Source organism: Bubalus kerabau, chromosome 3 (assembly GCF_029407905.1).
Source record: "Bubalus kerabau isolate K-KA32 ecotype Philippines breed swamp buffalo chromosome 3, PCC_UOA_SB_1v2, whole genome shotgun sequence".
Taxonomy (NCBI): Eukaryota; Metazoa; Chordata; class Mammalia; order Artiodactyla; family Bovidae; genus Bubalus; species Bubalus kerabau.
In genome coordinates this window covers 76,344,524-76,416,612 of record NC_073626.1, presented here as the reverse complement: position 1 = coordinate 76,416,612, position 72,089 = coordinate 76,344,524, and the positions used below count along the sequence as shown (strand labels likewise).

At 37.4% G+C, this 72,089-nt stretch overlaps 1 protein-coding gene across 3 annotated transcripts; it reads right to left on the bottom strand.

Annotated features, from left to right (window-relative positions):
* Positions 1-12,609: 12,609 nt before the first annotated feature.
* SP3 (Sp3 transcription factor) lies at positions 12,610-70,810 on the bottom strand. Of its 3 annotated transcripts, none has more exons than XM_055572195.1 (7): positions 70,140-70,810; positions 69,370-69,509; positions 68,733-68,855; positions 59,821-61,180; positions 22,138-22,330; positions 16,723-16,919; positions 12,610-14,347 (listed from the first exon to the last, which is right to left on the bottom strand). In XM_055572195.1, exons 1-7 carry the CDS (start codon positions 70,144-70,146, stop codon positions 14,031-14,033), a joined length of 2,337 nt encoding a protein of 778 aa, XP_055428170.1. In that variant the 5' UTR covers positions 70,147-70,810; the 3' UTR covers positions 12,610-14,030. The 3 variants fall into 3 exon arrangements, with proteins under 3 accessions (XP_055428170.1, XP_055428169.1, XP_055428171.1); XM_055572194.1 differs by having other exon boundaries at positions 68,733-68,864; positions 70,140-70,809; XM_055572196.1 differs by having other exon boundaries at positions 68,733-68,864; positions 69,370-69,498; positions 70,140-70,809.
* Between the last annotated feature and the right edge of the window lie 1,279 nt (positions 70,811-72,089).

The window sequence follows — 72,089 nt, the reverse complement described above, 5'->3', positions numbered from 1 at the left end:
AAATAATTCAAAGGGAGGAAGGGAAATGCACTAATTAAAACACACGAATTAATAACTGTCAAAATATATTAAGAGGTATCATGGCAAGAGTAACGTTATTAAGCTAATCTACAGAAACTATGATTTCTCTGGATTCACCCCTCCAACAATCTTCTGTTCAATATTTCTCTGTTGACAATATCTTACAATGCTTAAGAACTGCTTTAAGATTTTTGAAACAGGAAGATCATTAGCATATATTTGTACAAAAGGTGTACAGACACCGATATTGTAATTACATATCATAATACAAGATATAATTCAATGTCCTACAAGACAGCTTGCCTGAAAACATGGAGGAGATGATTTGGGCATGTGTTCAGGGACGGAGCAATTTAGTAGTTAGAAAATAATTTAGGTGCAAGCAATGTGGTCTGCTTTTCCAAACCACAGAGCAAATGTAATTAAAAGGGGGAATGGAAAATATTGTGGGTTTGACTTTTTAAAAGTGGGTAGGGACTTATCCTGACTATAATCTTCTCTTGTTACAAATGTCAACATAAGGAAGTATGGATGCAAAGAAGATGAAACGATGGCAGACCTGTGCAAACTCTCCCTCTTAACCACCTGGTATGCAGACAAACAGTGAGAAAGACAGACATAACTCTAAATGGTAAGGCTGGTAAATTCAGATACTTCATCCCCTTGATAAAAACCTTGTACCAGCCTCCTTTCAGTCTTTTACTGAACTAACATGGAAGAGAAGAAAGAAGTCAAGAGAAGGAAAATAACGAAACTTGAGGTTAACATAAAAAGAAAAGACATGTTTCGATAAAACATGGCTATCCCCTCCCTCTTCTGCTATCAACAAGTCGCTGCAAAAGAGCCAGAAGAGATATATGACACAGTGCTAGGGAAAGCACCATGATCTTTATTATACGTTATTCTACTTGGAATTTCTTTCTTCATAAAGTTCCAATTTTACTTGAGATTTTCCAATAAGCACAAGGTCTTGAAAACATATTTAGGGCAGCATATCGTGGTTGTATTTTATGGTCTAATGCCACTAGTGCCATCCTCAGAACTAGAGAGACTGGCCATGTTTCTCTTGTTGAGATCAGGTTCCTCAAGGTGCGACAGTGAAACAGGGTGAGAGCATGAGACCCAAGAGGAGCCTAGTGCCAGCAGCTGGGGGGCTAGGGGACAGGCGCCGGCTGAGGGAGCCGGACGGTAAGCGATGACACAGATATGCAGAGATGCTCTTCGCTTTGAGCTCAGACTGACCATTGCCATCAACTCATATTTCGCCCTGGGATGGAAGCTGAGAATAAATCCACTCTCTGTCCTACTCAGTGGGCCCCATCTGCTCTACAAGGCATAGGAGATCTTCTCAATGACATTTCACAAGCTGGGGCTGCTCCTCTCCTGGTGCAATAAAGAGGCAATAGAAGCATCTCAGACAGAAGGAATAGAATTCAGCATCCACTTCAGGTCAGGCACAGCAGGGGCAGTGCCTAGGCTCACAATATGTTTAGGGGTCCATGAAAATGTTTTCAATTTCTTTTAAAATCAGGAGAACAACAAATCTAGCAATTATGGCATATACCCACCCCCCAAATTGATATGGGCATTCAAATAAATACTTGCACACAAATGTTCATAGGAGCACTATTCGCAATACTAGAAAGGTTAACAACTCAAATGCCCATCAGTGGATGAAAGGAAAAATAAAATCTGGTAAATTGTGGTGAAGGATCCACATGCCAGTGCAGGAGACATAAGAGACTCAGGGTTCCATCCTGGGGTTGAGAAGATCCCCTGGAGAAGGAAATCACAACCCCTTCCAGTATTCTTGCCTGGGAAATCTCATGGACAGAGGAGTCTAGCAGGCTACAGTCCACAGGGTTGCAAGAGTCAGATACAACTTAGCGACTGAATAACAACAATAAAAATCCATACAATGGAATATTCCGCTGTGAAAAAGAATCAATTACTGATATATGCTACAATATAGTTGAACCTCCCAGACAATATCCATGGAAAAGAAACCAGACACAAAAGGCCACATATGTATGATTCCACTTACATGAAATATCCAGAATAGGTGCATCCATGGAGACAGGAAGCTGAAGAGCGGTTCTCAGAGACTAGGAGGAAAGTAACTGCTTAATGGGTACAGGGTCTCTCTTTGTGGCAATGTTTTGGAACTAGACAGAGGGAGTGGCTGTGCAACACGGGGACTGTATTACATGCCACTGGATTGGACATGTTTAAATGGTTGTGTTATGTGAATTTCATCTTGATAGAAAACAGAAAAAGAGAAAAATCCAACCTGGATTATATTCATCTTCATACCAATGTCGTCATCAAATACATGTTTTTTTTGTTTGTTTTTTACTATTTATGAAGGAGCCTATAAAGGCAAAAGTGCCTAGAGCCTGCAAATGTCATAATGCATCCTGACAGAAGGCATGAGCCCAGAGGCAAGCTGGAAGGAAGGTAAGGTGTCTGAGGAAGTGAGAGAACGGTTGTGGCTAAAACACCCAGCGAGAGAGGGACAGACACTTCTGAGGAGGCCCAACCAGCCCAATGCAAAGACTCAGGCTGCCATTGAAGTTGGAGAAGGAAATGGCAACCCACTCCAGTGTTCTTGCCTGGAGAATCCCATGGACGGAGAAGCCTGGTAGGCTGCAGTCCATGGGGTCGCACAGAGTCGGACATGACTGAAGCGACTTGGCAGCAGCAGCAGCCATTGAAGTGCCAATAAAGTTTTAAGGAGAGAGAAATATATATTTTTAAATCATTCTGGGCTGCTATGTGGAGAGTAGATTAGTAAGGGTTCAAGAAGAGTAGTTATCACTTCAGTTCAGTCGCTCAGTCGTGTCCGATTCTTTGAGACCCCATGAATTGCAGCACGCCAGGCCTCCTTGTTCATCAACTCCCGGAGTTCACTCAGACTCACGTCCATCGAGTCAGTGATGCCATCCAGCCATCTCATCCTCTGTCGTCCCCTTCTCCTCCTTCTCCTCCTGCCCCCAATCCCTCCCAGCATCAGAGTCTTTTCCAATGAGTCAACTCTTCACATGAGGTGGCCAAAGTGCTGGCATTTCAGTTTTAGCATCAGTCCTTCCAAAGAAATCCCAGGACTGATCTCCTTTAGAATGGACTGGTTGGATCTCCTAGCAGTCCAAGGGACTCTCAAGAGTCTTCTCCAACACCACAGTTCAAAAGTATCAATTCTTCAGCACTCAGCTTTCTTCACAGTCCAACTCTCACATCCATACATGACCACAGGAAAAACCATAGCCTTGACTAGACGGACCTTTGTTGGCCAAGTTATGTCTCTGCTTTTCAATATGCTATCTAGGTTGGTCATAACTTACCTTCCAAAGAGTAAGCGTCTTTTTAATTTCATGACTGCAATCACCATCTGCAGTGATTTTGGAGCCCAGAAAAATAAAGTCTGACACTGTTTCCACTGTTTCCCCATCTATTTGCCATGAAGTGATGGGACCAGATGCCATGATCTTCGTTCTCTGAATGTTGAGCTTTAAGCTAACTTTTTCACTCTCCACTTTCACTTTCATCAAGATGCTTTTTAGTTCCTCTTCACTTTCTGCCATAAGGGTGGTGTCATCTGCATATCTGAGGTTATTGATATTTCTCCCGGCAATCTTGATTCCAGCTTGTGCTTCCTCCAGCCCAGCCTTTCTCATGATGTACTCTGCTCTGCACAGCAATGAAGATCCAGCACAGCCAAAAATAAATAAACACATAAAAATTAAAGAAAAAAAAAAAAAAAAGAACAAAGACTCCAGGGGAGAGTCCCAAAAGCCACCTTCAAGTACTGGTAAAACTCTAGACCAGCATCAGGAAGTTGACTCCTGTGAAAATTCAGTTTCTTTCTGTGTAGATGGGTCAGAGCATGCCCAGCACCAAGGCCGAAGGCCAAGTCCCTTCCTACAATTCTCCTGCTGCTCACTTCCTTTCTCCAAGCCTCTCCTTTGTCCCAATCTTAAATTCTAGGACACAAACAGTATCTCAAAGCTGTCCCTTTATCTTTTGGCAGTTGAAGAAGAAAGCAGACCAACCAAGAGGAGCCAGACATTACAAGCCCCCTGGCTTTGGGTGGCGTTGACACCTCCTGCCCCTTCCGCCTTGTGACACCCGAGTAATGATTTTACTGAGCAGGATTATTAATTTTTCCCTCTTCATCCACTGTGAAGAGAAAGTTGGTTGTGTGCATTTACTGCTGTCTTGTAGTCTCTAATTTCCACTTCAGGGGTGACTCACTGTCTCCAGTAGTGGAATAAATTTGAAAAGACTCTGGCCAAAAAGACCCCCATAAGCCACTCTTACTTTGCTCTTCCCCTACCCTGAATCTGGCCTATCAAGTAAGCCTTGAGCTTAAAAGTAGAGCCTGAGTAAGTCAGCTGCTATGCTCTTTCTTTGAATGTCATAAAAGCTTTCCTAGGTGCCCTCATGTATACAGCCCTGTGCCAAGCAGACAGAGGGCCCACATCAGGCTCTGGCATGCTTGGTGTGTGATGTTCCAGATGTCACATCTGTGGACAGTTAGCAGGGTTATGCTGTAGCTTTTAGAGGATCGTGTGTTTAAAAAAAAAAAAAAAAAAAAATTCAATCTTCCCCTAACTTTGAAATAAAGGGACTATATTGCTATACAGGAAAATGTACATGAAAACAGAGAAACCAGATAGAATTTTTTTTAAGTCAGAAAGGTAATTGTAGTCAGAATGTCATCAGCCTAACTATATCCTTCAGGACAGGAACTATGAATTGATCATTTTTTATCCCAAGTACCAAGCAGAGAACAGAAGAATCAACAGGGTTATGTGTGGGAAAGAAAAGTATTAGAACAGAAATGTATCTTACCACCAATTCTAGCTAGTATTAAGCTGCTAATGCAATAAGTTACTTAAAAAGAAGAAGAAAAAAAAAAAAAAGAGGTATCAGAATTGGAATTGAAGAGACAAATCTTTTATTATTTGAGGCCAATGTGACTGTCTCCATAAAAAACATCTTAGGGCATCTATAGGTAAACTATTAGAACTAGCAAAGGAATTATGTGGAATAATCAGACAAAATCAATTTATAAAGATCAGTAGCATTTGTATAGATCAACACTGATCAATTTAAACAATAACTTTGAAAAAGCCTATTCCCCAGGGAAAAAAAAATTACATAGGAATAAATGTAAGAAAAGATGTGTTAAGACCTTTCAAAGAGAAAACAGTCACTTATAAAAAGGACATTAAAGTAGACTTGAATAACTGGAGATAAAGAATGTCCATGGATAGGAACAGTCAGAACAACTTTGAAGGACACATAAGGGGTGGGCAAGGACAAGCCCTATAAGACATCAAGATGTGAAGGCCATGGTATTGATGGTATGGTCTCAGCACAGAACATGCAGAAAGAAATCAAGGAATAGACCCATACACAAATGAAAACTTGATAAATGAGAGGTAACATTACAATTGTGCTGGGCAAAGCAAGCACAGCACAGCGTTACGATTAGTGGGGAAATGCTGGGTCATTCAATAAACTGTGCTAAGACAACTGGTAATTCACATGGACAATATTAGGAATTGCACACGAGAAACAAAAATAATTTCAAAGTGGACTCATGAGTCAAGTTGAAAGGCAAAAATAATAAAGTTTTTAGAGAAAAAATATTTTTATGACACTAGACAGAGAATTTATTGGGAAAGACAGAAAAGCTACAACTAGAGCTTCAATAAAACTTTGGTAGAACACTACCACACATAAAAGATACCATAAACAAAGTTAGAAGATAAGATGCAGACTGGGAAAAGGTATTATTTTCCCATATATATCTAAAATAATATGTATCTGGAATATTATTATTGTTAAGAATGCTTAAAAATCAATGCAAAATAAAAATCACCAAAAAAGCAAATGGGGAAAAAGTCAAACAGATCATTTCCTTCAGAAGAAACATGGGTTAATAAAAAAAATATGCTTGCTCAACCTCACCAGAATACAGAGAAATCAGAATCAAAGTCATGATTTATTTGTCATTCATATAGGGATGGAGATATACATATGGATATATTATACATTTAAGTGGCAACACTAGGGTCTCTGCAAGAAAGGATTACCCCAGTTTGAAGCGGGCTTCTGTAGCTGGTAGGCTGATCTAACTACTTGAGTTTGAACAGGAGTGGAAGAGGAGGATAAAGAACTGGAGAAAACAGGGCAAAGAAGCCGCAGTGCAGCCGACTATACTCCCAGCCTCCTTCTGGGTGAAGCAAACACCCAGCTGGGCCTGAGCCCTCTTTCCAATATTCAATCTGAGGGTTGTATACTGTGCGAAGAGATGCCTACAGTGAGAGGCCGTGGGGAGTGCCATACCAAGGCAGGGGTTGAATGAGAGCTAAAAGCTGGAACCAGTAAGAAAAACATGCATTGTTTCTGCTATAGTTAATATTATGTTTGGTAATGCCTATCAGTACTGGTATCTTTATAAATACAGGACTGTTTTCCTGATTCCTTTTTAACTTCTTACACCTGCTTGTTTTACTCCCAGATGGATTTTAAAGCACTCTGTCAGACTGCAAAATAAAATTGCGTTTTTTTTTTTCAATTGGAAAGAAATATCTGCCGAGGCCAAGGACTTGGGAAGAGTGTGGGGAAATGTGAACTCCTAAGCACTGCCGCTAGGAATGGAATTTGGCACATACAGTGGAGATCAATTTGGCAGTACCTGGCAAATTTGAAGATAAGAATATCTTACTGGCCAGTGACTGAACTTGTAGATACGTATCTAAGAGAAACACTCACACACATGCACAAGGAAACATATCAAGTATTTCATTGCAGCATTGTTTATAATAGACAAATACTGGAAATAACTGAAATGTGCATCAACAAGAAAATGGATAAACTGTAATATACTCAATGAACTATATAGCATTGAAAATGAGTAATTTAGAGAAACATGTAACACAAATACATCTCAAAAACATGAGTGAAAAAAAACAAGTCCCCAAAGATTACGTACAGTAAGATACCATTTCATATAAAGTTTCAAAAACATAAAAACCACCCTATATATGCACACATACAGTAAGCATTTAAAATCATTCATGCTATCATTCTGGTGAACATCAAATTCAGAGCAGCAGTTACCCCTGTGGGTGAAAAGAGAGAGACGGAATGATATCGGACTATATAGATTTCAACTATAGCTACAATCATTTCTTTAAAAGCAACAAGAAACTGTGTGTAAAATGATTAAGACTGTAAAAGCTGGATACTGGATACACAGGCTATTTGTTATATGCTTTTCTATATTTTTTCTATATATTTGAACTGTTTCACCAAAAAGGCACAATACTAGCAATTTTGTTAATGTTTGCTGACAACTAAGTGGAACTAAGTGAATGAACAAATTAATATACAAGATGGGGATAATTATTTCCAAGGGTAGGAAGATTATTGATTTCTCTAAGGCTAACATTTACTAATACTTACCTATGTGCCAGGCACTGTGGGAAGTGGTTTTCATGCATTAACTTATTTAATGTCCTCCATTATCCTTATGAAGATGATGCTACTATTACCCCCACTTTACATTCTAAAAAACTGAGGCCAAGGGTGGATAGAGTGCCTGGTCACACAGCTAGTGATCAGCAGAGCCAGGACATAAACCCACGTGTGCCCAAGTCCAAAATCTGCGCACTCTATTATTCTGTGGAAGTTTTCACCTTTACTAAATGATTTAAGATGAAAAAGCTACACAAAGTTATCAACAGTAAAAACGGGAAAGACGCAAGTAACGAAGAATTTTTAAAGGATCTGCATGTGAGGAAGCTAAGCAACTGAGTAAACACAATTAAAAGCAAATTAAACTGCACCTGAGTCCAAAGACATAATGAAAATATAAAGACCATGTGGTGAGAGATGCTAACCAGAGTGCTAATGCTGGCAAGAAGGCAGTGATCCTTAAGACCAAAAACAGACACAAATAAAGATACAGCCCTTTGATAAGAGTCCTCAGATTGCAGATGGACTTCTGGGCCTTTTCATCCGTTCTCCTGGGCACATCTTATTAGCTCTTCAAGACTCACCCTTCCTGACTCTTTCAGGCTCTAGACAGTTCTTGTCTAAATCTGGTCTGGCACTAACCATGACTTTTTGTTGGTATTTTCTACAGCACTAACTCATCAACTATTTCAAGCAGTGTATTTAAGTAGAAATTGTATCTCAAGATGTTTTAGTTGGCACTATTTGGAAACCAGCCTCTCAAATTTAAGAAATACCTAAGGTAAAAGTGGGTCTCTGGAAGGTTTTGAGATTACCTCATGAGAACCCAGGAGCAGGAAATGAACAGGCGTAAAAAATTGGAATAAAAGCACAAAGTATCAGGAATCAAGGCAGCTGTTCTCTTCATCTTTTTCTTCTGGAATTGTAGTCTCTCGTCTTATTCCTTCTGCTTCACATGTAGGTTCCAAATGCAACTTCCCAAGACATTCGTTTTCCATTTCAAATTCTTGGGAGAAAACATCTAGTTGGATCAAATTTGACCAGATATCCACTCCTTGTACAATCATCTAAACAGCTAGCCCCTGAAGGTGGCAAAAAGTAGTATTCAGAAAACGGGACCTAAGTTGGGCAGATATCCTAAAAGCTATACCCTATTTTTGGAGAAATAATTTGTGCTTCATTCTTATTCCTTTCTTTCTGATGAGGCAGTCACTTCAGACACATTGTTCACTATCAATTTAGATTCTATAGCTCTCTTCAGATTTTGGCACTGAAACGTCCCCCCATTCTCAAGATGAGAATCAGTGCATGAGCCATGTTTAAACGATGGATACCCCTTCACTACAGAAAAGTGAAGTCTTCAGAGTTAAAGAAGAGATGTATGGGGGATGCAGGGAGGAGACATTTATTCTCTGCTTCCATTTTAACCCTCCCAACAATCCTATGAAGGATTACTATTGTTATCCCCTTTTTATGGGTGACGAAAATTAGGTGTTAAAGGCAAGAAACCTACCCAATATCACATCTAACATGCAGCTTAATATGGACTTAGGAGAGGCAATGTTGTTAAACAGCTGGGGGGTGGGGAGAGGAAAGCCAAAAGAAATGGAGACCTCTTTTTCAGTATATCATGTATCTTAAATTTATAATAAAATGGTATAAATGTTACATATCAGCAAATCATGCAGTTTTTTCTAAATTTCAACTCCAATTTTGATATTTTTCAAAGGAAATAAGTTATCTCTGAGTAGCTCAGAGGCTAAAATCCTTTATAGTCTTTATTTTCTTAATATTTATCAGTATGTCATTTTATATAATCAGGAACTTTTTCAAGTATTTTGTTAATTCTGACTGAGCCGTACATCTGCCCATCTTTCTCCTCTTCACCACTAACTTATGAACAGCCTATGCTTGCTGTCTCCATAGCCTCTTTTCCTGTGTCATCTTTGACCCAGTTACTCTAAACTAACAAACATCAGTTGACAACTCATCGCCGGGCCAAAATCTTTTCTTTTCTTCTGACTGAACCTCTGGCCTGCCTCTGTTTTCACCATCTTGACACTGAGTTTCTATGTCAGCCTCCTTGACAACTCCTCTTCCTCCACCAATTCCGTAAGTGTGGCCATTTTCTAAGAAGGCCTACGATCCCATAAACACTAGGAATCACTGGTAAAGATTAAACTATGAACTCCTTCTCCATGTGACAGCCCCTCCTCCAATATATTCCCACACCATCCCTCACAATTCCCCGTCATCCAAAGCAAATCGAATTGAGCCATTTCCTCCGCCTAAATTTTTCAGACTTCTACATGCAGAATTCTCCCTCTAGTTTTGAGAGCACTTTGTATCTGCCACTAGAACATATTCACAAAGTATATGATTATATACAAATCTGCCTGAACAAGACAAGGGGCCAAGTATTATCTGTCTCCCAACACTAAATAAAAAAGATGATTTTACTAAATATCTTCTTGGTGGCTCAGATGGTAAAGCGTCTGTCTGCAATGTGGGAGACCTGGGTTCGATCCCTGGGTCAGGAAGATTCCCTGGAGAAGGAAATGGCACCCCACTCCAGTACTCTTGCCTAGAAAATCCCATGAATGGAGGAGCCTGGTGTCCATGGGGTGGCAAAGAGTCGGACACGACTGAGAGACTTCACGAAATATCAAGTTTTGTTTCCAAGGTATCAACCAATTTCGTTTTGTGCTGATTATCGGACTATAAAAGACTTACTTCTTATTTACTCATGGCAAAAAGTTTTAAAAAGACTATTTAGTGAAACAAATTGTTCTTACATTGAAAACAATTCTTATCTACTTAACATAATTAAAACTGAAAACCAAATTGCCTACTAGTAGGGTAGCATGACCAACACATATATTTTAAAACAAAATGTTAGTAATAATCTCACATTTCAAACAATACTGAAATTTTTAGTAAGACAGAAATTTTCAAGTAATATGATCCTAACTACAATTAAGATACAAGGGGACACTTTTTCTAGTTATGGTTTTAACTCAGGAGTGTTTATTAGAGCCACTTGCTGCTGCTGCTGCTAAGAGCTACTTGAGGAGTTGTTAAAAATACAGTTGACCCTACAACATGGGGGTTAATCTACATATTACTTATAATTGGCCCTCTCTGACTGATGTGTAACATGTGGATTAGACCAACCAGACTGTACTGTAATATTTACAACTGAAAAATAGCCATGTATAAGCAGACCCCTACAGTTCAAACCCACCACCTTTCAATGGTCATGTATATATACGCTCCATCTCCAGATATGTAGATTTAGGTCAGGGATGAAGTTAGGCCTGTGGATTGTTAAATACTCCCAGCATTTTCTAATGAATACTAAGAACTATTTGAAATATGTTTGACATGCCTTCACCTTAAATGTATTTTTACTACTTAGAATGTGTTTTCACTATTTTGAAATAATTTAAGCATCTTCACTATTTTGCCCAAAGGTACTTACAGGGCACCTGGCTTTTTGTAATTGAGGTACTTTTCTAAAGCTTTATGTTCTTTTTTAAGTTATGTGAATTACTTCTCAAAGTCATTAAGTATCAATCTACAGAAAATAAAATTTTCTCAAGTGATACTTTCTTTAAATTGAGGTATAGTATACAGACGTCTAGTCCACTAAATGAGTATGTTCTGATAAACAGGAATTATTTGTATGTAAATATACTGAGTATGTACTAACTCTAGCCTTGACAAAAACAAAGCAATTGCTGAAAACACCTACTGAAGAGCAAGTTTACACTAAAACATTACACCCATACATAATACTAAGAGATTTTATTTAACTAGAAAAAAATTACTTTAGGGTAATTCTTCAAATATTAAGTTTCCAGAATGTATTCAACATTTTTTCTATTAAAAAAACAGAAATATTTAAAGTCACCTTGGCTGAGGTTGAATACTAACTTTCATTTTTTTGTTAGGCAAACACCCAAAATTTACTGGTATATTCCAGGCAGGCTCTCAAAAAAAATCTAAAAATTTATTTAAACAATTTTTAAGACTACTTACTTTCTTCACTGCATTCATGCTCTAAGAAGTGATAAAATTTGCTTGGAAACTCAGATTGAAAACTCTCTATAAACTTATTATAAATTTTCAGTATTAAAAACAGCCCCAGAAACTAACACAACATTGTAAACTACCCTCCAATTAAAAACAACAACAGCTATACCATCACTCTAAAAAGGTTTTTAACCTCCTGATTTAATGGGTGTTTTTCTCAAGTGAGCAACCTTCTCACGCAATCCTCTTCACACACTCAACATAATTTTTTAAATTCTAAAAATTATTTAAAGGAGTTTAAAGATTCAAATTCTAACCCTGTAACTTCAAAATAAATGTACATTCATTAATTTTCACTATTCCAAGTAATACTTATTCTGCATCACAAGCTTAAGTCTCACATTTAGAAAAACTTTGTTTTTATGTGTATCTAGTGTTGTCCTAAGCACTCAGAAATATTAGTATTACTGACAGTATCAGATTGGGCCTAGAAAACAGACAATGGAAATCTTTAACCCTACTCTATACATGTAGAGTAACTGGATATTTTAAAATATCTAAAATATTCACATTAATATCCTGTTTATTTTTCCTTCCCTCTTACCCTGCCTTTATGATTAAATATACATAAATTTAAAAACCACCTTTTCAAATAACTCTTATCATGGTTACCAAAGCTGTTTTATGTTATCATTCTTAAGAATCTTCAAGTAAACTCAAATTTTTGATAAATCAAAATATTCTGCATTGCTTTAACAGGGGAAACAAAAAACAAGGTTTGCAAAATGGATTGATAAAATTCCTATGAATCAATGTAGGCTAAGAGTTAAAAGATTTTTTTTCAGAAGTTCTATTTCATAAGCTCATTCTTAGATGAAAAAAAAAAGTAATCTCCAGGAGCCTCTACTCTTCCCTTTAAGTAAATATACATGTTTACAATAATTTCAGTGTCTGAAATCAAGAATCTGCAAATAAAATGCTAAGAAAAATAAACCATACCAATTTTCTCACCCCATACCACTGCAATTATTTTAAATGCACAGGAATACAACAAACTCAAAAGAAAAAAAATAGTGTTTTATTAACTACCACACTGTTATAATACACTTTAAACGTACAATAAGGTAGCCTTTAAATTTGAGGTGGTCTTAAGAATAACAAATGAACAGAATTCCAAATTTTTGAAATAGGTGAACTGCTGCAGTTATAGGTATACATTTAAGAAAATTGTATAGCTCTTACAAGACCAGCAATGAAACTTTATTTTGTACATTTTTAATAATTGAAAATATAAACAATAATTAAAAAATAAAAAGAAAATACAGCATAATAAAAAACATACATTTCTCAATTAAATGTACTGGATACATATAAATTTTAAGGGAAAAAGCAAAAAAAGGAAAATGGTTTATATTTAAGTGCAGACTGACTACCTAGACCAAAAAAAAAAAAAGACTTAAAAAAATATCATAAAACCTCTAGTTCTCTATGACTAATATCCATATGGTTGGAGTATCGTCACTATGGAAGTGATTTTGTTATGTTTGCATATGTTATACTTTACTGGTAATTTACATGATGGCTTTTAAGGCCCTGGCAGACATGTGGTTTTTGGAAACAAGATTGGATTTAAAAAAAAAAAAATCACTGCTAAGACGCAATAAACCTTATTTTTTTGGTCCTCCAATATTCAAGAAAAGGGATAATTCACTATAACATTTTCTTACCACCCAAATGCCTCAACCTATACATTTTAAACCTTTTTAAACATTGGTTATATTGCCCAACTTCGTTATTGAAAGGATATTAACAAGACATTATTTTGGCAAATTAAATCTTAAACATGGCTTTTCAACAGGATTTAAAAGGTGACTATCCCTAGAGTTCCATGTTAAAATGTATTTTTCAAAATCTTACAAGAGTAATGCTTAAAATATTGTACATAGTTAACCTAATTAAAATAATTAGCTTCAAAATGGCAAATTGATAAGCTAAGTAAAGCCTACACTATGTAACATTTGCTTGGAAACTTGATTTGTCAGTTATGCATAATAAAAATTCCAGTCATCAAGAAAATTACAAAAATTTTTTTTTATCATAACATGATTTCTTTCACCCACCAACTTTTTTATCTTACAATAGATAAATACCAACATGTTCTCATTTTTACACTAAACCACACAGGATTGGTGCATTTGGTTAGACTACCATTCGCATTGTTAAATTCAATTTTCTCTTTATATAACTTGGTAAAATTTCATTTCTTCTAGATTCCAAAAGTACCTACAAAACCCATGCAATTTTACCATTTTTAATATACTATGGAATATCATACAAAGTAAGGCATTTCAGTGTCATGTATAACCAAGTTACTGTCAATCCAAAAATTTTTGCACATCAATAAAAAGATATCTAAGAACTTAGGAACAATATTCTTCTCACTACTGTATAAAAATAACCACAATGAATAAGTATTTGTGTAATATTTACTCCATTGTCTCATTTCCAGAAACTGTGACAAGCTGTAAAGGTATTTCAGTGTTGGTAAGGATATCTTGATTGCTGGTGGTGGAAGTATTAACAGTTCCTATCCCTGAAACAGAACCTTGTTGAATATTTGCAAGGATAAGTGTTGTTCCTCCTGCAGTAATCAAAGTATCATCTCGTGCAGCTTCCACAGATGCCAGCACTGTACTGCTAGAGTGGATACCTTTTTTATTCTGATGTGTTTTAATATGTTTGGCAAGGTGATCACTTCTCATAAAGCGTTTTGAACATTCTGGACAAACAAATTTCTTCTCACCTGTTAAAGAAATTGAGTTACTTAGATTTTAAATTCAACATTAATAGACTCATTCTCTGAGAAAGAAAATAAGCTAAGACTGACAGTTTTAGGGACAGGGAGCAGAATGCAATTAGAATTGTATCTGATTCATGAGCTGTCCCTGCAATATTTTTTCTTCAAAATAAATTTATCATCTTTATTTTTGGATGAAAAGCAATCTTCAAACTTATTAAACTATACACTGATATCAGATAAGAATCTAATACCTCAATTATGCTAAGTTTGTTTTGAAACATGTTATAAGATACCAGCTTAAAAATGATGACCTGTAACATACTTCTTTAAAGAAAATGACAGTTTTAAGCTATACTTCAGATATTATTAATATGTCAGATCCTGATATTTAACCTTCCAACTCATAAATGCAAATTCAAGTAACTAAACAAAGTACTTCAAAATTAAAGCCAAGACACAAGCTTGAAATCTAATAAAGACTGGGTAGTCCCAAGAACTGGAGATGGTTATCTGATTTCAGTTGGAATAATCAAAAGCAAGCTTAATACATCATGATGTTAAAGTTAACAAGACTCTGATGCCTAAATTTATTTTTCAACATGAACAAAAAATATTTTTAAAGTACTTTAAAACTACATTTTTTAAACACAAAAGATAGACAAAACTTCTATTATGCTGAAGACCCACTATGTGGGAGGATTACTAGAAGGTAAGGCAAAAGGCCAAACTAAAAGGAATACACAGAGAACTTATACAATAAACAAATCCAATACTTTCTTATTTTCTTCAAAATGTCTTACCTATCTCATTTCAGCAACTTTCCTCTCAGCAGGTCCTCATCAGACCTCATGCCTGAACTATTACAGTGACATGCTAGGCTTTCCCTCTCCAATCCAACAAATCAATGCCAGAAAAATCTTCCTTAAATACCAAATTTTATTAGAGTACAGAAATTTACCATTGTACTAAGTGGTACAGGATGTAAGAGTAATTTGTAGATAACTAAATACTTTAAGGTCTCCACTACTTAACTTCCAAGGACTCTCTAACATGGCTCAATCCTACATAAAAGAAATGTATTAACAGAATCTCATCTTCACTCATGACAAATGGAGCTCTCACTTCTTCTATTTGCATACTATTCTTCTGGGAAGGTTATTTCCCAAAGTTTCCCTTGAAACATTAGTTCTGGGAGATGTTCAGTGACAAAATGGCACCATGAGAGGCTGCCAGCACCTCCCCTACCTGAAGACGCACAGTGCTCACTATCAGACTACTGAAGGTGCTCCTTGAAGGCGCGTGCATAGCAAACCTTTAACACAGTGTTTCCTACACTTTGATCACAGACCTTTCTTCCCTTCTACACTGTATCTTTTCATATCCTGCTGATCAAATTCCACTGAGGAAAATTCTAGTATAGGCCCATCTTAAGGTCTTAATGCCCAACAATGCCTTACTAGCCCAGTGATACTGATCTCTGCCTCCAGATATACTTTATCTACTTTCTTATATTGCCAGTTGCAGTTTCAAACAGGTAAAGTTCACCTGTCTACCTACCTGATGAGACAGAAATTAAAACAAGTAGAGCATATAATACACTGCTACATATTTCATGGGTTACTTTATATATTTAGATCTAAGAGATTTCAAAGTTTCACCATAATTCTCCCTTCTAAACTCTCTAGGCTTTGTAAATACATTATATATTTATCAATTCTTCAAATGTTGAGCATAGACTGATGATCATCTTGATCATTATATAGTAGTAAGAGAAAACTATCTGTGTATGTTATATTAAGTTAGAATTCAATTGGGGTCATTCCTAGGTCCATTCCATGTAACAACCATACAAACACTATGTAAACACAATTAAATGAAAATCCTGACATCAAAGATGCTGTGGTTATCACCCCTCGAAGAAAATAGTTTTCTGCTTATTTCACATATATTAAAACATGAGATTATCAGAGGAAAAGGAATTATTATTACAGTGTTAAGGAGGAAGAAAATAATGATCAAGAGTAAAAGCATACAACTAATTTAGAACATTGATGTAATTAACAATAAGATAAATGTGACTTAAGACACTGAATAAATGTGACTTAAGACACTGAATAAAATGAAAACAAAACAAAAAACTGACTGAAAAAAACAACACTAACCACAGTCTGCATAAGATAAAACATTATTTTATAAGATAAGCCATATGGCTTGTTTAGAATAAAGTGTTTTTAAACTGATGTTGCTGAAGATAGAAATGTGATGTAAACAATCATATTTTAAAAGATTCAGTTCAGTAAGCTACACTTAAAAAAAAATTCAAGGTAGTATGCAGCCATATAATTAATTTTTGTCTGTTAAAAGTAAAGATTAGTAACCTGTATGTGTTCTTCTGTGCCTCTGTAATTCATCACTTCGAGTAAATCTTTTACCACAGAACATCCAGTTACAAATAAATGGGCGCTCCCCAGAATGCCAACGAAGATGAGCTCTCAGATGTGAGGTCTTCCCATAGACTTTACCACATCCTGGTATATGACAAATGTGTTGCTTCTTTTTCCCAAGATTGGTACCTCTAAAAAACACACACAGAATAATATATACTTATATGAAAATATTCAAATGGACAATACCACTCATCATATTTAGCATGCTGAATTTCAAATAGAAGACATTATCACCATGCGGTCAATCAGAAACCAAAACCATTTAAAATCAATTTAAGTAAGAATTTGGAAGTTTTACATGTTCTTTTACTCCACAACTAATGTGAATACTGTCCAAATGTAAATATGTTCAAGAAATACATCATTTAAGAGGACATTTCATACACAGAGTGTATAATAAAGCTATTTATTATCTTGTCAGAACCATTCACAAATTCTATGCATAGACCCTATTAAATTAAATTAGTTGAACAGGAAAACTAAATGGTCTATGCAAAGTCACGTCAACTAATTTAAAAAGTAAATAAATCAACAACAGATGCATTAACTCATCACAGGTACAATTAATTAGATGCCTTAATCAGGCTTTAAATTTATATGATATATGCATTATTGATTCACATATTTGTATGGCCACATCCTGAATATACACTGACTAACAGAAAACCAGAGGAAAAAAATCTAGACAAACCTGTCATCTTAGATCCCTAGAATTGTACGAAATAAAAATTATCTTACAGTTAAAATTCCCTTACTAATAACCATGCAGATACCCCAAATTATACATCAGAGACATAAATAAAATGCAGTTTCTCCAGACTGCAAAGTTTTACATCTGTTACATTTCAGTACTTGATGGCAGGAACAAGGCTTAGAAGATATGTGCTTAGATGGGTGAACAGGTATCTTAGCCTAAGCAAGAAGGAAACATTTTTGATTCCAGAAATGATATTCAAATTGTATTAAACACTACAGAAAATGTTATTACTCAACCTCAACAACAAAAAAGGATAGTTACTGAATAAAGACAAATAAATGAGTTTATATTTTAAAAAATGACATTTTAGACTCAATTGTGGAAATTTTATTATATAAACTTCGCAGTTTCTCTGAGATTAAAAAAGATACATTTAAGACCCCCACCCAACTTCCCCTCCTCCCACAATCTCAGTCTAGGTATATAGCCTGTAAACCGTCCATAAGCCTGCAAATCCTCCTGTATATATATATTATACCTATTGTTTCTCAAATTTTACTGGAAAAATGCATATTTCCCCACATTTATATTTTAATGTACTCACACTCAGTAGCATGTGAAATTGCCATAGGACAAACAGTGCTAAACGGTGCAGTGCTGGCTGTTAGGTGCCATAGGTGTTCTGAACAGGGAGACATCAATGTGGGCTCCAGTAGTTAGAGAAGGCTTCGTGGAGAAGGTGGGTAGGATTTAGATAGAAAGGAGGGAAGGCATTCCAGGCAGAGGAATAGCATAAGTAAAGACAAGGAGGAGTCATGCTGTTGTCTCAAGGGCAAGGACGTCATAATCTAACACAATTCTAGTTTCAGCTCCAGTCCACCCCCAATTTCTACAACTCTCTTTGAAGAGCTGAGCTGAGTGAAATAGGTTTTGCTGGCTCACCTGCAATGCCAAAGTCTTAACCAAAGCCAACAGTATTTCCATTTAGTTTAGCTCTTTTAAATTTATTTTTGAATGGCCCAAAGAAAAGGAGCAATGTCTGTGGCTATTGGTGTACAAACCGATTTTACATATTGTGTTCACCATAGCAATTTCACAGAGAACCCAATTCAGTTGATTCTACACTCATAACTTCCTGCCTCTCTTCTAAGCCTGCCACTCAGGTGAATCAATGTCTTTTATAAATTCAAAAGTGCTATTATTGTACTAACTTTGCAAAATTTAGCCTGAGAGCAGGAACAAAGCACAAGACTAAAATAAATTATTGCAACAAATGAGTTTTCAAAGAACCAAAATTCCAGGGAAAGATATTTGTTCATCAATTGAATTATAAGGAAACAAGACATATTTATTGTCTGAAAATGAGACAGGCATATAAGAAAGAAAAAAATGAAGACAGGGCACACAAAAAATATACAATATAAGAGAAAAGCCCAATACCCATGTTCAAGTTTCTATTCAAAGAAAAATTTTACTCAAGATATAGCTATGCTAGATATGGACTTACGGCATGCGATATGAGGAAAGAGAACTTAAGTAAATTTCTTAACAACCTTTAAGTAATAAAAGATTACCCTAAGTTTTCTTCTTGGTTTATATATTTACACCCCTCTACCTATTACATGACCTAAAAAAACTAACAATTGTAAGTTCATATTCTTGACTTCTTAAACTTGCTCCCAAAATTTTAATAATGCAAAGACAGAATGATACAATGAAGCAAGCTAAATTCTGAGTGGAAGGATTAAGAAAAGTAAATTGAGTCTTTTGCCTGGGACAGGAGAAACAAAACACAAACTGAAACACTGACAGGGAAAGTAACAGAGTTTACAAAATAACTTATTTTTCAAATTCACACAAAGCCTATGTAACAATAATGTCCTTAGAATTTATTTTACTATCCTCTCTTCAAAGTTTCTGAAGGCTGGTTCTGCTTAATAAATATTCGCTAAATGCCCAAACGAATATAATTTTTAAATATTTAATTATATTTTACACCTTGCTCAAAAAGATAAAACAAAATTTAGTTCTTTAAAGATGCCACTTTACACACACTATTATATTCTTTTCAAGAATACTGCTGAAAGAAAAAGTCCAATATTCTAAAATGCTTAAAATGCCATCTCACCTTTGCGGAATGGGATTTACTATATGTTATGCTTCTATTAACTGGATGTAGCAACTGCCAATGTTATGATTGTGCCTATCATGAATATATTAGCTGAATTTTGTGCAAATGAGCACTAAGAAACAATACAGGTTTTTTCTTAAGAACTTCAATTTTAATTGCTCAGAATAAATTATTTTAAAATGAACTCACAGAAGTTCTAGAAAATGAGTATTTTTATAATCTTCAGTTTGAGGAAGACGTAATAGCATAGTAACAATGCATCTCAAGTAAAAAATTTGTGCTTAAAAGAAAAGTTTGCAAACTGTGAGAATTCTCCTTACTTGTATAAACAATCACATTTTGCAAACCACTGAAAAAATGGAAAGGCAATGTAAAACTGGAAAAAAAAATCTGCACATATGACAGACAAATTAACAGATGCACAGAAGACAGAAATAATTTACAAAATTTTTAAATGGTAAAATAGCAACAAAAAATGTTCAATCTCACAAAGTAACAAAAATATACTAAGTAAAACAATAGTGAGGCATTACTTTTCATCTCTCAGACTTTAAAGGTTTTAAAAAATGATAAAATTCATTGTTGGCAAGGGTGTGGGCAAAAAAGACGCTCGCATACACCACCGATGGAATATAAATTAATGCAACTTTCTAGGAGACATTTCCCTTTGATCCAACAATTCCACCACTGACAACTTATACTGATGAAATAATCAGACAAATGTGCAAAGACATATGTGTAAGAATTAATTGACAATAAACTCCCAAAAAGTTTTTAAATTCTTATACATCCACACACTAGAATACTATAGTCATAAAAAATTGATGCAAGCTTTTTGTAGACTTGGAAGTATGATCACAAAAATTTTCAAAATAAGAACAGACATGTAAAACAGAGAAGGTGATTCTACTTTAAAATATATTTAAAGTCTGGAAAGATAAATACAAATATGTTACAATAGTCATCTTCAAGTGGGGTAGAAATTAGGTATTATTTTAATACTCTTCTATAGTTCTGAATTTTTTGAGCATGTTTTAGTTTAATAAACGTAAATTTGAAACGTTCAATTTAAAGAAAAAGAATAAACAAAACACAGGCAAAGCCATGACCCTCAGATTTGACTTTCATGAACAATTTATCTTGAAAATTCTTCTAAAAATGAGAGTAAACTTCAGAAAAGTTGTTGTCTAACCAAATTCCACACTAATTTATTTAAATTGACCAAAACATTTCAAAGAATAAATCAAACAAGTGAATAATTACCATTAGTAAATACAAATGCCTAAGGATCAGATACAGAAGCAAATTTACTCAGGAGGCAGTGGTTAAGACAGGTCCAAGAGTAAGAAACTGGGTCCAAATCCCAGTTGTACATGCTCTTAAAAACCATTCATCCTCTCCATGCCTCACATATAAGACTATCTAGAACATAGTAAGCTCTCAGTATTAACAATTAGTCATTATTATTAATGGGAATGGGCTGGCCAGTGTACAGATCAACTTTTCAAAGGCAGGTAGGCTTTATTAGATCAAGTTCATTAACTCTATTAATAGATCCCCCCACCCCTGGTCTATTTAAATAGCTCATTTCTGACAGAGGTATATTAAGATATTTCACCATGACTGGAGAATTTGGTTGGTATGTCTTTAGAGTGCTATCAGTTTTTTCTCTATACACTTCAAAGTTGTGGGGAAAAGGTACCATGGCTAGTAAACTTCTTGATGAAAACTTCATGTTATTAAGAAATATATCCCTATCTATCCATTTGATTAGGTGAAAATATCAAATAGATATCAAATGATACCATGTCTGCTATGCATATTTCCTTTTTGTTAACATTTGCCTAATAAATCTCTTTCATTCCTTTATTTTCAATAGTTCTGTGCCAATTTAAGATGTTCTTTATAATCAATGTAAGGCTGGAGTTTGTTTTTTAAGGATAATCGGAGACTCAATCTCTTAATTATTAAGCTTAATCCATCCACATTTAATACAGTTACTGATAGGTTTTGAGTTTGTAATTTTTTGCTTAATGTTTATTTTTAAAAACACAGAACAGAAATATTACAGTTTCACTTTTTAAAAAATTCCACCATTAATGCTTATTATTCATTTCTGTTGAAAATGGAAAATACACTTTATCACCAATTTCTAAACTTATTTTTATATTATATAAGTTATTCTCAAGTTAAGAAGCAACTTTCTAATCAGTATTTAGGCAAATCTCATTGCTGGTTTGCAAATTATCTGATATGGGCCTGTTAAATGCCATCTTACTATACTTCTTTTTAAAGTAAACTAATTTTAGTTTTTTAAAAAAAGGCATTCAGAACTAAAAATGTGATTTCACATATTTTGTTCACTAACTTTTTCTGCCACATTCATACAGACAAACACACAAGATGATCATGTAGTGAATAATTTCCCTTAATTAGGTGACAGGGCATGCAGCATTTCAAAAATTAGGATGATGATATCAGCAGCCTAAAAAAAAAAGTATGTTGCATGTGTGCATACCTCCCACCACCTTCTTTACAGTTGGGACAGGTGCAAGCTACCCTTCGAAGTCTTTTTCCTTCTTGATGCTGTTGGTCCCCTTCTTCATCTACCACCTGTACTCTCAAGTGTGTTAGATCATTGGTATTCAATGTAGAATCACCACTGAGCTGCCACTCTTCAGGATCAGGTTCTTCTTCCTTGATCCTAATATCTAAAGAAAAAAAACAAATACAGATGAGAAGCAGCCCACTGGCCCAAAAAGATAGCAAGAGATCTGAGCCTCTCTAAGATAAAATGAGTAAATACTATGTATACGTAAAAAAATCATCTGTTGGTGGAGCATAATCATTGCTCCCTGTTGTGGATTATTCTTTTAAAAAACAATTTGTTTTATTCTAAATATCAGAGATTAAGCCAAAAAGAGAGCATGAGAGCTTGTTTTTTTAAAATTCAGTAAGAAAGCCAATTTTTTTTTTTTGAGCAAGCTAAGTCATAAAACAATCTGAAACTTAATTATAACTGTTCAAATAGTCAATATATCTAACGGTCAACTCAGATTGGAACAAATTCTAATGCCTTAAACCTCTCTCGTACAGTCTGTATCAATTATACCCATTTGTAGAAACTATGGGAATTCAAAAAGTATGTATTATGGGAATGCAATTATGCCTACCTGTAGGTACTATGAAATTATTACTCATAAACCTAACCTTCAAAGTCAACGCTTGCAAAAACATCCACAATGGCCACAACCACAGTATCACTGTGGAAGGAGGTACCTATGTATGAGACAGTTTTTATTTTCAAGGAATTTTATTATAAACCAGACTGAGAAACAAAATGAGCATGCAATGGTGAAGAAGAGTGGATATGGCAGGAGGCTACATCATTTTCTCAGCATAGTCAAACATCTTTCTTTATATCAATAATGAAATGACATCATTTTCTAAGTGAGCTAAGAGGTTTTTTCAATTCAGAAAAAAACAAATTCTTTTAAAAAACAATACATGATTTAGAATACTGAATAGAATCATCTTTGGTAAAACATAAATTTCTGCCAATTTTCATTTTGATTTATGTAAACTAAAAATCTCAATAGAAAATTATTTTAGATCTGTATTAGTCATTAATAATTGGAGCCAAAAGTAGCATGAAGAATAAAATATGCTTTATCTAATATCTCCAATTTATACTAATGAAAACTAGAATGTACAACCAAGAAGAATGCCTCACATAGTTTAAATTTATCAGAATAACTACAACTAAAAATCAAGGAGGGAAATGGGAAGAGAGAGCACTCTGGCCTGGGCAACCAGGTAGATGGTGTGCTGTTCACTGCGATAGTAAACACTAGCAAAGGTTCAAGTGGAGGTAAAGAAGGACAGTTAATGAGTTCAGTGTTGCTGGTCATGGAGTCTGAATTGTTGTCAGACAAACCAGTAAAAAAAAAAAGCTGGACCTGCACAGATGGAGTCCATCCAAAGAAGTAGGTTAGAAAATTCAAAGGCTATGAGTAGAATGAGAACAGAATTAGCCTGTGAAGAATGCAGGTATTTAAACAGATAGAAGAGGAGGAATCTGCCCAGGAAAATGTGCTGTATTACAAGAAAGGAAAGAGGAAATGGTCAACATCAGATACTGTAGAAAAATCAAGACATCAAGACAAAGAACACGGGCAAGAAGCGAAAAAGTGTTTAATAACACGTATAGGTAAGTTTTTCAAAACATCTGGGTTGAGAGGAAGACAGAAACATGACAGTATAGGCTGAAGGGACCAGAGAAGAGAGTCTGGGGAGGGAAGTGTTTTGTTCAGTTTGTGAAGACAGTAAAGACGTGAACATGTGTAAATGTTTATGAGAAAGATCCACTACAGAGGGAGAGACTGAAAACACAGAAATGAAGTCTCTAAGAAATCAGGAGGGGATGATGATCCATAGCACTTACAGGTTTAACTGAGGGAGCACAGCCACCTCTTTTTCTATTACATGAGAGAAGAAAAGACATAAGCACATTCTTTCTTTCAATAAATAATTAGCTACTATGTGCCATGAACTGTGTTAGACCTCAGAGGCAGAGAGAATTTGATGGTTGGAAGTTAAGGGGAAACTGGTTTCTATTTCCCTAGTGAAAAGATAAAAGAATTAGATACATATAAAATTCATCCAAACACACAACATAAATGAGTACTGATCACTCTATAATCAGGTGTCCACCTGCACCATTATGACAAACATTGAAATACTTGCACAAACACTTCATAGTATTAGCTTTTTTACAAGTTAATTTAAAGTCTCAGCACACAAATAGCACGTATCCCATGTTGGATAAATTTTAAGTCCATAAAATGAGGAATTTTTAATATTTTTCATTGGATGATAATTGCTTTACAATATTGTGTGGGTTTCTGCCATGCATCAACATGAATCAGCTCAAGGAATACACGTTCCGTCGCACCCATAGGGTAGCATGCGTCTCCGTGCTGCTCTCTCACTTCACCCCACCCCTCCTTCCCCCACTGTGCCCACAAGTCTGTTCTCTATGTCTGTGCCTCCACGCCCTGCAAAGAGGTTCATCAGGACCATCTTTCTAGATTTCACATGTGTGTGTTAATATACAGCATTTGCTTTTCTCTCTCAGATGGTTTTAAAGCTACTCATTTTACATTATTTGTAACAAGATAGCAAGGAAAAAGGAGGACAGAATGCTAAATATAGATAAAGGAGTCTAGAAAGACAGAAGAAAGATTTAAAGAAAATACACAGAACAAATAAAGCAACTGGTGAGATAGGGCAAGAATGAAATACAACCCGACTGAGAGGATAACAATATTAAGAGGGCATTCCTACTCCTATTGCTAATTCTCTTAATGGAACCTATAAAAAAAAACGACTGAGCAACTAACACTGACCATTACTTATCCTTCAAGATTAGTTCAGATGCCATCTCCTTTACACATGCTTATGTTAGAATTAATTCTATTTACTGGTTCACACATCCCTTTAGATAATGCTTCACTCACAAGTGCTCAGAAAATGCAATCTGACTAAAAAAACAAACCCTTCCTTAAGGAGGAATTTCCAATATAGCTAATAATCTACCTGGAAAGACTGTCCTTGGCTTCACTATGCTCTTTCTACCAATAAATAACACATATAGATAAGATTTTAAATTGTTCATTTTATCCCAAATGGATACTTAATTTTCTAGCATCACTTAGTGAAAAAAAGAAAAGTCACTTCATATGGACAGGACCACTTAGTGCTCACTAAAGACAGTAAGTTAAACTGCCCAACAGGTGTTATACCCAATTTTTTCATTTTACTTGATCATACACACACTGGGATATTTTAGAATATTAATCATAAATTTAACTAATTCTAAATAACCCCTTTGCCAACCTGCATTATCAATTTAAGACAGACAAACCTTCCAACTAAATCTTTAGTACTTGGCAGTCAAGTTTGTATCTTCCTCAGTATCCTAGTATAGATAATAGGAAAATATTTTTTACCATGCTGTTATTAGAGCCCCACATGGTATCCAGTTACTCTTAGAAATCTACTGTTTATAAAGCTCAAGAGAAGGGTAAGTAATACCCATCAAAATGGGCCACAGAAGTATGAAAGGGTATTCATCATTATTAGACACCTGAAAAATTTAAATCACAGTGAAACACACATCCACCAAGATGGCTAAAACCTTTTAAAACAGACCAGGCCAACTGTTAGCAACGTAGTACAGCAACAGCAACTCCCACACTGCAGGTGGATGTGTAAATCCGTAAGACGACTCTGGAAATCTTCTGACCATATCTCTTAAAGCTGAACCTACGTATACCCTACAACCCGCGCAATTTTACTCCAACAGAAATGTATATACACATGACACTAAAAGTACAGAAATTCACCCTTAACTGGAAGTAACTCATACATGTTAGTGTTGGAATAGGGGGAAAAAAAAATCATGATATATTCATTCATACAGTGAATATGTTAAAACAATGAAAATGAACTTACATGCAACAGGAACATCACCAACATGTAATTTTAAATAGAAGAAAACACACACACACACTCTTACATACAATGCCTGTATCTATAGACAGATATGCCATTTAAATAAAGCTCACAAAGCTCAAAGCAACAGGAAACACTACTGCACAGTGACTGCCTACCTTTACAACGAGTAATGACTGGGCACAGGGAGACTGCTGAACTGCTGGCAGTATCTTATTTCTTGATCCAGGTGGTAATTTCTCCTATGTATTTGTTTTATAAAAATTCATCAAGTTATACACATATGATTTGTACATTTTTCTGAATGTATACTATACTTTGAAAGATTCTAAATACAAAAACTTAAAGTAACCTACAGGAGATTACTTAGGGAGTCTTAAAGACAGTCAATCAATGTTTGTTGTGGTTTCAACTCTAGTTCCTAAATAACCAATGATCCCTTCTCCTACCACTGGGATTTATAAACAAAAAAACCTTAAGATGACTGTGCTCCAAAAATTAAGTCCTTAATTTGAAGTTTAGAATATAAAGTTATTCACTCTACAAATATGTGAGTGATTACAATATGCCAGTCACTGTTCTAGGTTTCAAGGATAAAAGTTAACAAGAGTTAAGCTCATGCCTCTATCAAGTTTACTTTTTAGTGGGAGACAAGAGGACAAATAAACAAGTTAGTATGGCTGACTCCTGAACAACGCACGGGTGTAACTCACTCTCCCGCTACACACGTCCGAGGATTCAACGAACGCAGATCGTGTAGTATTGTTGTATTTACTACTGAAAAAAACTGTGTATAAATGGATTTGAGCAGTTCAAACCCATGTCCAAGGATCAAATATACACAGTGCTTTGTGTGGTGGTGAATTGTTATGGTAAAAAAGTAGAGTAGGGACAGACAAAAAGCTAAAGGAATGAAGTACCTGTTTCAAATAGACTGGCCAGAAAAGGCTTTGCTAATACAATAACACCCGACCCTGAAGGAAGACAAAGAGCAAGAAGGTGGGGGCAAGAATTCCAGGTAAAAGGAAGAGCAAGATGGATGTATGTTTGTCGTGTTCAGAGAAATACAAGGAGGCCTGTGTGTCTAGATATGAAATGAATACGAAGGAAGAGTAGTAAGTGATAAGACAGCTGAGATAAATGTGGGATACCATTATATATGATGTTCTACATTGTGTATTACCTTGTAGGGCACTAAAAGCTTACATTTTATTCAGTGAGTAAAGCCACTGAGTAAGAGGGGTGATAGAGTGGCCTAAGACTAGTTAACGAGGAAGTAGTAAGGATTGGTCAGAGTCAGGAAATACTTCGTAGGGCGAGTCAAAGATATTTGTGAACAGATTTGGTAACAATTTTATGTGAGGTGTGAGAAGAAGGAGTTAAGTCCAACTCCAAGGTTTTAGCCCTGTGCAACTAGAAAGATGGAGTTGCCATTAACTGAAATAGAATAGAGGTAGAAAAAGGGCTTCCCAGGTGGCACCAGTGGTAAAGAGCCTGCCTGCCAATGCAGGAGACACAAAAGATGTGGGTTCGACCCGTGGGTTGGGAAGCTCCCCTGGAGGAGGGCATGGAAACCCACTCACTCCAGTATTCTTGTCTAAAGAATCCCCATGAACAGAGGAGCCTGGCGGGCTACAGTCCACAGGGCCCCAGAGAGTCAGACAGACTGAAGGAACTCAACAGCAGCAGCAGAGGTAGAGAAACTATGGCAAAGAGGTGCCCCTCGGGGGTCTGTTTTTGGATATGAAAGTTTTGGGGTACCTATGAAATACTCAAATGATGTTGATTAGGCAGCTAACAGACCTGGAGTTCAAACAGAACTATGGTCCACAAAAATTTGGGTATCATCAACATAAATAGCGGGTTACTTAGAGTCACCTGGAATGCAGTGTACACAGTTAAGAAACCCTGGGGCACTAAAGTGTACAGAGGAGATTAAAAACAAAAAAAAAAAAAAAAAAAAAGAACAGTGAGACAGGAGGAAACTGATGACCAAAAGCCATGTGAAGAAATCTTTTCAAGAACAACATAATCGTAAGTTCTCAAGGACATTTGTGTATACATTTAAGAACTTTATAAACTTAACAGCACTGGTTTTTTACTGTGCCTATTAATATTTTCTACCTCAAAATTTCCTCTTCATCTGGCCTGATATATGACAGACTACTGTAAGTTTATAGTTTCAACTATAGCTCTGTCCCATAGATACAGCTGTTTTCAAAGTCTACCCAAATAAAACAAGTTTGTACAAGAAATATATAAATGAAAAAAAATTTCCAGGGTGTCCCCAGTGGTCCAGTGGTTAAGAATCCATCTTGCAATGCAAAGGACACTGGTTCGATCTCTAGTTTGGGAAGATCCCACACAAGGGACAAGTAACCCCTTGTGCCACCAACTTCTGAGCCTGCGCCCTGAGCCCACAAGATGCAACTACTGAAGCCCACACTCTCTAGGGCCCGTGCTCCGCAAGAAGAGCTGCTGCGGACAGCAACACTGAAAACAGAGTAGCCCCCACTCTCTACACAGAACTAGAGAAAGCCCACAAGCAGCAACGAAGACCAACTGCAGCCAGAAATAAAAAACATTGACAAAAATATTTTTTCCAATTTCCTGCACTCCTCAGAAAGAGCTGAAGGAAAAGAAAAAGAAACAGGGACATCAAATGATGAAAAACACACACACACACATACACACAGTATGGTTACAAAGAAAGGACCAATTTTCTTGTATAGTCAATGGACAAACACAAAATTATAGGAAGATGTATTTTAACATGTCATTAGTACACTTTTAAATAAAGAAAAAATACAGGCTGTATAATCAATATTAGTTAAGCATTAATAACTCAGGGCATGTCTAGATTTCTAATAAAAATACTACCAGAAGAAATACTAAATGCTTCTTCTGAAGACTCTTTGCTAATTATTTGTCAACAGAGCTAACAGAATATTTACAGTAAGTTCTTTGCTGGTTTATCAAGTCTGAAACATGCATATTTAATTTAAATAACTAACACTAGATAAATATGAATTACAGTACTGTTGATAAAATGAGACATTCTCCTTTATCAATAGGCTATCATTAGGACTTTGTTGTTCTTATCAAAGGCTTTCATGTTCTCTGCCTTCAATTTTTAAAGTACTGATGAAATTACTTCATTTGATTCTAAAAATTTATTTATGTTTTCTCTTTAATCAGTTTCACCTGCTATAAAAATCACCTAAACAGAATTACAGGATAATCCTATAAGATCTCATATATTATTTAATTAGATTTTCACATTCATAATTATTTAAATTCCTATGAACATTTCAGGGCTACCATGTCTTTTTCTAGTTTTTCTTTCAAGGGGATAGTTCTAAACTATAGACATGGATTCATGAAAATATAACTGATCTAATCTGATCAAAAGAATTAACACTTTAGTGGAAAGTTTTAAAACCAAATTTTATTTCTTTACTAAATATAAACTATATATATATATATGTATGTATATGAAATCTCTGCTTTAACATGGAACAATCTCTTTCCCATAAACCCTATATTCTTAGCTTTGGATCATTACTCTTCTATGACTGCTCCCTTCCCCTCAAATTTAATCTTTAATCTCTATTAATCTTTTTCAAATCCAACCCTCTATTATTTATAGTCTTTTCCCAAATTATTTTCAAAGCTTTTCTACCCAATTAAAGATTATTCATTAATAAATTATTCTTCTTAGTAAATCTAAACAAAAGCTTTTATAAGATACACACACATAGATATAACTAGAAATGACTGATTTTCAAATATGCCTTATAGAAGACCTCATGTTATAGACATACCACAAATAATGAGAAGAAAACCTATGACCTGCAATTAATACACTGTGAACAGTGAAATATTTATATAATCTGCAGTACTATCCAACCAGTCCATCCTGAAAGAGATCAGCCCTGGGATTTCTTTGGAAGGAATGATGCTAAAGCTGAAACTCCAGTACTTTGGCCACCTCATGTGAAGAGTTGATTCACTGGAAAAGACTCTGATGCTGGGAGGAACTGGGGGCAGGAGGAGAAGGGGACGACAGAGGATGAGATGGCTGGATGGCATCAATGACTCGATGGACGTGAGTCTTCGTGAACGGGAGTTGGTGATGGACAGGGAGGCCTGGCATGCTGCGATTCACGGGGTTCCAAAGAGTCGGACACGACTGAGCTACTGAACTGAACTGAACTGAACTGAACTAAATATATGTTACTGTTAAAGAAACAGTGTTCTACTCTACCAAGTGATAAAATGTAAGGTTTACTATTTGTTGAACACTACTACAAATACTTAATACACATTAACTTACTTTATACTCCCAACTACCCTAAGGTTTTAGCTGTACTTTTTCCCTCCTATCTATGAGAAAACAAAGAGTTTACTAGTTTCCATTAAGTCACACAGCTGAAGCCGGGATAAAAGACAAAGAATTATGCAAAACCACATTGCAGGGACTTCCCTAGTGGTTGTGTTTAAGAATCCACTCGCCAATGCAGGGGACACGAGTTTGATCCCTGGTCCAGGAAGATGCTACTCACTGAGGGGCAACTAAACCCTTGCACAACTACTGAAGCTGGTGATATACAAGAAAAGCCATTGCAATGAAAAGGCTGTGCACCACTAGAGGAAACCCCACTCGCCGCAACTAGAGAAAACCCACACACAGCAATGAAGATGCAGCACGGTCAAAAATAAATTTAAGGAAAACATACTGCAAGTATCGCTAAAAATCAGTTCCCTCCCAGGGCTAATGTCCAGGAACAGTAGTCTAGCCTCTTTACATTTGAATATGTAGTTTTAATTTAGCTTGTTCAAATTAAATTAGTGACTTTAAAAAGGCTATTGATAAAGAAAATGTTGTATATACATACAAAGAAATATTGTGCAGCCTTAAAAAAGGAAATCTTGTCATGTGCTACAACATGGATGAATCTTGAGAACATTATCCTAAGTGAAACAAGCCAGTCACCAAAGGATTGAATGCTGTATGAGTCTACTAATATGAAGTATCAGAAATATACAAAATCTCAGAAAGAGAATACAGAACAGTGGTTGCCAAAGGCTAGAATTACAGTCCATGGCAGGTTACAGTCCATGTGGTTGCAAAAGAGTCAGATACAACTGAGCGACTCAACAGCAAAGGCGAGAGAAAGACGGGGAATGGGTACTGCTTCAGTTTCACAAGGTGGAAAGGTCTACAGCCTGCTGTACGCTAGTGTGAATATAGTTAACACTACTGAACTGTAAACCTAAAACAGTGAAAATAAGAAATTTAATGTTATGTGGTTTTTACTAACAATTTTTAAAATCTGGGGAAATTTCCCTTGTTGAGTCCCAGTCCCACAGATTACCTATTTTAGGAATCTTACAGATAAAATTTTTAATGTCACAAATAAGTTCAAGTTAACTATGAAGGACACACATCAATGTTATTGCAGGCAGTATTCTTTGCTAAGGCTTATCCCTTCCTCCATTAAGCTGAAGAGACTAGTTTTCCTCTTTAATTTCAGAATGAAAAAGACTACTTTAAAGCTATTCCAAAGTTTCTTAAAAAAAGAAAAAGGTGTTTTCCTCCACCACTCCCCTAGGTTAAAGTAATACCCAAAAGAGAGCTCCCAATAAAGCCCTGACTGCCATCTAAAAAACGGTAAGTAATCTGTTACAAGAGGTCTTACAACTGTCACTATTCAAATCCTTATAGTACCAAACATTCATCCTAAAAGGAGATTCAATTTTTAGAGACAAGATGATGATCAGAAGTTACATGTTATGAGTAATATTAGTACTTAAACTGTAAGATGTAATTTTTGTTCTTCATTCAAAACTAACCATGATCATAATATAAACTGGATCTCTATAGTAGTTTACCTCCCAATCACCGGAATAAGCAAAACATCTTCTTAGTCTAAGCAATTCAGGACTAAATACACTGGGGTTTTTTTGTCTTTTTTTTAAGTCTTCTTTAGTAAGACTAAGAAGGAAAATATACAAAAACAGCAGTAAGTTACATATGATTTTTTGTTACCTCACCTCTCACAATCTTAAGACTCTTCAGTTTTCATATCATCCTTCCAGTAAATATTAAACATATCTTCTCCCATGATCACATATATATTCTTTATGTTCCTCACCAAGGGTGTAAAAGATAGCACTACATTAATTCTACCACTAATCCATTCTAATTTCACACAGCAAGTAAATTCTCTTCCAAATTGGTTTGCACTCAGAATTCCCTGGTGGTCCAGTGGTTAGGACTTGGCCCTTTCACTGCCGGAGCGGGAGTGGGGCTGGGTTCACTCCCTGACTAGGGAACTAAGAGCCTGCAAGCCATGAAACATGGCCACCACACACACACACACACACACACACACACAAGTGTTTGCAGTCATCTTTTAAAATATTCTTTCAAAAAATAACTGACAAGATAGATACTATATATTTTTATCATAATTTGTTGAAATAACAAAGGCAATGGCATATAGCATATTACTATATGCTCATTTTCTCAAATTTAAACAACTGGGGGGGGGGGTCTCTCCTAAGTTTTAATTATCAAAAAGTCCTTTAAAAAAGTAAACATTGGAAGAGTGTGATCTACTTCAATGTTTTAATTATTTATCACAAAAAACACATAGAAAACTTCTAAAATTCAAAATGTGCAGAGCATGAGTTGTTTAGGATGGTAATTTACCAGATAAACTACAGGTCACCATATTTTGAATGGAAATCTCTCCAGACTTAATTATACATTTACCTACTTTCTTTAGCAGGAAGTTGATGACTCAAATTCATTATTAAAAATAATTTATGGTATTAACTTTGTATTAAAGACATACAGAATTCTGTTTTTACTATTATTATTTATTCTATCTACTTGTGGGTTTTGTTTTGGTTTGGTTTTTTGCCTTCTTCCCAACTCTTCCAATCCTCTATCTCCCAGGCCACACATGCATTGCCCATTCTAATGTGTATTTTCCAAGCCAGTTTTAGTTTTAAACTGGGAAATTTTTCAGAATTGTTAAAACTATATATAAAATATATTATGCCTAAGGAAAGAACTTAAGGGCTTTTCCTAAGAAACCCAAACCCTCCAAAATGAAGATGGCCACAGCAGCGATACATGCTCCAGAATAGGGATTTTCTAATTATAGTTCCTTAAAGGATACTATAAATGTCAGCAGAAAGATGACCATGTGTAAGCCTCAGGCCCTTATATAAATCAGAGCAACCCCATAAGGTCAGTTTTATACACTGGAGTTCTACCTAAGGCTTCATGAAGAAAGGTTCTACTCTAGCACTGAACTAAAACTGATGTTGCTGCCACTGACATTAGCGTTAGAAAAAAACAGTTGTTTGGGGTTTTTTCCCTACCACCTCATTTAAAAAAAATATTGCCTTTAAACAAAAAGATGCCTTCAATTGATTTCCTCAATCCTGTGTTTAAAATGCGTATTACTTTCTTCCTAAGGTTTATTCACTATACTTTCTACAGATTCAACAATCTTAACTTTAGTTGCTGCCACCAGAAACAGGAAACAGTGCTTTAAATCGGGGGCCCAGCCCCGGGTCACGGACCAGCAACTAGTCCGTGGCCTGCTCGCAAGCAACCAGGCCGCACAGCAGGAGCAAAGCCTCATTTGCATTTATGGCCACTCCCCACTGCTGGCATTACCAAATTACCACAATGTAATAATAGAAATACAGTGCACAATAAATGTAATGCGTTTGAATAATCTTGAAACCAACACCTCATTCCAAGTCCATGCAAAAATTGTCTTCCACAAAACTGGTCCCTGGTGCCAAAAAGGTTGGGGACCATAGACCCAGTAAACCATATATAGTTCAACAATTGTTTCTAGTTTTAACAATTATTTCTAGTTAAAATGTTACAAGTTTCACTGTTCTCTTAATTTTTCCTGTGTCTTCTACAATACACAATATAATCTCTTTGCCATGTTACACATGAAAGAGTCCATGGGTGGGCTTGGCTTTATAAGAAATACAAGCCAAAAAGCTGTATCTTGGCAGTTTTAAAATTGGTTCATTTTCTTATGCCCTCAAAGTTTAGTGTATTCACCATTTACTGAGCACCTACTATGACTAAAATTATAACATAACACATCAATAAGAATTAGTGAGGTGGTGCTATAGTTAACAAACAATCCAAAAATCTCAGTGGCTTGACACAACAAAAGTTTGTGTGTTCCCATTAATTTTACATGTCCAACTCTGGCTGGCAGGGGAAAAAAATCTGCTTATCACAGTCCCTCAGGACTCTACTTGACACATGCTTCCAAGACTTGTCTTCCAAGAAGGTAGAAGGTAATGTGGTAAATCATCCTGCTCACATTTTACGGCCACAGTAAGTTGGATGGCCATGCTGATTTTAAAAATGACATGAAACGGCAATCCTATCATGTGCTTAGAAAGAAGTGATAGATTTACTGAAGAATCATGACTCCCGAGTCCCCATGCTGGTCAAATATTCAATTTACTTTCCCTCCCACATTTGGATACATTTGTCCCTTTAGTTAAATCCCACGTAGTTAACAGTATCAAACTCAAAGCTCCTGGGTCCAAGTATGGCCCTTCTTTACAGAGACCTATTTTCTAAAACAAGTTATCTACCTGCTTTCACAGACACAATATACAATGACAGAGAAAGGCAAGCATAACCATTAAAAAAAAAAAAAAAAAAAAATATATATATATATATATATATATATATATATGTATATTCTTGTCCAGAAGATAAAATAGTTGGGAGCAATTCATAAACCCTGCTGAACAGGTAGTGTAAGTGTCCTCCGCTCTGGGGCAGAGGATTCTCTGATCACTGGAAGAAGCTTCTCTGTCCAGTGTTCTCTCAGCTTTCGGCTCTACCTTCCAGGAGATTTTTTTCCTTGCCTGCTATCCTCCTCCACAAGTGAAGCGGACAAAGGGAGTGAGCATCTTTAGCTAAGTCTGCTGGCAGAAGATTAGTGGACGGCAATCAGCTTGTGCAATTACACTTTCTTTCATACTTTCCACTCTTGTTTCTTGGGCTGTACAACTCTCCAAAAAAACTTAGAGGCTTCCTTACCTGTTTGATTCTAGCCATTTTCAAGTGCTGATGTCTAGAACCACAACTTTTTCTCTAGACATGTCTTTTAGATTCTACATTTTTCTTTCGTGTCCCATAAGACACGAATGTGGAGTCTATTTCTATTTAATTCTGGGTGCCTTGGAACTACTTGGCTTTAGTAGGGAAAAAACATACTTTTTTAAAAAGTCTCTTTTCCCTAGCCCAACTGAAAGGCATCACCCCCTTAAGCAGATAGACCTCTACTCTGAAACACCTTAATTCATTCAGACTTTTTAACAGTAAGTAATGGTCATAACCTTGATTGCCATAAAAGTTTTAATTATCTGCTCAAAAGATGTCTCAGTTTCATCTCTTACTGACAGTGAAAAACAATTGCTTTTTCCAATCCTACAATTCCCCGAATTTCTGGAGTCTCTTTACCGCTCTTCCTTCCTACTTACAAAGTAGCTAATTGTATGTTACAGCTCATTTCTTTCTTATATCTTTTCAGATGGAGCTAACAGCAGCAAAAATACAGTTTGTTTTCCAACCTCATCTCCTAACGCTATAAATGCATTAGATACTTTACTAGCCTTCCAAGTTATTGCAGGCAAGTTTTCCAAATGCTTCTTCCCTACGCTGCATCTTCCCAGCCTCTAGTATCCGATTCCTTGCTGCCCTGGTCCTTGACCAATGCCACATTTGAGGGGCTTTGTTAGAGTGCCCTACTGCTTATATCAACTCTGCTTTTAAGTCAAGATAGGTTACATGAATTTTGTTCAATAGAAATAGCTCTCAAGTCACATATAAAATTTTAAAGTTTTCAGTAGCCACATTTAAAAGGCAAAATGAAACAGTGAAATTAATTTTTATGTATTTCATTTAACACAATATATACAAAATAATTACATTTTAATCTGCAAACAATATAGAAATTATTGAGATATTTTACATCCTTTTCATACCAAATCTTTAAAATCCAGTTGTATTTTTACATTTAATCACATCTCAAACCAGTCTAGCCACATTTCAAGAGCTTAACAGTATCATGGAGCTGGTGGCTACCAATATTAGACCATGCGGGGCAAAATAAAACTGCAGTAGCAAGCAGCCCCTGAAACAGTGGCTTAACACAAAGGCTTATTTTTTATTCATGTCCACCATAATTTAGCCAAGAGTGTAGTGCATGCTTTCCTCACTTACGGATCAAGACTGGGAGAACAGTCGGTGTGGCATATTTCATTGACCAAAGCAAGCTACATAGCTGCACCCAACTTGGTTGTGCCCAGAAAGAAAACCAGAAATATCAGGTAGATATAGCTCTAATGACTATCATATCCAGTTTTTAAGTCACTATTTAAAACTTTCAAATTATATCATCAAGGAATTATATCTTTAAAATTTTCCTTTTTTCCCAATAGACACCTACTTCAAAAAGCAAATAAAGTAGTAAACTACAACTATTAGCTAGCTAGCTAGCTAGTTAAAATAGAGCTCTAGGACAAATGCAGTTTCTTTGCCATTAAACATAACTTTCTCGATCGAGTTTCTGGAGATTTGGTTAAAGCAATCAAAAAGATATGACTAGAGCTCAAATACTATTTCTTTTACTTCATTTTGGTTAAAAAGTACTTCAAATCCTCTTTAACTTCTCTTATCAATTATTTTCAAGTGACTACTGCCATTGAAGGCTGAAGAAAAATTAAATGGAAGAGAAAATGCCACATTTATTCCTCTAAAGTGGATAAAAGGAATATAACATTAATCAAGACTAAAGACAGTTTTACTACTTTTTTCAAAAAGACTTCCTTATCACCTTTAGAAGTTAACCTTCTGTCATTTAACACTATAACAGAACAATCAATTGCCTATTTATTCATCCAAAACAAAGGCATTATTTCAAAGCTTAAAGCTTTACTTTCACAGGTCTAAGGCTAAAACCCCTTTCTTCTAAAAATAAATGCTTACACTCTATTTTATCTTCACTTAAGCATCCAAAGAAAGAATTTTAGCCTATCAGAGGGCCCAATGTACTGGCTGGATTACATGAAGTTTTAGGAACTAAAGGGTATCCCAATGAGATAAAAATGGTAAGCAACAGAACATCACAAGGAGGGACTACTGTAAGTAACATAGGAAATTTTGGTTAGGGAATAAATGTGTGCTGGTATGTATGTGGATTGGTTTCATATAACCATTAATAGCTCCCTATAAAATCTTTGAAGTTGGGTGTTCTTATTGTGATTCAGGATAAAATAAGCATTTAAATAAAGCACAAGTGATAATATCTCAAACTGGTAATCAATATAGATGATTTTTTAAGAGAAAACAATAAGACAAAGCCAAGTCATAACCAACCAAACCAACCCAAAACTACACTGATTCCAAATTAAACTTTCTGATGCCAGCCATCAGAAGACAGAAATATCTGCTTTCATGTTACTCAAAGAACTCTACTTCTGCACTAAAACTATAACCCTACAAGAATATCTTAGAATGGTACAAATTATACACATTTTTCTGCATTTTTTATTGATGCTAACAGAGTACTTTATTAATTTGTAGTCCCCATCCCCAAAAGTCTCCCCTAAATCTTCTTTTGTAACTTTCTCCTTCGTTTACCTACTCATGACTTCATGTCTTCACCTCTGATCTACAGAATTCCAGTCCTCTGTCGCGAGCTCAATCCTCTCTCTCTACTACCAACAGTCTTCTCAACCTAGCACCACAAATTCTATTAAAACTGGTATCCTTTTCTTCCCCCACATCAGTTTCCCTTCCCAACTCTGCCAATGACATATTTTTAAAATAAAAGACTCAGCTTTTATTCCCACTAGCTTATCATTAAATCCTGTAGATTCGTCTTTTGAAATGTCTAGCATTTTTTACATTTCTTTATTCTCATATAACTGAAATAGCTTCCTACTATTCCTATCCTCTTCAGCGCCAGTTTCTTCCCATTCCAATCTATTCCTGAAGTATATTTTCCAAGGGTTGCACTTATTCATGTTATTTGTTTTAAAACCTTCAAGGGCTTAAGTTAAAAATATTCAAATCCTCACCAACAGTACTCAGAGCTTCTACTCTTACCCGAATGAGCCCTATCAGTTTCCAGTCCCCAGCACCATTGAAGCCTTCTATCGACACTGTTACAGCATTTCCCAAAGTGCTTCTCACAATGCACCCAATGAAATACTCAACTCCAGATATGTATAATCAAAAAAGGATGCTGCTTCCTTCCCTTGAAAAGTGAAAGTGAAGTCGCTCAGTCGTGTCTGACTCTTTGCGACCCCATGGACTGCAGCCTATCAGGCTCCTCCATCCATGGGATTTTCCAGGCAAGAGTGCTGGAGTGGATTGCCATTTCTTTCTCCAGGGGATCTTCCCGACCCAAGAATCGAACCCGGGTCTCCCGCATGGTAGGCAGACACTTTACCATCTGAGCCACCAGGGAAGCTCTGCTTCCTTTCCTTAGACAGGTTTATTTTCCACTATGCTAATGAGAATTTTCATAACCTATTTAATAATACCCATTTGGTATCTTTTGTTGTTTAGTCACTAAGTTCATGTCTGACTCTTTTGTGACCCCATAGACTGAAGCCCTGGCAGGCTACTCTGTCCGCGGGATTTTCCAGGCAAGAATACAGGAGTGGGTTGCCATTTTCCTCTCCAGGGGATCTTTCTGACCCAGGGATTGAACCCACATCTCCTGCATTGGCAGGCAGATTCTTTACCATTCAGCCACCAGGGAAGTCCCCATTAATATCTTTACAAGTCATTTTTTGGGGGAAAATGCTGGATTATTAAATTGTCTTCTGGATAAGCTGCCTCTATTCTCACTTACATGACTTTCTGCCCTGTAAAACACATCTTCCCCTCATTTTTCTACCTATACAAATCTATATTCATCTACTGAAGTTCTCCCTTTTCCATAAAATCTTCCCTGTCAAAACCCTCTTTGATATTAGACTCCTCTGAACTTTAATTCTTCTAAATTTCCTCATATGCAGACAAGACTAAATCAAAATTCCTTTTGCTTCTTTTTTTCCCCCAGAGATTTATAGATTCATTTCTGAAACATAATTCTCAATGTCACAAGTCTTTAAAAAGCTACACATTTAACACAATTACACAACTGGAAGTAACATACAATAAACAAGTACCAAATATTTGACACAACTGAACAAAGTTAATTATTTCAGAAACAGGTAAAATTCACATCATGTTACCACACAAACCTATGTTTATTCTGTACCTATTACTTATATATAATCTATTCTCCAAAAAAAAGCACTGAGATTGAAAGATGAATAAGAAATAATTGAAGTCCAAAAGAAGACAAATGTTAACTACAAAACACAACAAAAGAAATACAGGCTATTAAAAAAAGTAGTAATTTAAAGGAGTCAGGAAAGGCTATGGGATGAGGTAGTATCTGAGCTAAGCTTCAGAAGATGTCAACTCAAAGGTTACTCCTCTATTCTGTTCCTAAATGTGGTTCAACATTAGTATACCATTTACCACATTACATTAGACTCTTCTACCTGACTGCCTAACCCAATGGTTCTCAAAGAAAAGAGGGAATTTTGTCCTTTGGAAGACATTTGGCAATGTCTGAAGTCATTTTTATCATCACAAATGAAGGGTTAGGGGTGCAACTGGCGTCCAGTGAGATACTGCCAAACAATGGAGAGGACAACCCCCACAACAAAGAATTATTAGGTCTAAAATATCAATAATGTGGAGATTTGAGAATACCCAGGCTAATCTTTAGAGTGTGAACAATTCTGGTGTAAGAAGTATCTTATTCATCCTTGTATGCCCACCAATGGACACAGCAGGAAGTCTGTACATGGTGGTAGACTCAATACGGGCTTCCCTGACAGCTCAGCTGGTAAATAATCAACCTGCAATGCAGGGGACCTTGGTCAATTCCTGGGTCAGGAAGACCCACTGGAGAAGGGACAGGCTACCCATTCCAGTATTCGTGGGCTTCCCTGGTGGCTCAGCTGGTAAAGAATCCGCCTGCAATGCGAGAGACCTGGGTTCAACCCGGGTTCGACCCCTGGAGAAGGGAAAGGCTACCCACTCCAGTTATTTCTGGCCTGGAGAATTGCATGGACTGTATATAGTTCATGGTGTCGCAGAGTCGGACACAACTGAGCAACTTTCACTCACTCACAGGCTCAATAAGCCTCATTTTAAAGGCAATGGAATACAATTTACGTATCGATTATACCTAAATACAGATGAAATAAAAAATAAACAAAGGCAAGGGAAGAGTCGGTGAAGATTTTAGAGAAGGCAACAACATGACCCATGTTTAGGGAAGATAACTGATGTAAAGGATATGCTGAAATGATTTCCAGTATCTTCCAAAATTAAAAATACATATAATCACCAGATATGTATCTATTCCCCTAATGGGGAAAAATATGTGTATAAGGATAATCACTGCAGTATAATTTGAAGTAAGATAGAAAATGAAGACACATCAGTAAGGATATTATTAAATGACAAGATACCTGTTCAGCAGAATACTGTTACTGCAATTGCCAAGAATAAGATAGCTCTATTCTTGTAAAATTAAGAGAGGCAACATAAAAATTTTTAATGCAGAAATATGAGTACAACTTTAGGGAACGGCAGAGAATATATAGGTATGGTAGTGTTTGTAAATGTATCCTTCCAACAGAGATATTCCATACACTTAAACAAACAAACAAACCTGGTAACAATGGCTATCTCTAGGGAGAAGACCGGAGGGTTAAGATAAGGAGGGAAAGATCTTGAAATCACCCTTTAATATATTTTCTGAATGTATGTCTTGTGCAGGTATTACTTATTATCCAAGAAATAAATTTTCCAAAAAGAATTTTGAATGCACTAGAGAGAGGAAAGATTAGAGGAATGAAAAACAAATGAACTATTTTAACAGCCGGAGAACAGTAAAAGCCAGATAGTAAAATGAAAACGGACAGAAGAAAAAAAAAATCACAAAAACATGGCAGAGATAAAACCAAAAGGACATGGAACTTTCTACCAGGAAACAGATAAAGAGTTAACCCTGCATCTGCATGCAAGCAGCTAAAGGTAACAGGAGAAAGAAAACAATGGTACTAATTACTCAAGAGAGCACCCAGGAACCCCTAGCTCCCCAGATCTCGCAGATGAACATTTCATGCCTTTCTCCTTCTTAAATTTCTAACACCTGTCCTCATCCATCTCATCTCATTTCAAAAGGAAATTAGAAGCAATCCAACAAGAATTATCTTATCTTCCAAACAACTGTCCCATATGATTATTCCCAATCTTACATGTGGCCAATCTCTATACCTGTGTCCTGTATTTTATCTTGCTTGCCTTCTTAAATAACTTTCCTCTATTATACCTTCTTCCTGAGTCATCAATTTCTTACTCTTTACTGAGACATTATCAAAAAAACCCACCCTGAACTCAAACCTACCTCCAACTATTGTGTCCTATTTCAACATTTATCTTTACAGGGGAAAAAAAAAAAAACTTTTAAAATATTTGTTGTAACTACTGTTTGTAATTACCCTCTTCCCTTTACTTCCTTTTAATTAAATCACTCTATCTAGGCCTTTCTTCCTAACGTTCCACTGAAACCACCTGTTACCAACAACCAGACTCCAATTCTTTTATCTTATCTCCACAATATCTGAAAAGTTAAGAACTGCTCCTTTAAGTGGTTCATTCACTTGGCTTCCAGGATACTGCACTCTGCTCGAAGTGCCTTCTGCCTTCTGTTTGCCTTACTGGTTCCTCCTCTACTTCTAATTCTCTAAATGTTGAAAATGTCCCCGGATTCAGCCAAGGACTTCCCTCAATTTTGGTCATTTCAAGTTTCAGTTCCTAAATTTATGTTTGGTTCTTTTACAAATCTGCCATGTCATTTTCATTACAATTTCCAGATCTGTGCTAAAACTTTTTAAGCTTGGCTTTTACCTTCTCAGTTCAGTTCAGTTCAGTTGCTCAGTCGTCTCCGACTCTTTGTGACCCCATGAATCGCAGCACGCCAGGCCTCCCTGTTCATCACCAACTCCTGGAGTTCATCCAAACTCATGTCCATTGAGTTCGTGACGCCATCCAGCCATCTCGTCTTCTGTCGTCCCCTTCTCCTCCTGCCCTCAATCCCTCCCAGCTTCAGAGTATTTTCCAGTGAGTCAACTCTTCGCATGACGTGGCCAAAGTACTGGAGTTTCAGCTTTAGCATCAGTCCTTCCAAAGAAATCCCAGGACTGATCTCCTTTAGAATGGACTTAGTTGGATCTCCTTGCAGTCCAAGGGACTCTCAAGAGTCTTCTCCAACACCACAGTTCAAAAGCATCAATTCTTTGGCACTCAGCTTTCTTCCACAGTCCAGTTCTCACATCCATACATGACTACTGGGAAAACCATAGCCTTGACTAGACGGACCTTTGTTGGCAAAGTAATGTCTCTGCTTTTCAATATGCTATCTAGGTTGCTCATAACTCTCCTTCCAAGGAGTAAGCGTCTTTTCATTTCATGGCTGCAATCACCATCTGTAGTGATTTTGGAGCCCCAAAAAATAAAGTCTGACACTGTTTCCACTGTTTCCCCATCTATTTGCCATGAAGTGATGGGACCAGATGCCATGATCTTCGTTTTCTGACTGTTGAGCTTTAAGCCAACTTTTTCACTCTCCTCTTTCACTTTCATCAAGAGGCTTTTTAGTTCCTCTTCACTTTCTGCCTTAAGAGTGGTGTCATCTGCATATCTGAGGTTATTGATATTTCTCCCGGGAATCTTGATTTACCTTCTAGACCACAGTAAAAACAACTGTTTTAGTCTGTTATCTGAAGGTCCAGGAAGTCTCATTTCTGTTGGGTGATGTTTCTGCTGATTCTCACTCATGACATGTCATCTCACATGCCTGATTACCTATGATTCTATGCTAGACACTGCATTTGAAAAGTTAAGAAAATCATCTGAGGCTCAAAATGACACCATTTTCCAATCTCTTCTTTACCTGTATTCTTTCCCTAGTCCCACTTCAAAATCTCTTGGAGGCTTTTAATATATCTTTCCTAAACCTAACGTAGAGTAATTAAGAATTGGGAGGAGGGTGAACACAAGTCGACTGCATTTTTAATTCCCTGTGACAGTCTACTGTGCCACCAAATGTTAAAAATCTATGACCCAAATTTTTTCATCCAGTCACTTCTATCTACGTTAATGGCTCCCCAAACTTATCTCCGGCCCAATCTGAGCTCCAGATTCTGATAAAACAACTGCTTACTTGAACCAATCACTTGGAAATCTGATAGGTATTTCAAATTTAACAAAGCCACAACAGAACTCTTCATTCTCCCTTCACCCCACCCTTCTCCAGACTTTTCTTATTACTAGCCTAGCCAAATTCATTATCTCCTTTTGCCTATATTACTGCACTAGCCTTGTCCTTTGGAGAAGGCAATGGCAACCCACTCCAGTACTCTTGCTTGGAAAATCCCACGGGCAGAGGAGCCTGGTAGGCTCCAGTCCATGGGGTCGCTAAGAGTCGGACATGACTGAGCGACTGCACTTTCACTTTTCACTTTCATGCACTGGAGAAGGAAATGGCAACCCACTCCAGTGTTCTTGTGCCTGGAGAATCCCAGAGACAGGAGAGCCTGGTGGGCTGCCATCTATGGGGTCGCACAGAGTCGGACATGACTGAAGCGACTTAGCAGCAGCAGCAGCAGCAACAGCAGTAGTCTTGTCCTTAGGAGAAGGCAATGGCACCCCACTCCAGTACTCTTGCCTGGAGAATCCCATGGATGGAGGAGCCTGGCGGGCTACAGTCCATGGGGTTGCTAAGAGTCGGACACGACTGAGCGACTTCCCTTTCACTTTTCACTATCATGCATTGGAGAAGGAAATGGCAACCCACTCCAGTGTTCTTGCCTGGAGAACCCCAGGGATGGGGAGCGTGGTGGGCTGCTGTCTATGCGGTCGCACAGAGTCAGACACGACTGAAGCGACGCAGCAGCAGCAGCAGCAGCAGCAGCCTTGTCCTACTGTAGCCATTCCAACCTCAAACCAGCATCCCCATTGGCCACAGGATCTGCCAGTGATCGTTTTAAAACATAATGCCATCCAATGTTTTCATATTTTAAGAAAGAATCTAAGTTCCTTACCATGGTCTTTATTATCTTGCCCCTGCCTACTTCCAATCTCATCTTTTGACTCTTCTCATTCACTAAACTCCAGTATATTTACTCATTGCTTTTCTTCCAGATGTCATTAAGACAGGTTTTTCAACGTTCAAACCTGAACTTCTATTTAAAAAAAAACAAAAACAAAAACTTGAACTTCTATTTCGCCTACACATAGGGAGATATTTCCTAATCATCCTAGCTAAAATAACAACCATTCTCCACGGTTTTTCCATACTCCCTACTATTCCATAACCCTACCTTTATTTTCTTCAAACACTAATTATGTAAAATTACTGTGCATGCTCATTTGTCTTCACCCACTAAAACACAAAATTTATGAGAGTAGGGACTTTGTCTATTACACTGCTGCAAAGTACTGACTTCTCACGTTGCTGGCAAGATGATGGTACTACTCATCAAAGGAGAATTTATGAATTTATTAAGTGTTATACATTATGTACCCTCACATAAAATAAAGTTAGATATAAAATTTGTCCCCCCAAACCACTAAAATGACCAAGGAGTTTAAAGACAAGCTTTAATAAAGTTATTCTCTTAATTAAAAATAATACTGAACTACAGAGCAATGCATCAAAGAAACTATACAATGAAAATCATACATTTATTAGTGATTTCCATTCTGTTGTGTCCATTAAGAACTTTAACTTACATTATCATTATATTATGTGGTAAATTTGGTTAATCATAAACAAATATACTATTTCAGAAAGTAAAGAGAAAAGTATTTACAGACATGAGCAGCCATTTGTTAAGACGCATCTAATGAGTTAAACTAGCTGCTCTCTCTAAGATGCCATGGTTTATATCATACAGATACATAGTACTGTTATATATACCATATAATGACACTGCTATTATGCTTACCAATGTTAAATAGACGTGAGACTTAAGTATCACTGTCAAGGGATTACTCATGGATCTGTAAACATTAATTTTTCATAGAATACTAAGAAAATAATAAGGGTAACCAAAAACTTACATTAAAATAACTTACTTTAAAAGTCACATAGTATAGTCTAGGTATTTTTCTTGGCATAGGAATTATAATTTGAAATTTCCAATTTCTTGCACAGATTGTTGAATTGCATCAGATGACTTGTAAACAATACAAACTAAACTAAAAAATTATGATCAGAGTTTCTCAATTATTTTACTAAAAAAAAAAAGTCTAGTTAAGAACTTACATTTAAAAGATAAGTACATTTTTAAAAAAAGAAAAGAAAAACTTACATGTACTAAAACTCACCACTGACCAAACAGTGGCAAAAAAATGGGAGAAAATATCTCTGGTATGTGACAAGACTAAAGTCCTTAACATATAAAGATGTCTTTTTAAAAGTGTCTTACAAATCAGTAGTGGGGAAAAAGCAGCAAAAAAACATAAAAGAAAGGGAACTGACCAAACACAAATAGCCAATAAACATTCAAAACTGATCAGATTCCCCAATAATAAATGAATGTATTAGACTCTATTTATACCACCTCAAAACTCCACCTCTGCCATTTGATAAAATGATATCCCAATACAAAAAAACAAAAACCCTATACTTGCATACAATGCTGGTGAAAAAGCACTTCTGTGGTATATATAAAAGCTTTAAATACTTCTGCATAAGGAAATAATCAGAAGTGTGAGCAAATTATTTCTATGTAACAGGAAAAAAATGAAAAATAACCTAAACACCTAATAAAAGGATCCCTTAAATCATGAAACATTTGCACAAAAACACTTAGCAATGAAATCAACTAATCATGTAGAAAACTCATGATATGGGGACATGTATACAATGTATTATTTGAAAAAAAAATTATAAAGTTGCTGTGCACATGACCCCAATTTTATAAAGACATTTAAAGTACACAATATGCACAGAGAAAAGATTCAAAGATTATATGGCAGAATACTAGCCGGTAATTTACCAACTTTACTAGCTGTAGGATTAATTTTTTTTCCTGTTTTCTTTTCAGAACGGTCCTGAATTTCTGTATCTGCTATTACTCTTTGTCTTTGATTCACTTCTCCTTTTCTATTTTCTGTTGGATTGATCATTTACTCACTCCTGCCCCAGTACAGAAGTTAAAAATTGCATCTTGCAACAGAGCACAGAGGATTTTCAAGGCAGTGAAAACACTCTTACAGTACCATAATGATGGATATTATTACACGTTTGTCCAACTCCAAGGCTGTACAACAACAAGCGTGAACCACTATGTAAACTGTCACCTTTGTGTGATTATGATGAATCAATGTAGGATCATAAGTTTTAACAAACGTACCGCTACGGTGAAAGATGTCAGTGATGGAGGAGGCTATGCACGTGTAAATCAGAAGGTACATGGAAAGTCTCTGTACCTTCTCTTCAGTGTGGCTATGAATCTGAAACTACTCTAAAAAAACAAAGTCTTAATTCAGAAATATACATATATAATTGCATTTCTGTTCTCTTGATACTTATATCCAAATTATAATAGATGTAAAAAGACTAAAATTATTCTCTATAAAGATGATCCTCCTAAAAATGACAAGAATCTTTCACCAGGAACCAACCCCTACCAGTCCCACACCCCTATTTTGCTTTAGGATTAGCACTCCATTTCTTAACAATATAAACAAGCATGAACTACCAAGAATAATGAATACCATGTATTAAAATACAACTGATTAAAAAAATGAGTTCATAATGATATACTAAAAAAAAAAAAAGAGAACCTCTGATGGCTGCTAAGACACCAACTCATTCTGAAAACAGACAAATAAAAGGAATGGATTTAACAGCTTATCCTGCCTTTCTTATACAAACTGCTTTGGGGGTAACCAAACAGCTAACAAGAGAAGACTGTGTTCAGAAAAAAGAATCATAGCTTAACACAAATGTACTGAGAAAATTAGAAAAATCACTGTTTTGCAACTCTTAATGAAATAATGAATCCAAATGACAAAGAGAAAAAGCTGAGACTGGGAGGCACATAAAACAAAGACACAGTCCTTATTTGAATCCTAATTTGATCAATTCTAGAAAGATATTTTTAATCATTTGGGGAAAACTAAACATTGCAAAGATATTGCCCAAATATTATTTTTTATTTACTTAAATATTTAAAGGGTTACTATCAATTAGGGTACTGTATTTAATGGTACTATGGTTATGTTTCTTAAAATTCTTATTCATTAGCACAGCAGTTTCCAAACTTTAAGTCTTAAAAATTACTGAAAACTTTAAGGAGTTTATGTAAGTTACACCTATTTACCAGAGGGTGAAAGAGAATGACTGACTATGAAGTGGCATATTGGAACGGGGAGGAGAGACAAAATGATACTATACCTTGATTATGGTGGTGTTTATACAACCGTGTATAGTTACTGCAGAGAAGGCAATGGCACCCCACTCCAGTACTCTTGCCTGGAAAATCCCATGGATGGAGGAGCCTGGCGGGCTACAGTCCATGGGGTAGCTAAGAGTCAGACACAACTGAGCGACTTCACTTTCACTTTTCACTTTCATGCATTGGAGAAGGAAATGGCAACCCACTCCAGTGTTCTTGCCTGGAGAATCCCAGGGACAGGGGAGCCTGGTGGACTGCCGTCTATGCGGTCGCACAGAGTCGGACACGACTGAAGTGACTTAGCAGCAGCAGCAGCAGCAGCAGTACAGTTACTGACACTGCGTAACTGTGCACTAAAATTTTACAGTGAATTTTACTGTATGTAAATTATATCTTTATAAAATTGGGAAAGATTCATTTATTAAAAATTTGAAGATTTCAAAGGGTCTTTGTTTATATATCAATATTTACCATATTAGAAATCAGAACTAGGAACATTTAAAAGGTTTATTAATTAATTTTAATTTTTTTATTAATTTTAAAGTTAACAAATTCATTGGTGTTAGCATAAGTAACATCTTCTTATGGGAAATATATTAAAAAAAAAAAAAAAAAATCAGAATAGGGTTTCCCTGGTGGCTCAGTGGTAAAGAATCCGACTGCCAATCCAAGAGACATTGTCCAGGAAGATCCTAAATGCCCCAGAGCAACTAAATTTGTGTGCTACAACTTCTGAGCCTCTGCTGTAGAGGCTGGGAGCCACCACCACTGAAGCCTGTGGTTCACTCTAGCCTGAAGCGCTAGAGCACATGCTCCGAAACAAGACAAGCCACCGCAATGAGAAGCCCATGCACCGCAATGAAGAGTAGCCCTCGCTCACCACTCGGGCAGCAATGAAGACCCAGAACAGCCAAAAATAAATCAATAAATAATTTTAAAAATTAGGCTGATTTGCCTTTCTTGCAAATATCTTTAATATCTGGCTTTTAGAAAATAGCTAGATAATACTAAGTATAATAAGTCACAGAAAGACAAATATATATCACTGATACAAATTAATGTATTTACAAAACAGAAATAGACTCACATAGAAAACAAATTTATGCTTACTACTTAATGGGAAATGAGAGGGAAGGGATAAATTAGGAGTTTGGGATTAATAGATACACACTACTATATACATAATAAACAAGGACCTACTGCATAGCACAGAAAACTGTATTTAATATCCTGTAATAACCTATAAGGGAAAAGAATCTGAAAAAAGATATATTCATGTGTGTGTCGGAGAAGGCAATGGTACCCCACTCCAGTATTCTTGCCTGGAAAATCCCATGGACAGAGGAGCCTGGTGGGCAGCATGTGTGTGTATGCACTGTTATATATACGTAACTGAATTGCTTTGCTGTACACCTGAAACTAATATTGTAAATCAACTACACTTCAATTAAAAAAAACAAACAGCTAGATATTTATATCTGCTTCTGTGCTGAATCTGCTGTGTTATCACATATCATACAGCCTTTGAAATACTCCACTGTGTATCACCTGTGAGATGAAAGTGAAATAAGCAAATAGCATACTGCTATTATTAATAAAATAACTTGACCTCACAGATACCTATGGAAAGGGTCCTGGGGACTCCGAGACCACACACTGTCAATCATTTTATTAGTACTTTTGGGTAAAGTTATACACTGGAGTTTACTTTAAAATACTCGAGCAAGAGTAAAAGTTTACATAGTGACAACAGAGGAAAGAATGGCAGAATGTTGGTAAGTGTTGAAGCTGGGAGGTAGTTACATTAAGGTTCATAATACATTTCTCTGCTTTTATGCATCTTTGAAGTTTTCTGTAACTTTTAAAGTTACTAGTATTTTAGTTATTATTAATTTTTTACCCACTTTAATCACTATTATGTCCTCATTTTCTCTGGATCCATTTTTCTACTTAATCCTTCAACAGTTAGTTTTATGAGGGTCTTTGAATAATAAACTCTCAGTCCTTGATTATTTTAAACATCATTATATTCTAACTCTTGAGCAGGATTTTAACTGCATGTAGAATACTTGGCTGCCAGTTCTTTTTTCTCATACCATATTACTACACGATCTTCTGGTATGTGTGTGGCTAATGAGAAGATTGTACGTCTGTAACTTCTTTGATAGCAATCTGACTTGTTAAAATTTAAGATTATCTCTCCCCATAATTTCAAGACATGAGTGGACTTATTTTTACCTTCCTTAATATTTGAAAAATTTTCATCTGTAAACTATCTCCAACACAAGAAGATTCTCAGCTACTGTCTTATCAAATATGGCTTCTCTTGTCATTCACTTTATTCCATTTTTCTGAAATTCTTAAGTTGATGACTCTCAATCTTTCAATTCTCTTAACTACCTGTTCATTATCTCTAAGCTATATTCTGGGTAAATGTCTTAGTACACTACTATTCACTCATTTTTTCCTATGTCCAGCCTCATGTTTCTCCTGTTTGTCTCCCCAAATTTTTCTATTTCATTAAGACAACACTAACAAGCGTTGACTATGTTAAAACCTTAACTGTGGATCACAACAATCTGCAGAAAATTCTTCAAGAGATGATAATACCAGACCACCTGATCTGCCTCCTAAGAAACCTGTATGTAGGCCAAGAAGCAACAGTTAGAACTGGACGTGGAACGGATTGGTTCCAAATTGGGAAAGGAGTACATCAAGGCTGTATATTATCACCCTGCTTATTTAACTTATGTGCAGAGTACATCATGAGAAATGCTGTTCTGGACAGAGAACAAGCTGGAATCAAGACTGCCGGGAGAACTATCAATAACCTCAGATACACAGATGACACCACCCTTACAGCAGAAAACGAAGAACTAAAGAGCCTCTTGATGGAAGTGAAAGAGGCGAGTGAAAAAGCTGGCTTAAAACTCAACATTCAGAAAACTAAGATCATGGCATGCGGTCCCATCACTTCATGGCAAATAGATGAGGGAAACAGTGACAGACTTTATTTTTTGGGCTCCAAAATCACTGCAGATGGTGACTACAGCCATGAAATTAAAAGACATTTGCTCCTTTGAAGAAAAGTTATGACCAACCTAGACAGCATATTAAATAGCAGAGACATTACTTTGCAAACAAAGATCCATCTAGTCAAAGCTATGGTTTTTCCAATAATCATGTATGGAAGTGAGAGCTGGACCATAAAAAGAAGGCTGCGTGCTGAAGAATTGAAGCTTTGAACTGTGGTGTTGGAGAAGACTCTTTGAGAGTCTCTTGGACTGCAAGGAAATCAAACCAGTCAATCCTAAAGGAAATCAAGCCTCAATATTCATTGGAAGGACTGATGCTGAAGCTCCAATACTTTGGCCACCTAATGTGAAGAGCCAATTCATTAGAAAAGACCCTGATGCTGGGAAAGATTGAAGGCAGGAGAACGGGATGACAAAGGACAAGATGGTTGGATGGCATCACCTACTCAATGGACATGAATCTGAGCAAGCTCTGGGAGATGGTGAAGGACAGGGAAGCCTAGTGTGCTGCAGTCCACGGGGTTGCAAAGAGTCAGACATGACTGAGCAACTGAACAACAAAGAACACATTCTACTACCAGGAAAAAATAAAAAGTACTATAAATTAAAACGCTGACGTGTCACGGTCTGCAAGATAAACTCAAGATCTCAGAAATGTTAAAATGTTAAACATCATGTGTCTTAGAAGCAATGAAATATGTTTCTCCTTTCTAGGATTACTGGCTTTTTCTTTTCCATATCTACCCTGTCCGTTTCACAACTTTTTTCCTAAGATGCTACAGCTTCCTTTTTCTCACTGACATCTTAGCTTTTCAGATTTTTACATTACCTTTCTTCAGCTGGACATGAATTCATCTCTTAATTGTTGATTTTACAGGCTGTCATAGATTCTGCCTTCATCACTTACTTTGGAATTTTGGTTTCAGACTTATATTAAGTAAAATTTTTCTCTATGCATTAGAACTCCATTCTTCCAAGTGTCTCCATCAAGTCCTTCTAGCTCTAGTGCAGACTTAGGTCTTTTATTGGCTTCAGAGATAGTATAGGATATCATAAACCTAGACACCCAGTTTATAGCTGGATGGTTCAGATTGGTTCAGAAACCGATCACAAGACTATGCTAGGGTCCTTCTATTTCTCATGTGCTCTTCTCATCTCTAATTTGTACAGCCTCATTTAAGCTGAACCTTAGACTAACAGACCTTCCCTGATGGCTCAGCGGGTAAAGAATCCACCTGCAATCCAGGAGACATGAGGAATGCAGGTTCAGTCCCTGAGTTGGGAAGATTCCTGGAGGAGGGCATGGCAACCAACTCCAGTATTCTTGCCTGGAAAATCCCATGGACGGAGAAGGCTGGCAGGCTATAGTCCACAGGGTCAGATCCGACTGAGCTGCTTTGACTTTTAGAGTAACAGCCTGCAACTTTGTTTTTAGCTCACCGCTACAAAAAGGAAGCCTACTCCAGCCACTGGTTTTAAGTAATGAATTTGACTCTCAGCTTTTTCTCATGTGGGGTCTTTTTAACTGTACTCAATAGTATGAAAAGGTGGCAAAATGATATATGACACCAGAAGATGAGCCCCCCAGGTTGGCAGGTATCCAATATGCTACTGGGCAAGAGTGGAGAAATGGCTCCAGAAAGAATGAAGATGCCGGGCCAAAATGGAATGACACTTAGTAGTGGATGTGAGTCTAGTGGTGAAAGTAAAGTCTAAAGCTGTAAAGAACAATATTGCATAGGAACCTGCAATATTACATCCATGAATCAAAGTAAACTGGACATGGTCAAGCAGGAGATGGCAAGAATAAACATCAATATTTTAGGAATCAGTGAACTGAAATGGATGGGAATAGGTGAATTTAATTCAGATGACCATTGTATCAACTACTGCGGGCAAGAATTCCATAGAAGAAACGAAGTAGCCCTCACAGTGAAGAGTCCAAAATCCATGGTTGGGTGCAATCTCAAAAACAACAGAATGATCTCAGTTCCTCTCCAAGTCAACATCACAGTAATCCAAGTCTATGCCCCAACCATTAATGTCAAAGAAAGCTGAAACTGAATGTTTCTGTGATGACCTACAAGACCTTCTAAAACTAACACCAAAAAAAAGATGTCCTATTCATCATAGGTGACTGTAATGCAAAAGTACAAGTCGAGACATACCTGGAATAACAGGCAAGTCTGTCCTTGGAGTACAAAATGAATGGCAAATATCCCTCCTGGAACAACACAAGACACAACTCTACACATGGACATCCCACTGACACAGATGGTCAATACCGAAATCAGACTGATTCCATTTTCTGCAGCCGAAGATGAAGAAGCTTTATACGGTCAGTAAAAACAAGACCTAGAGCTGTGGTTCATATCATGAGCTCTTTATTGCAAAATTCAGGCTTAAACTGAAGAAAGTTGGGAAAACCACTAGGCCATTCAGGTATGACCTAAACCAAATCCCTTATGATTATACAGTAGAGGTGATGAATAGATTCTAGGAATTAGATCTGGTAGACAGAGCGCCTGAAGAACTATGGATGGAGGATGGTAGCTGTACAGGAGATGGTGATCAAAACTATCCCAAATAAAAAGAAATGAAAGAAAGCAAAATGATCTTCTGAGGTGGCCTCACAAGTAGTTAAGAAAAGAAGTGAAACGCAAAGGAGAAAGGGAAAGATATACTCAATTGAATACAGAATTCCAGAGAATAGCAAGAAGAAAGCCTTCCTCAGTGATCAATGCAAAGAAATAGAGGAAAATAATAGAATGGGAAAGACTAGAAATCTCAAGAAAATTGGGGATATGAAGGGGAAATTTCACACAAGGATGGGCACAATAAAGGACAGAAACGGCAAGGACCTAAAAGAAGAGATTAAAAAGAGGTGGCAAGAATACACAGAAGAATTGTACAAGAAGGGTCTTAATGATCTGTATAACCACGATGGTGTGGTCACTCACCTAGAGTCAGACATCCTGGAGTGTCAAGTGCCTTAGGAAGCATCACTACAAACAAAGCTGGTGCAGGTGATGGGATTCCAGCTGAGCTATTTCAAATCTTAAAAGATGATGCTGTGAAAGTGCTGCACTCAATATGCCAGCAAATTTGGAAAACTCAGTAGCAGCCACAGGACCGGAAAAGGTCAGTTTTCATTCCAATTCCAAAGAAGGTCAACATCAAAGAATGTTCAAACTATCATACAATTGCACTCATTTCATATACTAGTAAGGTTATGCTCAAAATCCTTCAAGTTAGGCTTCAGCAGTATGTGAATCGAAACTTCCAGATGTACAAGTGGGTTTAGAAAATGCAGAAGAACCAGAGATCAAATTGAAAACATTCACTGGACCATAGAGAAAGCAAGAGAATTCCAGAAAAACATCTACATCTGCTTCACTGACTATGCCAAAGCCTTTGATGGTGTGGATCACAACAAATTGTGGAAAATTCTTAGAGGAGTACCAGACCACCTTACCTGTCTCCTGAGAAATCTGTATGCAAGCCAAGAAGCAAGTTAGAACCAGACATGGAACAATGGACTGGTTCAAAATTGGCAAAGTAGTACATCAAGGCTGTATACTGACACCCTGCTTATTTAACTTATATGGAGAATACACCATGTGAAAAGTCCAACTGGATGAATCAAAAGCTAGAATCAAGATTGCTGGGGAAAATACCAACAACCTCAGATATGCAGATACCACTCTAAAGGCAGAAAGTAAAGAGGAACGAAAGAGCCTCTTGATGAGGGTTAAAGAGGAGAGTGAAAAAACTGGCTTGAAACTCAACATTCAAAAAACTAAGATCATGGCATCCAGTCCCATCACTTAATGGCAAACAGATGGGGAAAAAGTAGAAACAGTAACAGATTTTATTTTCTTGGGCTCCTAAATCACTGTAGATGGTGACTGCAGCCATGAAATTCAAAGACACTTGATCCTTGGAATAAAAGCTATGACAAACCTAGACAACATATTAGCAAGCAGAAATACCACTTTGCCAAAAAATGTCCAGATAGTCAATCCATGGTTTTCTCAGTAGTCATGTACACATGTGAGACGTGGACCATAAAGAAGGCTGAGCACCCAAAAATCGATGCCTTTGAACTGTGGTGCTGGAGAAGACTCTTGAGAGTTCCGTGGACAGCAAGGAGACCAAACCAGTTAATCCTAAAGGAAATCAACTCTGAGGATTCATTGGACGGACTGATGCCGAAGCATCAATACTTCGGCCACCTGACGTGAAGAGCCGACTCATTAGAAAAGACCCTGATGCTGGGAAAGATGAGAGAGTCAGAGAAGGGGGCAGGAGAGGACAAAATGGTTGGATGGCATCACCAACTCAATGGACATGAGTTTGAGCAAACTCTGGGAGATGGTAAAGGACAGGGAAGTCTGGTGTGCTGCCGTTCATGGGGTCACAAAGAGTCAGACATGACTGAGCAACTAAACAACAAAAAATAATTAAATAGGACATAATTCCTGACACAAATACTTAATGGACATGTTCACTCTACCAAAAAAAAAAATAATAACAAAAATTAAAGATAAAGAAACTGCACAAGCAGTGTAGTTATGACAATATTTTTAAATGTACGTAATACTCAGTCTTAAAGGTAAGTCAAAACCTGACAGGACTCAAATCTGAGAAACTGGATTAAGCCTTGGCTTAATTTGGGAGACATTTTCTGACTAGAAAAGATGTTGGAAAGGTAATTTCCAAAAGTAAATTCATACTTTGTCTCTTCTCATTCAGTTTCATATACATAGCAAATGGTGGAGTAAAAATTAGATTTCAAAAACATCATGCACTTCCCAGTGGGCAAGGAATAGAAATAAAGGAATGACTGGGGCTGCAGCTTGGGGCCCAGTGAGTTCTATGTTGCAAGGAAAATGGGTTTGGTTTCTAAGGGGTAAAGAGCACTAAACATATCCCTCATGAGGAGGGGCCCTGAATCAGATTCACATCTGAAAACAAATCAGAATAGAGGTCATTTCTGTTAAAGGGGATCTTTAAAAAAAAGATGATGATTAAATTCCAGAACCCTGGTTTTTAAAAAAAAAAACAAAAACTGTGGTTTCCTTTATTTGGGAAATGTGTTTCATGGTGTCCATACTAAACAAAAATAAAATGCAAACCAATGGTATCAAAGATTTAAGCAGTTCATCTGGCCATACTATGTTCTAACAGTTTTTTTTTTAACTGATTATTCACATAAGAAAACACGTCTTACAAGTTTTCTGTCAATTAAAAAGACAGTATACCAAGGAATAGTTTTATTACTAGATTATCCCCAAATTCCAATTTTTTGGTTTTTATTTTTAAATATGCTACAAGGTACTATGCAGCACTTTCATTATCATTCTCTTTGTTTTCTCATTCCTTTAAAATTGGGAGAAAATTCTAATTTAATGGCCTTCTGGAGTGCTTATTTTACTCTTCCTTGCCCAACATTCAATAAACTAAATCATCATCTTAAAAATTCAATTTTGCATTTAATTCAAACAGTGTTGCTATTCTGATACTATTTTGGAAATAAATTACTGAGCACTTATTGCTTTATATCAATCTAATTTCATGACCAATATAAATTCACAAAATCACAAATAAATTCTCTAGAGATGTTTTTCTAACATGTACAGATCTCCATAATTTTAACTTTGTGGAAGCTTTAAAAACTGGTTTTAAAAACTATGTCTTCAGAAGTCTGTCATTCTACCAGTATTTTCAAACTTTTTGGTCTCAGGACTCCTTCTAAACTCTTAAATATTACTGAGGTCCCTAAAAAGCTTTTATTCATGTATGATACATTTTTTGATATTTACTGTAGTAGAAATTAAAAGAGAAAATTTTAATGTTTCAATTCATTTGAAAACAATAAATCCATTACATATTAACACAAATTACTATTTTGTGAAAAACAACTATTTTCTCAAAATATATATAGAAGTTAATGAAAGGCCATGTTTTATATTTTTGCAAATCTCCTTAATGTCTAGGCTAAAAGAAGACAACTGGAGTTTCATATTTTCTTCTGCAGTCTGCAGCAGTATGTGGTTTGGGCTGAAGCATATGAAGAATATCAAGATACATGGCTGGAAAAGGAAGAAGTAATCTAACAGTCTTTCAGCCAAATGTGCGTATTCTTCTTTGATACTATACCAAATCTGACTAGTGATAGCTCCTTAAACATCAGTTGCAGTGCAGAATTTGAAAACATATTGATAAACTTTCCATATACTTATTTTTAGTCTATCTTTCACCCATGCATGATTTGCAACATAAGTTGGTCATTTGAAAACCACTGGTTCACTGAACTATCACAAAGATCTTGCAAATGCTGGCATATTTCATTACAATACAGTATTCAAAAAAATCCTATTTATTAATATAACACTGTCCATCTCATCAGAAAAGAATGCAATTATTAATACATTATCAAGTTCATAGTAGTAGATTCAAGTTCTCCTAAATTCTTATTTTCACTGGAAAGTCCAAATTTTATCATTGGAAGCAAATAGATTTTTTTTTCCTTTGAAGGACAGGCTCACTTATTTTTTAGAAAATATCTGTCACTTAAATACATGAGTCATTCAATAATCAGTTTGTCAGTCTTTCAAGTATTGTGTTTCCTGAAAACAGCATCTAGTTCAGCTTGCAACTCACATGATTGCTCAAGTAAAAACAATATATATGTTTTTCAAAATATAATCATCTTATTTTGGTATGCACTTTATTAAAGTACAGTTCCCATTTTATCACAAAGAATATTACAAAAACATGCAGCAGGAACTACAAACCAGAAACACAATGAGATACCACTTCACACCCATTGTCTAAAATAAAAGAGGAGGACAATGATATGTTGGTGGGGATGTAGAAAAACTGGAACCTTTTGTTGGTGAGAATGTAAAATGATACAGTCACTTTGGAAAAGCATTTTGGCAGTTCTTCAAAATGTTAAACATACAATCTAGCAATTCCACTCCTAAGTATATGCCCAAAAGAAACAAACATATGTCCACATCAAACAACTGTACACAAATGTTCATAGCAGCATTCTCTTGATAGCTAAAAAATGGAAATGCTGTCAATCAATGGATAAGTGAACAAAATGTGGTATATCCCTACAATGGAATATTATTCAACCACAAAAAGGAACAAAGTATTGGTAAAGACTACAACACAGATGAAGCCTAAAAATATGCAGAAAATCAGAAACAGAAAGCTACGTATTGTATGATTCGACTGGTAAGATATAACAGCCAAATCCAAAGAGACAGAAAGTAGATTAGTGGTTGCTGGGGGATAAGGGAATGGGGGAATGTGGAGGGACTACTAATGGGAATGGGGTTTGGGGGTGGTGGTGAAAATGCTCTAAAATTATATACTGGTGATGGTTGGGCAAGTCTGTCCCTGTATTAGAAACCACTAAATTGCATACTTTAAACAGTGACTTTAATAATATGTGAATTATATTTCAATAAAGCTATTATTTTAAAAAGGACATGCAGCATTCAAGGGTCAAGATTTAGTGAAAATAACTCTTTTGATGTGTTCATCAAGGTTATTGTTCAGTGAAACTAGCATTTTTCGTTAACTCCAAGTGGACGGTCATAAAGAATACTGCTACTATTACAGTTTATCATCACAGCTTTGATTTGTGCTAAGACACAACAGTTTTAGCAACTATCAGTGAAAATGTCAACACAACAAAAAAGGCAAGTAATTTTACTATTATTATGAAAAGCAGTTTGACATCAAGGACGTCTGAGAGGGTCTCAGGAATCCTCAGTGGTCCACAGACCACACTTTGAGAATGCAGCTTTAAACCACAGCTTCAGAAGGCTCAAATGCAATTAAAAACTTCCTAAGAACACATCAAGACTTCAGGACAATGCCAGTTTTTTGTGTGCATGTGTGTGCTCAGTTGCTCAGTTGTGTCCAACTCTTTGTGACCCTATGCCTGTCAGGATCCTCTGTCCGTGGGATTCTCCAGGCAAGAATACTGGAGTGGGGTGCCATTTCCTCCTCCAGGGGATCTTCCCAACCCAGGTTCAAACCCAGGTCTCCTGCATTGGCAGGTGGATTCTTTACCACTGAGTCACCTGGGAAACCCAATTTTCTGTGTACATATCACAAATTTCTCTAAAGAAAGAGGGCAATACCATTAATTCAGTAAATTAAATCCAAGTTCCCAGCTTGAGTTTGAAAGGCTCCAAACAACAAAATAAGAGTGAAAGTAAGAGTTTAGTGTACAACAAAACATTCAATAAAATACAAAGTAAATAACATTACTAAAGTAATGATTATACTATCTTTTCAAACTGTATTATTTCATTCTTACAAAACAAAGAGGACACTTCTGAAATTTCTACCCCTACTATCAATTATAACATATCTAGCACACCTACGTTTAGGAACTACTTCACACCTGTAAGAATAAATTATCACAGAATCGAAGAATTTTAGGTCTACAAGGTACCCTAGACATAGTTACATGGTCCAACAAGCACATTTTACATGCTGAGAAAACTGAGTTTGTACGAGCAAAAGTAACCTAGCCACAACCACCCAGCTAGCTAGTGAGTGAGACAGCATGAACACTACCTACTCCCAGTACCATAGTTTCACTATGCCAGTCTGATTGCCCAACCAAATAAAATGCATAAAACATATAATTTACATCACACCAAAGACAACCAAGACACCTTACCTGCCAAATAAAAATTCTGTGATGCTTGAGAGTGCCAATCAGATGTTAAGAAAATACATAAAACGGAGTGACAAGAAACACATGTAACTGGCATAACAGAGAAATAAATCCTTGACTTACAGAAACTATCATCGTTCAATGAAGAACAATTCAGAACACATTTTGATGTTGATTTTTTATACAGACACAGGGAAATGTATCATCATCTTTAAAGACAGCCAGATTCTGATAAACACTTAAGAGGAAAAAATTTCCCTACATATTAACACATTGGTGAACTTATCTATGGCATGACATGACTTAGAGGACTCACCTGCAGGACTGTCAGCATTCTCTCCTGGGTGTAGCTGTATACCAGTAGAATCTATAGAGTTTACTGTAACTGTCTGTAGATTTGGCAACTGACCAGTGCTTAGACTAACTGGAGTTGAAGACAAGGCTCCACCTGCTGCAACTTGACCAAGCGTGAGTGTCTGAACAGGCGTCAAAGTTATCTGTTGGGCAGCAGTATTCTGTATTTGCAAATTCTGCAAGTTCTGAACCCCTTGTACTTGAAATGTTTGCCAAGTTATCTGTCCAGAAGGGGTCACTGTCTGTGCCTGAATTAAAAAGGTTCCAGGATTCAGCTGCAACTGAAGATTTTGCAAAGCCTGTTGTGTTATATTCTGACCACTGGCTTGCACACCATGGATTGTCTGTGGTGTAATACCTTGCACAATTTGGGCTTGACTGGTTGGCTGCTGAGACTCTTGAAGTTGTAGATGTTGTACAACAGGCTGTGCTGTAGAAACCTGAATATTCTGAGCCTGTGTCTCTTCAGAAACAGGCGACTGGATATAATTTCCCTGAAGATCTGAAGAATGGACTTGCCCACTAGTAGTAGTCAAGCTATTGGTATTTTGTTGTAATATACCTGTACTATCTATAGTAACAGGCAACTGTGATGAAGAGGATGTTGGCACAAATAAATCTGTATCAGTATTAGTCTCATTAATATCAGGAGAAACCCGCTCACCAGTCCTTTCTGAATTGTCTGAACTATCCATAGCTTGTCCTGTGTTTATCAAATGTCCATCAGCATTAATGCCTGCAGTCATTGTCTGAGAACTGCCCGAGAGTCCCAAAGAATCTAGATCGACACTATTGATTGGTACAAAGGTAATATTTCCTGGAAGACCAAGAGGCACATTAGCAACTACTTGGGTTTGGCCAGGAAAAGATGAACCACCAATTGCAACTCCCTGAACCTGGACTTGACCAGTCTGTGGTATGAGATTCTGGATATTAGCAGGAGGTGTTCCAGAGGCAAGCAAGGTTTGATTAGAGCCAGGAATGATCTGAATTTGACCACTTTCTTGATTTATACCCCCATTATCTGAAGAGCCTGTGAAACCAATCTGAACCTGCTGACCATCTGATGACTGAATCTGTGGTATTACTTGATATTGAACATTGGACACTGTACCATTTGATGAATCTGATCCTGGTGCAACTGAAAATATTTGCTGATTCTGCAAATTCTGAAGGGGAAGGACATACTGCCCACTGGAAGTAGCAGCACTTGGAATCTGTACTAGATTGCCAGCTTCATCTTTTATAGTTGTAGGTGTGGCTGACAAAACCTCCCATCGGTTTGGTGCTCCTCCTAACTGTGCAGAAGCCAAATCACCTGTCTGGATGAAGAAAACAGAAAATGTTATGTGATATGTATTTGTGGTATATTTAATCCAATTCTCAAAAAACTTTAAAAACTGATAAAAAACACTTATCACCTGAAAAGTTCTCTTAGTAACACAACAGAGCTCAAATACAGAAGTACTATATAAACTACGATAATTATCATTTTCAATTTTGCTAGTTATTGCTAAGATAACCCAGGCTATTTGAGCAGGAAAAAAATTCAATTAGAATATTTTTTATTTTATGACTACAAACTGATTTTCCAATCCCTCATCTATGATCTCTCTGATGCTACACAGTTAAAAATAAAAGTAGAAATAGGTAGAAAAGATTATGAACGGCTCAAACCAAATATACCTCAAACACGGAAGAGAGTTCAAAAAGTATAAAACCCACTAAAAACGTATCACTAAACCAGGTGCATCATATTTGTGTACAAAAAAGAAACATTATTAGAGCCGTGTCATCAGTTTCTAGAATCAGAAATAAGATTTGTATATTACTGCTATCAACTTTAAATCAAACAATTAAAGCTACTCTTTCATGGCATGTAGTAAGGTACTCCAGAGTAAACACAGGATGTGGGTGATTCCTTCAGTGAGCCATCAAATTCTTTACTTTTGCATGAACTACTAAAAAAAATATATGAGACCTTAAAAATTTTTAATGAGGAAAGGTCATTGCCTTGTGACCACATTGGAAAGTCAGTCCATCTAAAAGGTTTTTTTAGAATCTAAAAGCTGGAGGATTGATACTTTGCCTACTATTTCTCTTTAAGTTTGCCGTAGAATACTAGCCATTATATTCTGCAATTCTGTTATCTGCTAGAATTTGAAGTATCATTTCTATTGTGGATTAGACAAGACTAGAAAAATATCAATGTAGGAAAGTACAAAGCAATAAAACCCAACATATCAACGTCAAAGGATAAATTTTTTAAGGGAATAGTAACAGTAGCATCTAACATTTGAGCTGTTCTTTTATACGCCAAGTACCATGATAGGGATTTGTAAGATTATATAATCTATTGCTTACAACTATCCTATGAGGTAGTATGATTATCCCCATATCACAGATGACAAAATTGAGACAAAATCAGACAGCTATCAAATGTCCAAAAGAGGATTTAAAACTAAGTCAGTCTAACTGCAGAATCCATGCCCTTAAATTCTATACCATACTTATCTCTCACTAAGACCCAAGGTAAACACACAGGGAATGAGACCTATATGAATTAATCACCATCAAAATAATGCCATCCCTACCCCATTTCCTTCTAGATCTGTAAGTGATTTCCTGTAACTCCACACATCACTAGACAATGAGAACATGAACATACCTAAACCAGAATTCTCAATGTACAATCCATGCCTGGGGTTCAAAGGATCTCTGAATCCTCTAAAACAGCATATCAACTTTTTGAGAAAGTTCAATTGGAAGGACGGGGCTGGGAGTGGAGAGAGAGTATCTAGAGTTTCTTCATATTCTCAAAGGGGCTGGCGGGGGGGAGGGGGTCTGTGACCATTAAAAACAGGTGAAGACAAATAGTATTCTCTCAAAATAAACCATTCCACAAAATTTAATACAAATATTATAGAACCAGAAGAACTTTCCATTTTTTATAGAGACTCACTACCTAATTTTCATGTGTACACACAGCTGAAATGTGTATTTCAATGGAGGAACCACAGTTTAATGACTCAATTCAAAATATTTGAGCATATCTGCCAAGATGAAATAACCATGAGTAAGCCCATGAGATACAATCTTTATCTTCAAGTGATTCACTATCTGTCCAACCAGACATACACATACATGATACTACTATGTGAACAGTGGTGTACACTATGCATAGGATCAAAACACTTTGGGGAAACAGAAAAATGAAAAAAGACAAGACTTCACAGAAGAGATTTTTTAGGTTATCGTGAATAAAATTTAAGATTTCACTGTAGGCAGTTAGGAAGCAGAGATATAGGCATTAAGGTATAGAAATAATTAACTCACAGACAAAAAGAAACTTCAAAAAAAAAAATGTATAGTATGGAGTTGAAGAGAGAATTCAGAAAAGACTCATATTCATAGAACAAAATAATGGGGAACAGGACTAGACATTTTTATCAGGTCCTGTAGTAAATGGCTCCATAGATCCATACTTAGGAGTTTGGACTTTATCCTACAGATAGTGAATGAAAGCTATAAAAGGTTTTAAGGAGAGTGAGTGGTGCAATCAGATCTGTGTTTTATAAACGTAAACTAAGACCTAGTGAAGGCGACTGAAAGGCTGAAGACAAAAAAGTCACAGAAACTGTGGGACCAAGTACAAATGTCCAGGCTTGAACTAAAATAATTATCTATCTTTTAAACACAAACATTTAAACTTCTCAAACTTAAATTGTTGAAATGAAACAGTGGACATTAAAGTCACATAGTTAAAAAGAAGCAGTGGACATTAAAGTCATGTATGATTCTTCAAATTTTACCTGGTATAGAAATTAAAAGCTTTGAGTCATCTTTCCCAGGATTAGAGTAACAATTTACATTTCATTTCAGTCTCTTGGCATTTTAAACTAAAGACATTCATACCAAAATCTAAAGTATGGTGTTTCAAATCCAACTGTTATTTTCTTAAGGTTATTCTTTGGGGAATCGAACTTGAATTTTTTCTGACCCGCATTATATATACCATTTTTCAACTTACATCAAAGAAGATACCTCACATACAAGTTAATTTTACAATACTGCTAACCCTAGATATTCACAGGGGATTGGTTCCAGGACCCTGTGGATACCAAACTCCCCCATGCTCAATTCCCTTACATACAGTGAGATACAACAGGCAGACCTCCAAGGATTCAAAACCCACAAATAAGAGGGACAACTGTGCTGACATGTTGTCCCTTTTCATCTTTAAAATTTATGGCATCCCAGTATTTCTTTTAACAAAATCTTTACAAGAACAGGTATTAAACCATCAGTGAACAGCTTTCTAGTTCAAGTAATTCCTTGAAAATAAATACAACTATTCAGATAACATACTACGAAATCACCCCCTTCTCCAGAAGCTAAGTAAACTACAGTACTTTTCCCAACAATGCAGGCCATTAATTAAAGGTAAGTCCCCAAACCTAGGCTAAAATGATGTATTTCAACTTTTGAGTAAATCTAACGTGAGTCTGAGTGAACTCCAGGAGTTGGTGATGGACAGGGAGGCCTGGCACGCTGCGATTCATGGGGTGGCAAAGAGTCGGACATGACTGAGAGACTGAACTGAACTGAAGGTTAAAACATATGTAAAAAATATTTATGAACACAGAAACAGAAAAATACTAGACTTTCATGATTTAAGCTAAGACATCAAATACTTAGAGGAAAGGAGTATATTGCACTAGGAAAGAAAAAATTCAAAACTGGGTTCTAGCCCTAGCTATTCTATAATCACTCAGAATTATAGGTGATTTAGATCAGGACTCAATTTCCTTATGGGAAAAATACTACCTTGCAGGGTCATAAGAGCCTAAAGACAGTGTTAAGCTTTAAACTGTAAAGCACTATATAATCCTAAAGTATCCTTACGATGACTACGATTACGGGACAGATTTGAAAAACATCCAACTGTGCCTAGCAGAAAGATCAATAAGTAAATTTTTTAAGTAAATAAAAATATTTTACTTAAAAATAATTGCAAAGAAAATGATAGGAAAAAATGGATCAATAAAACTCATCTTGAGATATTAGTGCCTTCAATGAAAAACTATACCAGTTTTAAATCAACTCCACAAAGAATATGCCCCAAATGTTTCAAAACCACAAAGCCTACAAAGATGATTCATCTTTAACAGAAATTTCATCAGTAGTATACCAGCAAAATAAACAAACTAGAACATCTGAGACCAAAAAAAAAAAAGTTGTAAGAATGTTTGATGTTAGACTACTAGAAACAGTATAGACAGAGAGACATAAAATACACATAACCCAGGCAAGAATTTTGGGGTCAAGATAACCCTCCACATTAAGCTTACATACTAAGAGAAAACTCGTGTTTCTCTCAGTAATTCTAATACTCTTACTGACAAAACACCAATTAACATGGACACTGGCATTATTTAAAACGTTGTAATTGAAGGTAGTCCAAGTTTCCCTCTGTATACAAACACATAATCACATGGTTAAAAAAAAAAAAGACCAAAACCAAGAGCAGCCCTGGGACATTACTACAGCAAATTCATTACAAGGGCATTCTCCACTGCAACCAGGCATAAAATGGGGGGACGGTGGAGAAGGGGGAAATCCAAGAATTTATCTTTTCAGGTAATAACTGTGTAAAGGAAAATGAAAAAAATTCATACTAACTTCTTACATCTCATTTGGAAAGGATTAATAACCCCTCAGTTCCCACAAATGGCTTTACAGAAGCCAGAAATAGGCAAGAAAAGAGTAACTGGAAACAAGTGTGAAGCTGAGGTGGAAATAAACAAGAACCATTCCAGGGCAAGTACTGAAGTTTCTTAAAATCTTCAAAGGGAACAGTGAAGAACATAGACTACAAATATAAAATCGATTACCCAATGAATTCCTTACAATGATAGTGTTAAGTCTTATCTGAAGTAACAGTCAAAATAACCTTTTTTATATAATAAGTTATTATTCACTTTGTAATTCACGAACATTTATGTAATAAATGAAACATTACAAGTTAAACTAAAATTTAGGCAATGTCTTTCATAACACTTACTTATACAGCTTATTAATACTAAAGTACAAATGAGTAATTCACAGGTTCACACAAATGTAAACTGGATGAGTTAATACCTCATAAAGTTCATCCTTTTCTATTTCTTGATTAACTACTAAAACTCACTACACAACTTTAAATAATAAAACATAAAAATCTTGCCATGAAATCAATTTTGAGAGTCTGTGCTGTGGGACATTACAGGTGAGACTGCTTTGTGATTAGACCTATTCAGCACTATACTGAGGGTGCCAAAAATTCTTGGCCAGGATCCAGGATGAACACAAATCATAACAAATTCTAAACTGAAAATATGTAAAGCAAGTCTGTAGTTCATTTATTGGCTTTTCAATGCCCCTTTAATCCTAAAATATCAAACTAGTATAAAGTTGCATTTAAAAAAGTTTTAAGTAGAAAGTTGTGTATTTCAACTTGACCTTAAACACAATAATACTATATGCAATGTGGTATCCTGAATTGGATCCTAGAACAGAAAATGGAGTGGTATCAGAAAAAAGTCTATAATTAATAACACTACCAATGTTAATTTTCTAGTTTTGACAAATGAACCATGGTTGTTGCTAAGTCGCTTCAGTCGTGTCCGACTCTGTGTGACCCCATAGATGGCAGCCCACCAGGCTCCCCCATCCCTGGGATTCTCCAGGCAAGAACACTGGAGTGGGTTGCCATTTCCTTCTCCATGATTGGTTACATCAGTTATTAGAGGAAACTGGGTGAAGGATAAAAGGTAACTTCCAGTTCTCTTTGCAACTTTTCTATAAATACAAAATAAACCCAAAATAAAATTTTTAGAGAGCACACCTACAAAAGCTCTCTGTAAACCTCTCATAATTCCTAGTAATTTGAGGGAAGTCACAATATCCAAGCACATTTTTAAAGTGCAGAAAACTTCTATGAAACCACTTAAAATTTCTCTTATCTACTGAGATGTCCATATCTAAAACTCATTTTTGAACTGGAAAAATAATTTTCCAGTTTGTTAAGGCAAACACACTCAAGACAGTCATACTAATTTTTACTCAGTGAAAAATTTTATGCACAGATACCAAACATACAAAGAAAAAGTGCTTAGAGTGACTGTGGTTCATGTTCATCTGGCGGGAAATGTGATGTCAGTAGAGATTTGGTAGTTCAGAGGAGGAGCTGAAGAGGCAGGGAAACAACTTCCCTACAACTCTATGGCCACAGTAGGCTAAGGCTGGAGACAGTATCCTATTCCTCCGGTTAGACTTACATATACATATATTCTACTCCTAACTTCCTCCTTCACTTCTCTCCTCCCCCAATCACTGAGCTGATGCCTAAACTTGGTTAAGGTGCAGTTACAAAAAGTTTTTTGTTCTATTTGAAATACTTAAAAAGATAAGTAGAAGCAACCTGCCTTGCAATTTTACTCATGTAGTGTTTTTTAACTTTTTTTTTTGGCACTGTGGGCCTAAAGGGACATAGTTCATAAAAGAGGTTTACCACTTCATAAATTTGTTTAAAAGTAACAATGCATCTCATTTACACAATTTTATGCCTTTACATTTCAACCTGATTACAAAAGAACAAAACCTAAAATCATACTTTTAAGTCAGTAAATCTATTCACATCCCTCTACAGTATAATTTCAAGCATTAAAATTACAAATACAATATTTAACAATAATTATTCAGCTTAACAACAGCTTCACGTTTAATGTCTTGGAATACTAAGAATTTCCTGCAGACTAAAACTTTTTCGTCTACAGTGACAATTCAAAATATTACAGCACAAACCAATTCCTATAATTCACATTAAAAAAAAACCACACAAACAATAATGTAAACAGTTTCAATTATTTTAATAAGTGAACACATCTACATGTTAAACTAATGCAACAACAAAAATTCAAACGAATGTAAACTTCACAATAATCTTAAAAAACTGTTTCTAGCTAATTTGTATTAAGCCCTCCTCCAACTCTGACCAGCTCCTCCCCCTGCCCCAGACGAACTAAAAACCCAAAAAGAACCCCACCACATTCCATCAGACTAGCAACCACAATAAATGAAAATATAGCTTTGCCAACCAAATTCAACTGCAAGTGTGGTTGCATTAGCATTCATGTAAATATAATTCCTTACACGTACTTGTTTCTTCTTATTCAACTTAAAAAGCCAAAATATTATCTAAATAACTTCACCGATTCCAACGATCACTTAAACTCCATTTAAGAACAATTACTGCAAATTTAAGTAGCCTGCAAAAACTAAAATTCGATCATTTGGAATGGCCATTTAAAAAGGACTCAAAAGGTGTTCATTCCTGTATACAAAAGAGTACACTTTCATTCCTTAAAAAAAAAAAAAAAATTAACATTTAAGTCAGTAAGATCTAGTAACTCCCAGCAGAAAAAGCTCCGAGTCCAAAAAACACTAAAAGCTAAAGACACTGGCTCTGCAGTTGATACTATCTATGGCCGATAGGCTGTGCTTGAAATTTTTGTAGCGTTCGGCGAAGGAGTTTTCAGCACTGATATGAATTGCTCAAACATCCATTTTGGAGGCCTCTACCCCCACCCTCTCAAGACTTCATTTTGTAGTGAATGTGGATGGAGGTGCTGCAGTGACAATTTAGAGAAAGCCTGGGCTGGCTTCTGATCCAAACCAAGCACGCCAAAGAGCAGGAAAGGTGCCCGGCCGCGCGGCCGCCCGTCTCGCGGCAGGCGCGGGCGCCGGGGAGGCCTGGAGGGCGGGCGGGCCGCCGCGGGCCCGGATGGCGGGCGCTGGGCCTCGGCGGGGGCGGGCCGCGCGCGCGAGACTTACCGCTCCGGCGGCGGCGGCGGCGGCGGGGGCCCCGGCTGCGGCGGCCGCCTCCTCCTCGTCGTCGCCCGGCGATGGCGGCCCTATCTTGCTGCAGGTAGCGGCCAGCAGAGCGAGCGGTGACGGCTGAGTGTCCTACCCCCGATGGGCGGGTTCAGAGAGGGAGACAGGGGGAGGGGGTGGCGGTTAGGGCCGGGCCGCCGCTCGCACAGGAAGTGCGACTCTGGCCTCGCAGGCAGCGCCCGGGCGAGCGCCAGCCCGCGCTCTCCTCCTCCTCCTCCTCCTCGACTCCGGCTCGCGCCCGCCCGCTCGCACGCACACCGGCCCCACCGTCCGCGGGAAGGCGGGCGGCGGACTGCGCGCCGGCCCTCCACCTTCCGCCCGGAACCCACCCCCGGGAGGGCGCACACTCTCTCACAAGCGCGCACACACACACACACACACACACACACACACTCACTCTCTCACACAAAAAGGCGGCGGGCGGGGGAGCGCGGGCGGGGTCGGAGCGTTGGCGCCTCGGGCGGGCAGCTCCCGGGGCGGGGGGAGGGGAGGAGAGAGGCGCGGAGGGAGGGGAGAGGAGAGGGGAGGAGAAAGCGGCGCGAGGGGGGAGCCGGGCCGGGGCTAAGCCGCTCCTCACCTGGGCCGCCGCCGCCGCCGCCACCGCGCCGTTTCCGTGCTGCTGCTGCTGCTGCAGATACTCGCCGTGGCCGCCGCCGCCGCCGCCGCTGTCCACGTCCAAGGCAGCCATTTCCTCTTGTTTCACGGGCTTTTCGGGAGCTGCAGGCACAGCGCGGGGGGGTGGGGGTGGGGAGGAAGGCGGGTGGAGGAGAGGGAGGGGGCCCGCGGGCCGAGGCGAAATTACTCCGAAAGCCCGGACCGAGTCCCCTTCCCCTCCCCCACCCGCCCCCCGGCGGCGGCGGCGGCGGCGGCGGCTCCCTCCTCCCCTCCTGCTGCTGCCCCCGCCCGCCGCTGCCTGTAACCCTCCTCCTCCTCCTCTTTCCCTCCTCCTCCTCCTCCCCGCGCTGCCCCTGCCCCCTCTCCTCTCCTCTCCTCCCCTTTCCCTTCGCGCCGCTCGCTCTCACTCGCGCTCGCTCCTCTCGCACCGTCAGTCACTCACACGCCCGCCCGACCGCCGCCCGCGCCCGGACACAGGGGGATGCGCTCCCGGCGGACCGGGCCGCCCGCCCCGGGCCCGGCGGGGACACTGCGCTGCTGGGGCTTGAAGGGTGGACGGTAGCTGGCGGGGAGGGGAGGGAGGCGGAGGGGATTGCGGCTTTCTGCCTCTCACAGACACTCGGTCGCACACAGGGAGCCGGGAGCCGGCGGCGGCAGCCCCCGGCTGGCTGTTGTCGGCGGCAGCGGCGGCGACGGCAGCAGCAAGGGTTGCTCTCTCTCGGTTTTACGTACCGGTCATAGTGTGTTATAGGGCACCTCAGGCGGGGCTCCCCGCCGCCTTACACATGGTGAGGAGCGAAGGCGGCGGCGGCGGGAGAGGATGCGGGAAGCGGCGGCGGACACGGCCGGAGCGGTCCGGGGATTTTTTTTTCCTATTTTGATTGACTGTGCGGGAAACACAAAAGGTGGAGCCTCCAGCCCAAAAGGGGGGAAGAGGGTGACAGCCCGCCCGGAAGTTCCGCCCCTCTTCTCCGCGCTCATTTGCCATCACGCTCTTCGTCGCCAGCTCTCATTGGCCCAGACGCCCGTCCGTCACTCTGCCTGGCGGCACGCTTCCTGTTTGCCCCTCGGGTGGAAGGGGAGAGACAATGAGCGGCCGTGGCAGCGTAGGTTCCCGAGAGCGGCCAAAGCTAGCTTGTTACCCCGCTGTGCCCGCCTCGTTCGTCGGCTGCCGCTGCCAGGGCAAAACGCAGGCCTCTTCCACCTTGTAGGCGCTCGGAGCACGCCCCGGCAAGCCGTGGGGGAGCTGAGCTGGGGAGGAGATCCCGTCCCCGAAGGCTCGGGCTCCACTCGCTGCTTCCTCCATCCTGGCAGTAGCCGGATCTCCCCAGGGCCTCAGGCTCTCCGAGCCGCCGCTTCCCTTCGCTGCCTGGAGGCCGCTGTCGCTCAGCCCCCGGGCTGCTGCTGCGGCCGCTGCTGCTACTGAGCAAACCAGGCCCGCCCCGCGAGCCCGGGGGGAGGGAGCTGGTATTGGGGGAGACACCCCCTCCGAGGCTGGAGGAGGATTTTCTCTCACACACATTCAGCTCTTAGATTCAGTCTGAGCCACCTCGTTCTCATCGCCCTTTGCCCCTGGTTTCCAAACTGCCTTCCACTTTCACGTACCCTGGAAGCAGGCATTTTAAACAGGAATCTTGGAAATTCACCTCACAGATAGAACTTTCATTCTGGCCAGTGGCACTGAAACAGACAAGTAAATTTCATTTAACATATAGTGTATATATTCAAAAGGACAGAATCCTTAAAAAAAAAATTCAGTCACATAATCATTTTGTTGCACAAACATTATTTAATCGTCTTGGTAGCAAGTGAAATATCTGAAAAAGCCCAGCAATAATTGCCAACATTTTAAAAATAGTGAATCTCAATGAAGTATCTTTTTTTTCTTGGACCATTCATTTGAAATCGCGTTTCACTTACTGGCTAGGTTAACACACCTTTGCTCTTTGGCATCCATGATACCTTGATGTCATCCTGGGTAGGAGAAATCCTGAATTTTATCTGTGTATGTTTTGCCAAGAGACATCTCTGCCTATTACACACTGGATCTAATTGCCAAGAAAGAGGTTAAACTCAAAGAGGTGGATATGCTGCCCACAATACACTTTATTAGAACTCTGGCTCCAAAAATTAGTGTTCCAATTGTGATTGTTTAGTAAATAAAGTTGTACTGGGGGCTGGAGTTGTAAAGTCCAAAGACTTCAATAAGGTTTTGTGTGCACTGAGAAGAATTTAAGAATCCTTATATGAAAGACGGAGTTTGCATCTCATTTCTTCTATTTCCGTCTTCAGCTCACTGAATCAGAAACATTGTATGATTAATGGGCACTTAATTGTGCAAAAGATAGCATTCCCAAGGAAATGACTTAAAAACCACAAACAGGCAAAAACAAAAAAAGTTCTGAATCCACGAATGAAGTTGATCTAACACAATTTTGGGTCTCATATATAAGTAGAAGAATGACTTTTTAAAAGCAAATTGTATAAACCCTGTACCATTTTACACTTAAATTCTGAAGGAAAAGTGTTATAGAATAAGCTGATAATTGAAAAAGAAAAAGGGATGGAAAGCTTGAGGGAGGACAAATGAAAACCACTGGAGTGGGAGAGGGAGGGAAGTCAACATTGTCACTTTTTCTATTTCCATGGATGTATTGGATAGAGAATAGTTCTTTGCCTAGT

Coding starts and splice junctions, on each gene's coding strand:
- SP3 (XM_055572194.1), bottom strand. Junction 61,181..68,732: donor CCGCCGCCGCCGCCGGAGCG/GTAAGTCTCGCG, acceptor TTCTTCATCCAG/ACAGGTGATTTGGCTTCTGC. Junction 16,920..22,137: donor TGTAAAGAAGGTGGTGGGAG/GTATGCACACAT, acceptor TGTGTTTTTTAG/AGGTACCAATCTTGGGAAAA.